Source organism: Diaphorina citri, unplaced genomic scaffold, assembly GCF_000475195.1.
Source record: "Diaphorina citri unplaced genomic scaffold, Diaci psyllid genome assembly version 1.1 scaffold116, whole genome shotgun sequence".
In the NCBI taxonomy this organism is placed as follows: domain Eukaryota; kingdom Metazoa; phylum Arthropoda; class Insecta; order Hemiptera; family Psyllidae; genus Diaphorina; species Diaphorina citri.
In genome coordinates, this window is record NW_007377553.1 from 190,485 (window position 1) to 262,573 (window position 72,089).

The following is a 72,089-nucleotide window of genomic DNA, read 5'->3' on the forward strand; positions in this document are numbered from 1 at the left end:
TATTAAATTCTTGTTAAATATCCCAAGCAAAAATGTTGAAAATTGAAAGGCTTTTCATGAGGCTTTCTCAAAAGACACAAAACGGCTCCTTCAGAGTTTCAAACAAGACATAATCCTTTCATCTCACCTCTCCAAGATAAAGAAATAATATCACTTGAAATTTCACCCTAAGAAATGAATCTCATGGGATCAAAGGAACTTCGGAAAAACCATCTTGACAGATTTTTCTCTAATAATAACTCGTAAAATCAACCCTTTTTCTATAGATTAGAGCGAAGAAAAAATTAAATTAATTAGGAAATGGGAAAAACATTTTGAACTCAAAAATGCGGGGAATCTGTTTTTGGTAAAGCCGAATTTATTAATGTCTTTCAAAAGGGTTTTGAGGTTTGAAAGAGTTGATTCAAACCCATTCATTATATTTTTTCCAAGTACCTACCTATTTATTAATTAATTACCTATTTTAAAATGTTTTATTTATTTAATTTTGGACGTTTTAGATTCCAAGTGTCTATTTATCTCGGGCATGTTTACGCCTAAAAGACCCTCGGGTAAATTATTTTGCCCAAAATTGGTCAATTTCTTGGTAATTGGGCTTTTTTATACAAAAAATTTGCTGGGCATTCTCCTAAAATCTTAAGGAAATAGATACCTACTGTCTCAAAAGTACCAAAAAACATATAATAGAAAACAACCATCACCAAAGCTATATCAAGGCGAAATCCCACTTGCCACACTACGTAAAACAGGAGTGTTTGAAGAACATAAATGAAACAGAAGTAGGTGGTAAAAAAATAAATAGGTAAGACCTAATAATCCACAAAATCCACATAAAAAAAAGCGTGTAATAAGGTTGAAGCTTTATAAAATTAAGATAAAATGAAAAGTTAAAGAGTACAAAAAGAAAAGGGGAAAAAGCATGGGGGGGGGGAAAGAAAGTACAAAAGTAAAAAGGGGTTTAGAGGTTGAAGAGAAAAGGGAAGAGGGAGATTAGGGGGAAGAGGATTTTTATCCCATTTTTGACGGGGAGTCATCCATCTTGGTCAGAAAGTTTGTACAATGACAGCCCCTATCTTGCAACATGCATCTCGGAGTAGGTTGTGAGCAAAGGCCGAAATTGGGATTTTACAGTACCTATACCTAGGCTGGTAAAAATTATTGAATGAAGACTGGAATTTTTTTAAAGAACCATGATGCATATTGAATTCTTTTTTGGGGCATTCGAAAAAAATCAGGTTTTACAAATTTATTACCTAATTTATACAGATCAAATGAATCAATCGACCCGGCTCGGCTCGGCTCGGCTGCTTGCCCTTCAGTGTTACCAGAAAGTCTAGAACCGGACGTAATTTTCACAAAATCGGTCAAACATGAGATCATGACAATAAGAAGGGGATACGCTAGTTAGGTATGTATTGTGTATCTTGACGCCTATTTCGATGTCTTCCAATTGAAAACCATGCGATTTTGTTTCTGACTTTGCGCGCATCATAGGCCTGTTTAAATTGTGTACTGAAATTTGTACGTATACATTGGAAGTATGTTTATATTAATGTAATTGTTCTGTAGGTTTTGTATTTATAACATGTCATGATCATGATCCTATTTAGTTTTGAGTGGCAGCCAGCCTAGTTAGCTTAGTTGGTAGTGCGTCTGCCTTGTAAGCGCTAGGCCGCGGGTTCGATTCCCGCCCGGGGCGGATTTTCTGTGAGCAAAGGCCGAAATTAGGATTTTACAGTATACCATAGGCTGGTAAAAATTATTGAATGAAGACTGGAATTTTTTTTAAAGAACCATGATGCATATTGAATTCTTTTTTGGGGCATTCGAAAAAAATCAGATTTAACAAATTTATTACCTAATTTATACAGATCAAATGAATCAATCGACCCGGCTCGGCTCGGCAGCTTGGCTTTCAGTGTTGACAGAAAGTCTAGAACCGGACGTAATTTTCACAAAATCGGTCAAACATGAGATCATGACATTAAGAAGGGGATACGCTAGTTATGTAATATGTATCTTGACGCCTATTTCGATGTCTTCCAATTGAAAACCATGCGATTTTGTTTCTGACTTTGCGCGCATCATAGGCCTGTTTAAATGTTTTGAGTGGCTTTCTGCTTCAGAGAGGAGATTTGATAGAGGGAACTGTAACTGCTGAGGTGCTGAGGTCTTATCGTCCCGAAAGCGAAGAAGGAAGACAGGATAGGAGAAAGCTGGCGGTTTCGAGAACAAATCTTATCTGTTCAGGATAAATTTAGACCCAGGCGGGAATCGAGTCCGCGACCTAGCGCTTACAAGACAGGCGTTACCCTCCAAGCTAACTATAAGGCTAACCTACAAGAATTTCAAAATACGGAGTAAAATAAAATACATACCTACCTAGATTCATGTATATTGTACAACCTATTTTTATAAGGCCTTACTGGTAATATAGCAATAGGATTCTTTTTCATATTGCGAGCTCTTCTACCCATCTTTTTATTGTTCGCTTGATGATTCTCGAAAAGAGGTCAAGCATCAAGTTCCTGGTGTTTCTGGCACATCATCTTTTCGAGACAATTCAGAAGCAGACGTGAGGACGGAAAAATCGCGTTTTATTCTTGCTCTGAGTTCACAAAGACTTGACATCCACCTTTCAATCTTTAAAATCTGTAACCCCTCAAAAAAAAAAAAAAAAAAAAAATCTCCTGAACCTTCCCACCTTGATATTCTCCTTTAAAACGAAATAATTTAAAACAATCGTACGCAAAATATTCCTCCCTCTCCTCCCCACCTCCTCCTCCTCCTCTTTCTCCTCCTCCTCCTCTCCCTCATTCTTCTCCTTCTCCTCTCGTTTATTTTTTATTTATTCCGTTCAAGTTCTGCGAGAGGCAAATCGGATAAAAATGTAAATTGTTAGTTCGTGATTCTGTTTTTTTCTCTTCCACTTTTTTTTCGCTCGAATAAAAGCACATACTCACAGGTGCCTGACATTCATTCACTCTTCAAAATAACATTCAGACCGAGGGAGAAATTGTGAAGGGGAGGGGGGACTTTAGGGAGGAGAAATAGAGGTAAGGGAGAAACAGGGAGGAGAGAGAGGAGGGGAAATATGAGGGGGGAAAAAGGTGGGAGAGAAAGAGGGAAATTTTCATAAATATTTCATTTGGAAAAATGAATAAATCTGGAAATCATTCCCGGTTCTTCCTGAATGATGGGACTGAATGATGAGATCTCCTGAATGACGAAGACTGAATGATGGGACTAAATGATGAGACTGTTTCGTTTGAAGAGAAAGAATGGGTTCAATATAACGTGATATCACGGTGTGACTCAGGCCAAATGAAATAGGCAGGTGTACAAAGGTCTCTTTTGATTTCGATAAAAAAAAGTATACGTAGTTACACACCTGATTAGCTCTTCTTCACAAACCGCGAGGGTCGTTGAGACCATCAAACAGCCTTTCCCATTCGTGTCTGTCCTGTACGCTGGTCTCTGGTCTGCCATTTTATCGAATGCCGATGTCCTGGAAGATTTTCATCTAGCTAGGGCAATACTTTGTCTTTAGGTACATAACCAATGTCTTGGGCGATTTGCGTCAGGAGCATTTTTTACTTTGCGTTATTTTTCTGCAAATACCTAGGTAGGTACAGGTACCTACCTAGGTATTTGCTAAATTTTTCGCAACCCTTCAACCTGAAAATCCCGACATACAGGAAGTTTTACACACATACAAACTGAATGAGTTTTTCTTCTTTGGACTTTGGTAAAAGTTCTTCAAGGGGGAAAAAAAACACACATTCCCTCCTCTCCCCCCCTCCCTCCTCTTTCCCTCTCGACCCACTAAACACTGATGGTGGTGAAACGAACGAAAATAAGAAGAAAGAGAGGAAGAGATGGAGAGATGGAGAAAGGAGAGGGAAAGAGAGAGAAAAATGAAGAAGATGGAAAAAAGGAAATGAAAGAAGAAGAAGAAGAAGGGGAAAAAGAGGGGAAGGGAGAGAAATGAAAGAGGGAGAAAGGAAGGAGAGAGAAAGAGGAAGAGGAGAAAGAAGAAACAAAAAAGAAAAGTAAATTTTTCTCTCGTTTAAAATTTTCTCCAAAACAATATGTTACATCCCCCAACCACCTCTCTCTTTCTCTCTCTCTCTCTCTCTCTCTTCAGGCGACCGTCGTCTGTGGCCGTAGGTCGAACTAGTGTAAGTGTACCATTTATTCGCCCACCTAAAAAACTTACCATTTATTGGCCCACCTGTACCATACGCCACATAAGTCTGATCTGGACGAACTTTTTCAAGATCCAATTTCATCAAAAGAAAGGGCTTAAAGACTGCTATCGAACCAGTGCTATTCAAAAATTGTAGTCATAAAAACAAAAATTAGAAAAATAAATGTGGGCAGGTGGGCCAATAAATGGTACGTTTTTTAGGTGGGCGAATAAATGGTACACTTACCCTACAATGGTACATTACCTACTCCTGGTTATGACTATGACTCATCCAAGGATAACCTAAGACTTAAGGAGACTACAGGTTACAATGGTGTACCTGGATAAGATAGCTAATGATTTCGGCAAGGAATGCTAAAAAAATATCAATTTTATTTTCGTCCCCCTCCACCATCATCATGATCAAGGACAAGATAGGGTTGATTGAACGCGAAAACATTTCCACCAGATGGTCCGATGTTGTTCAGACAAATTTGTACCTACCCATGAAATACACGAGACCTTGTTTAGACTGTCGGGGTAAAGGGACTTCGATTCTGAAAAGCTAACAGACGTGTCAAAGGAGTTTTACTTTCACTATTCCTCCCATTGCATACCCCCATTTCCCCACAGAACGGTACGAGAGGCGGGCGAAAGGGCGTTTATCCCATTTCCCCAACGAGACGGGCGAAAAGGGGATTCAAGCCGTTGAAAACTTTCCGACGGTTTCTTCAACTGTCACCCGAAACCGTGATGTGCTGTCACTCCGTGATGTTTCCCGCGGGAGCGAAATTAGTATTAATCTCAGTGAAAAAGACTTTTTTGGATTGGATAAACCTGAGACATCTTTTGAGGTAATGATCGAATTTGAAGATGAACTTTTGTTTTCCTTCTTACTTCTTTTCTTAATTCCCTTACTTTCTTGCTTCTTGCCTTTAAATATTTCATACGTCCTTTCTTTTCTTTCTTTCGCTCTTCTATCCTCCGTTTTCATTTCTTTCTTCTTTCTTTGATGTCTTTTCGAACTTCATCCTACTAGCACAAATTGATCAAACACGTGCCGCCTTCGCTGTTTCGCGGATATCACTGTGGTCAGGTTGGTTTCATATTTGCGAGCCACAAAAATAGTCATTCACACGCCTCAGTGGCACCTGACTATTCTCTCCTATCTGCATTATTGCCGTCTATTTTGACGGCGTTCTCTATTTTTCTTGGCTTCAGGCATGTGGGTAGATTTTTGGGAAATTCCTTAACATGGAGTTCAGTGAGGTTTGAATTTTATAGAATATAGATGGTTTCTAAATACTTACATGAATAAATGACCTTTTCCTGAGCCAACCTTGTCAGCTTTGAGGGTAGCGTGTATGCCTTGTAAGCGCTAGGTCGCGGTTTCGATTTCGATTGAACAGACTATTCAGTACGCGAAAACAAAAGACAGGTACAGACATTATAAGTTTTAAGAGGTGCCTATAGAAGAGACATTTTTTATTGAGGAAGTCACAAACAGAATCAAGGTTTTTGTCTAGAAATGAATGAATGAGGAAAATCTAACATTGATTACATAATAATTATGTATCATGTCTGTGCAAAAGTATGCATACCTATCTATGAATTCTATTATTAATATGATTGATAAGATAAGATTAAGATTAACTTGTAGGACCTATTTGTAAGGTAGATACCTAGGTAGGTATGCATTTGAATAGGTAGCTGTGTACCTAGGTATCTTTAACAGTAATTGCCTTCCAGACAAAACATGATCTACAACAATCATAGATATTATTATAAAATAGGTATTATAATATTCGTATGTATATATATTTTTTTGTTGTCTATATCTGTTGGGTTTTTGTTGATCTGATTTTTTCGGATTTCCAACAAGATTTGAATACATTATAGGTAGGTACTACCTATACGTGTCCATGTTTTTTCCCACCTTGTTATCTCAAATATAGCCTGAGGATGAACTCCATCTCAACAATAGATAGGTAGATACGAGTACTATCCGAAATTCTCGTCTCAATGGAGCAGTAAGTTGTAGATGGGTAAAAATTATTAATAAATGGTCTATTTCTATGTAAAAAGTAGTGAAAAATCCAAATCTGAGGTCGAAACTCCGAAAAAGAATAAAAATAAAATAACAATTAGAAAAATTTCCATCCAGACATCATGGCAAGGTGAAATGTTTAGAATGTAAACCTCTCAGTAAAAAACAACCTAGAGTGTCCTAGAGAAATCCAGGGACATAGCTAGGTATTTGACCATTAAAATTATATGTGAATTAAAAAAAAAATATGTACAAAAGAAGGTATGTATACTATGTAAATAGGTAGTTATAATAGTAAATTTGCTATAAATACCTATTACCGTGGGAACTGGTATCATTGACCCCTGGGATAAAATAAAGTCCGATCATGAAAAATAACCATATTTTGGTCATTAGGCCATTGGGCAAACTATGGTTACGCCATCCGTGTGCCTGGAAGCCCTGAGGGTAGAAATTCACAATACCTAGGTAGGGTAAGTGTACCATTTATTCGCCCACCTGTACCATACGCCACATAAGTCTGAACTCGACGAACTTTTTCAAGATCCAATTTTATCAAAAGAAAGGGCTTAAAGAATGCTGTCCGATCATGAAAAATACTAACCACATTTTGGTCATTAGGCCATTGGGCAAACTATGGTTACGCCATCCATGTGCCTGGAAGCCCTGAGGGTAGAAATTCACAATACCTAGGTACAATGGTACATTACCTACTCCTGGTTATGACATATGACTCATCCAAGGATAACCTAAGACTTAAGGAGACTACAGGTTACAATGGTGTACCTGGATAATAAGATAGCTAATGATTTCGGCAAGGAATGCTAAGAAAATATCAATTTTATTTTCGTCCCCCTCCACCATCATGATCAAGGACAAGATAGGGTTGATTGAACGCGAAAACATTTCCACCAGATGGTCCGATGTTGTTCAGACAAATTTGTACCTACGAAGACTGAATGATGGGACTAAATGATGAGACTGTTTCGTTTGAAGAGAAAGAATGGGTTCAATATAACGTGATATCACGGTGTGACTCAGGCCAAATGAAATAGGCAGGTGTACAAAGGTCTCTTTTGATTTCGATAAAAAAAAGTATACGTAGTTACACACCTGATTAGCTCTTCTTCACAAACCGCGAGGGTCGTTGAGACCATCAAACAGCCTTTCCCATTCGTGTCTGTCCTGTACGCTGGTCTCTGGTCTGCCATTTTATCGAATGCCGATGTCCTGGAAGATTTTCATCTAGCTAGGGCAATACTTTGTCTTTAGGTACATAACCAATGTCTTGGGCGATTTGCGTCAGGAGCATTTTTTACTTTGCGTTATTTTTCTGCAAATACCTAGGTAGGTACAGGTACCTACCTAGGTATTTGCTAAATTTTTCGCAACCCTTCAACCTGAAAATCCCGACATACAGGAAGTTTTACACACATACAAACTGAATGAGTTTTTCTTCTTTGGACTTTGGTAAAAGTTCTTCAAGGGGGAAAAAAAACACACATTCCCTCCTCTCCCCCCCTCCCTCCTCTTTCCCTCTCGACCCACTAAACACTGATGGTGGTGAAACGAACGAAAATAAGAAGAAAGAGAGGAAGAGATGGAGAGATGGAGAAAGGAGAGGGAAAGAGAGAGAAAAATGAAGAAGATGGAAAAAAGGAAATGAAAGAAGAAGAAGAAGAAGGGGAAAAAGAGGGGAAGGGAGAGAAATGAAAGAGGGAGAAAGGAAGGAGAGAGAAAGAGGAAGAGGAGAAAGAAGAGAGAGAGAGAGAAAAATGAAGAAGATGGAAGAAGGGAAATGAAAGAAGAAGAAGAAGAAGGGGAAAAGAGGGGAAGGGAGAGAAATGAAAGAGGGAGAAAGGAAGGAGAGAGAAAGAGGAAGAGGAGAAAGAAGAAACAAAAAAGAAAAGTAAATTTTTCTCTCGTTTAAAATTTTCTCCAAAACAATATGTTACATCCCCCAACCACCTCTCACCTCTCTCTTTCTCTCTCTCTCTCTCTCTCTCTCTCTCTCACTTCCTCTCTCTCTGTCTTCCACATTTCTTCATTCGTCTTTCATGCATCTTTTACCATCCATACCCTCACTCCACCAAGAGGCGTCATGCCTTCAAAAGAGAAGAAATAGCGAAGGTACGAATATCACTTTACGTATGATGGGGTTGCAGGTAAACTGAAGGTAAATTTCCTCTTCCACATTTCTTCATTCGTCTTTCATGCATCTTTTACCATCCATACCCTCACTCCACCGAGAAGCGTCATGCCTTCAAAAGAGAAGAAATAGCGAAGGTACGAATATCACTTTACGTATGATGGGGTTGCAGGTAAACTGAAGGTAAATTTCTCTCTCTCTCTATCTTCCACATTTCTTCATTCGTCTTTCATGCATCTTTTACCATCCATGCCCTCACTCCACCAAGAGGCGTCATGCCTTCAAAAGAGAAGAAATAGCGAAGGTACGAATATCACTTTACGTATGATGTGGGGTTGCAGGTAAACTGAAGGTAAATTTAGAAACACACTAGGTACTATCACGTCACGTGAACTCATGGGGAGTCAGAAAGATGTAGTTCAAAGTTTTCCCATAATATTGTAGGTAATTTCGTTCATGATAGCTACACTGCCCTCATGTGAGCTCACGTAACGTGATAGTGATAGTAGTGTGTTTCCACCTGAATTCTTCGGGAAACAACGAATTGACGGATTTTGTCCAAGAACGTCCAACCATGCTTACGGCCCTCTTGGGTGACACGGCTTTTCTAATGCAGAATGCGAATATAGGTCTAGTCTGGCACTTTGTCATATTTACATATTATGACCGACCCGGAGACGACTACTGTTGGGATAATGGAACCTGAAATACTGCGTCAGTTGTTGGATGATTTTAATGCACTTTAATTCATAAATTCCTGACTCTCCACTTTACTCATTGTTAATTGTTGAGACGTTCCGAAGGACATTGACCTCTGCAGAGTTTTAGTAGGTACTTTGAGTCAAATTGAGGTGATTGATAAAACCTTACCTCCTGAGACTTCAAATTCTTCAATAATAGGTACCTAATTTATCAAATTATGTAAAATTATGAAAAAAATCTTTGTTCCAGGGCCTTGGGTTTTTTCTGGAATCTTCTTAGTACCTAATACCTGAACATACTGATTACCACTACACATTGCAATCTTTTGAAAATCTTTTTGTGTTGATCTTTCAAGAGTTTTTGTAACTAGTCCAATTGAGGTCATTGTTTAAAAGTCTGAAAGACTAATTTTTGTAGAGTGCGCAAATAATTTGATCGTGTCCCTTCCGAATTTTGAAAATACCATCGGCTAGCATTCGAAAGCCTGTGGATTACGAAACCTTAGCGCCATCGGATAACGTTAAACATAGGATAACTATACTATTCCCTAGTGCCCTAGTCCTTTTACAATAGGATATCTACATAGGTATTGTTAAAGCCTACAACTCTGTATTACATTCATAAGAAACCAATGTTGAAGGTATATATATACCTAATACCTTGTGGGTTTCAACCACATTAATCTCATAGAAAGTGAAATCCCTGTCGGCACATTAACAAAGCAAAATCTAAAACAACCTAAAGAGTGAAGATGGAAAAGGAAGGAGAGGGGAAAGAGAGGAGGGGGGAGCACGGTTTTTTCCTTCCATTTTCTTCTTATTCATTAAATATTTACTGGGGAAAGAATTTTTAAACACAGGATTTCCTTTGGAATTTCCACTGATAACGATTTGTAAAAAAAAAAAAAAAAAAGAAGAAGAAGGAGAAAATAATAACCGAAATTGAGGCCAAGCACATTGCTCACAAGATTGTTCTTTTTGAGGACGACAAAGAAAGAAGAAGAAGAAGAAAATAAAAACAGTATAAGGGTCGAATTTTAAAACCGGATTACCTTTTAGGGGTGGTTAGGCTTAGAGTGTTCGGAGAGGTTTTAAGAATTTTTTTAAAAACTACTTTCAGTTCCTGTCTTATTAGTCAAACTAATTGTCCAACATTACTTTCCCACATAGAATAGCTCTCCTAAGAACCTAATCCTGACCAGGATCAAATGATAGGTAATCCGAGTTTAAATTTCGGCCCTAAATCATTATGGCCCCTAAATACATAATATAACTATTGTTAACTTTGAAAACTTAACTCTGAAATTTCCCCCCCCCCTTTTGTTGGTCAAGGGACAAAGTCTAGGGTTTAACTTCAGTACCTATACAGTTCGTAATGTAAATTTATTTTCCATTAAAAAGTAGATGTAGAATCATATTTTCCACTAGTAAAGTAGTTTTACAAAAAAAAATAATAGCTCCTGAAGCGCTGTGCTTCGTCACCAGCTCCCAGTCCCATCAGCTGCTGAAGCAACGTATGCTGAGAATACGCGAGCTACACACCGTCTTCCCGACAAAACTTGTTCGCGTTTTTCTTCGCTGGAAGTTTTTTTACTCCGCGTTTACGGCACACATCTGTTTTTTTCTCTTCAACTTTTTTTTCGCTCGAATAAAAGCACATACTCACAGGTGCCTGACATTCATTCACTCTTCAAAATAACATTCAGACCGAGGGAGAAATTGTGCAGGGGAGGGGGAATTTTAGGGAGGAGAAATGGAGGTAAGGGAGAAACAGGGAGGAGAGAGAGGAGGGGAAGTATGAGGGGGGAAAAAGGTGGGAGAGAAAGAGGGAAATTTTCATAAATATTTCATTTGGAAAAATGAATAAATCTGGAAATCATTCCCGGTTCTTCCTGAATGATGGGACTGAATGATGAGATCTCCTGAATGATGAGATTGAATGATGGGACTAAATGATGAGACTGTTTCGTTTGAAGAGAAAGAATGGGTTCAATATAACGTGATATCACGGTATGACTCAGGCCAAATGAAATAGGCAGGTGTACAAAGGTCTCTTTTGATTTCGATAAAAAAAAGTATAAGTAAGTAGTTACACACTTGATTAGCTCTTCTTCACAAACCGCGAGGGTCGTTGAGTTCATCAAACAGCCTTTCCCATTCGTGTCTGTCCTGTACGCTGGTCTCTGGTCTGCCATCTTATCGAATTCCGATGTCCTGGAAGATTTTCATCCAGGGCAATACTTTGTCTTTAGGTACATAACCAATGTCTTGGGGGATTTGCGTCAGGAGCATTTTTTACTTTGCGTTATTTTTCCGCAAATACCTAGGTAGGTACCTATAATATTTTTCTAAATTTTTCGCAACCCTTCAACCTGAAAATCCCGACATACAGGAAGTTTTACACACATACAAACTGAAAGAGTTTTTCTTCTTTGGACTTTGGTAAAAGTTCTTCAAGGGGAAAAAACACACATTCCCTCCTCTCCCCCCCCCTCCCTCCTCTTTCCCTCTCGACCCACTAAACACTGATGGTGGTGAAACGAACGAAAATAAGAAGAAAGAGAGGAAGAGATGCACACAAACTGAATGAGTTTTTCTTCTTTGGACTTTGGTAAAAGTTCTTCAAGGGGAAAAAAATACACACATTCCCTCCTCTCCCCCCCTCTCCCTCCTCTTTCCCTCTCGACCCACTAAACACTGATGGTGGTGAAACGAACGAAAATAAGAAGAAAGAGAGGAAGAGATGGAGAAAGAAAGGAGAGGAAGAGAGAGAGAAAAATGAAGAAGATGGGAAAAGGGAAATGAAAGAAGAAGAAGGGGAAAAAGAGGGGAAGGGAGAGAAATGAAAGAGGGAGAAAGGAAGGAGAGAGAAAGAGGAAGAGGAGAAAGAAGAAAGCATTCTTAAATGCTTGTCACTAATAGCGTTCCCCAATTATTACACCTAGATAAATTTTATGACTTGACTTGGACTCGAGCCACCAAACTCCAGATCCAAAGTCCAACGCGTTGACCACTGCACCACAGAGGTTGGTATATGAAGACTTGGAGAGTTAACGGTTAATCTATTAGAACGGCACACATGCACTTGTCATATATGGAGGAAACCCGGCCTCTCTCGCGTAACTTACTTCTGTCATAAAAAGGAATTCTTCTTTGAAAAAAAGTTGGGAGTTAACGCCGAGAAGAGGGGATCAGGGCAGGGCCGTATCCAGGATTTTGACGAGGGGGGTGCCCGAGAATCCAAAAGTGATGTACCGGGGGGGCTATGGGGAATGTTCAAAATTTTTAGAGTCTGCCTTCTGTAAAGGAGAAAAATGAATCTCGAGGTTGGCCCGGACCCCCTCGGCCCCCTACTAAAAACGGCCCTGAATTAGGGAGGTAAACGGTGGAGGCTGGAGGTACATGGAAATTTCGGGGGTATACTATGAGGGGAATATGCACATATGAAAGAGTTAGGGAGGGAAAGAATTACTTTTTTGATGTTTAAAAAAACATGTTATGAAGAGGATTGATGGGGTTCTTTTGAGAATCGCAGGATTTCTATGGTTTTATGGGTTTAAAAAACATGTTATGAAGAGGATTGATGGGGTTCTTTTGAGAATCGCAGGATTTCTATGGTTTTATGGGTTGCGGGGAACCATCAAAATGGTTTTATGGGCACAACTTTTGAGCTTTCATCGGGTAGGTATGAAAATATGTAGGTCACTTGCCCACTTTTCTAATGCCCTGCATTTCTGACTTTTTCTACACAGTTTTTGGCAGGTGCCTAATACTTCGTCTTGTGACCCTGATGGAAACGAAGTTCCTAGTTGAATATCGGGTAGGTATGAAAATATGTAGGTCACTTGCCCACTTTTCTAATGCCCTACATTTCTGACTTTTTCTACACAGTTTTTGGCAGGTGCCTAATACTTCGTCTTGTGACCCTGATGGAAACGAAGTTTAAGCTCCTAGTTGAAGTTTATAGGAATAACAGACCTGGAAGGCTGCTATTCAAATCTTGGTAAAACGCATGCAAAATGGGAGCTAAATAATTTTATGGGTCAGTGCATCGAGGGTAAATATTTCTTTTTTTGGGAAATACCCACATGCCTATTTAAACCAAAAGTCTGCCAAAAATGTCTAAAGCGTGCCAGAACAAAGTCCATTCAGAAATCTTATGGGTCAGTGCATCGAGGGTAAATATTTCTTTTTTTTGGGAAATACCCACATGCCTATTTAAACCAAAAGTCTGCCAAAAATGTCTAAAGCGTGCCAGAACAAAGTCCATTCAGAAATAATTAAAATACCGTAGCCCTTCAACCATCACTGTCTGTAAAACAAGACGTCCATCAATGCCTGTGACAGACTATGACATAGTTCAAAAGAACGGGTCGCCAAATACTGCAAAGTTTGATGACCTTTGTAGTAATTTGTTAGTTACACCAAAAAGTCACACTCGTTAACACAGTAGCTCCTAGTTGAAGTTTATAGGAATAACAGACCTGGAAGGCTGCTATTCAAATGTTGGTATAACGCATGCAAAATGGGAGCTAAATAATCTTATGGGTCAGTGCATCGAGGGTAAATATTTCTTTTTTTTTTTTTGGGAAATACCCACATGCCTATTTAAACCAAAAGTCTGCCAAAAATGTCTAAAGCGTGCCAGAACAAAGTCCATTCAGAAATCACTAGGTACTATCACGTCACGTGAACTCATGGGGAGTCAGAAAGATGTAGTTCAAAGTTTTCCCATAATATTGTAGGTAATTTCGTTCATGATAGCCACTCACATCAAGTGAGCTCACGTAACGTGATAGTGATAGTAGTGTGTTTCCACCTGAATTCTTCCGGAAACCACGAATTGACGGACTTTGTCCAAGAACGTCCAACCATACTTACGGCCCTCTTGGGTGACACGGCTTTTCTAATGCAGAATGTTTTGGGAAATCAGTCCCAAAGAGAATCATGTTGATATCTCCATTATGCACCAAGATACATAATATAAAAGTTTTTGTGAAATCCTTCCAATAATTTTCATAAATGGAAATTTAATAAAATTTAAAGCCGTTTTACTCAAAACTAGATATCGCCTCTGATTCCTCTCTTGATTAAAACCTCTCAATCAGTTGTCAATTGCGGTGAAGCTTCGAAAAAAAATCAGTCCTCTCTCTCTCTCTTTCTCTCTCTCTCTTCCTCTGTCTCTCTCTCTTTTCCTTCTTCTTCTTTGACCACAGCTACGGCAGATCTGTTTAACCGGATTGCGAAATCTTCAATTCCGTGACGTCAATTGCTGACGAAATTTCTAACTTTCTACCCAAGTAGTTTGACCTCCAAGACCTGAGGTTGAGTGACCTCTCTGTTTTGACTTCTGGTCAAATAGAAAGTCATGGGAGTGTGACCTATGTCCTACAGGTCACTATTCTGTTCTACCTATAGGTCATCTTGCTAATATGTACTCCTACTATATTGTTGAGTGGTTTTATTGTTTTCAGTTTCAGCCAATGATAACAATACTTTCTTATGCACCAAAAGATACATAATATAAAAGTTTTTGTGAAATCCTTCCAATAATAATTTTCATAAATGGAAATTTCATAAAATTTAAAGCCGTTTTACTCAAAACTCGATATCGCCTCTGATTCCTCTCTTGATTAAAACCTCTCAATCAGTTGTCAATTGCGGTGAAGCTTCGAAAAAAAATCAGTCCTCTCTCTCTCTCTTTCTCTCTCTCTCTTCCTCTGTCTCTCTCTCTTTTCCTTCTTCTTCTTTGACCACAGCTACGGCAGATCTGTTTAACCGGATTGCGAAATCTTCAATTCCGTGACGTCAATTGCTGACGAAATTTCTAACTTTCTACCCAAGTAGTTTGACCTCCAAGACCTGAGGTTGAGTGACCTCTCTGTTTTGACTTCTGGTCAAATAGAAAGTCATGGGAGTGTGACCTATGTCCTACAGGTCACTATTCTGTTCTATAGGTCATCTTGCTAATATGTACTCCTACTATATTGTTGAGTGGTTTTATTGTTTTCAGTTTCAGCCAATGATAACAATACTTTCTAGGAGTGGAAATGATTTTTTTAAGAGGTTTGACAGAGGGAACTGTAACTTCTATGGTCTTAGGCGGGTAGATCTTATGAGCAGCACAGAGTGGGTAATCGACTTGAAACTGAGACCCAACTTCAATCAACGAATGTCACTTTCCATCCCTAATGAGTGTCAATGACATTTGACATCTTAACGTCACAGGGTCCTAGCGTGGGAATCGATACTAATTGGCGAAGAGGTTTCGAAGAAATTTGCGAGTTATTCTCGGAAGGAATATAGGTCTAGTCTGGCACTATGTCATATTATGACCGACCCGGAGACGGCTACTGTTGGGATAATGGAACCTGAAATACTGCGCCAGTTGTTGGATGATTTTAATGCACTTTAATTAATAAATTCCTGACTCTCCACTTTACTCATTGTTAATTTTTGAGACGTTCCGAAGGACATTGACCTCTGCAGAGTTTTAGTCTTTTAGTAATTTGAGTCAAATTGGGGTAATTGACAGAACCTTACCTCCTGAGACTTCAAATTCTTCCAGAATAAAGAAAAAATGATCCATTATTATTGAAAAATCTTGAAAATTATTGAAAAAAATTTGTTCTAGGACCCCAGGTTTTCCCTAGAATCTTCTTAGTACCACCTGGACATACTGATTAGTGATACACACTGCAATTTTTTGAAGGTCTCCTTCTTTTGGTGTTGATCTCTCAAAGGTTTTAGTAGTTAGTCAAATTGAGATAACTGATAGAAAGCCTGAAGAACTGATTTTTGCAGTGTGCCAGTATGATTTGATTGTGTCCCTTTCGAATTTTGAATGATTGGCTAGCTTTCGAAAGCCTGTGGATTACGAAACTTAGCGCCATCGGATAACTTCAAACATAGGATAGCTACTATTCCCTAGTCCTTTTACAATAGGATATCTGCTTAGGTATTGTTGGGGCCTACAACTCTGTATTACATTCATAAGGAACCAATGTTGAAGGTATATATATACCTACCTTGTGGGTTTCAACCACATTAATCTCATAGAAAGTGAAATCCCTGTCGGCACATTAACAAAGCAAAATCTAAAACAACCTAAAGTGACTTTGAAGTATCAGATAGGTTGTCAATTAGATTTTTATACAAATTTCTCTTTTTTACAAATCTTCAAAAGAGAGGGTCATCGACCTAGAAAGATTATTTCATGATTGTGTACAATATGTTCACACTTATTATGTAGGTATACAAGATATATTATGATTATCCCCTGTTCAATCGGTGACTCAAAACAATACATATTTCGCTATTACTAATTTATTATTTGCACAAATGCACACTGATTTTACCTAGGTAAGAACTTTTTTGGTGATTTAGATAAACTGTGCTCAGAGCCTAGTGCTGATGCATGTCAGGGGTAGCCCTTTATTTGCTAAGGTCATATCAAAATTTCTGCCTCCTTTTTCTATACAAGATAATATATTATGATTATCCTCTGTTAAATCGGTGACTCAAAACAATACATACCTATTTCGCTATTACTAATTTATTATTTGCACAAATGCGCACTGATTTTACCTAGGTAAGAACTTTTTTGGTGATTTACATAAACTGTGCTCAGAGCCTAGTGCTGATGCATGTCAGGGGTAGCCCTTTATTTGCTAAGGTCATATCAAAATTTCTGCCTCCTTTTTGTGTACTTGAACAATACGTTGGGTGCTAATGCATTTGTGCTATTGCTGCTGAATCAAATCTTTCCCTTCAATTCACAACCCAATAGTTTCACTGCCCTACAAAATATTGTGATATGAAGTTCGAAGAAACAGCGAGCAACGAGGATTTCCGTGATCAACTCAACTGATATAACAAAAGTTCACCTTCCCGGATAGCAAACACAACCCAATAGTTTCACTGCCCTACCAAATATTGTGATAATATATGATGTTCGAAGAAACAGCGAGCAACGAGGATTTCCGTGATCAACTCAACTGATATAACAAAAGTTCACCTCCCCGGATAGCAAGATTACCAAGTGACGCGGTGTTGAGCGGCCAAAAACCGCACGAAACAAGATCGAAAGCCTGACAAACATCTAGGAAAGTGTCTTGAGCAGGAACTCACGTAGTGGAGGTGAGAGGGAGATTTCCTGTGAAGAGATAAGAGGAAATGGGGAAGATGTTACTCATATCCTGATGGCAAACCTTGTGTTGAGACAAAGAGACAGCTTTTCCCGCTCTCTTGAGTTTAACCCGGAGGGTGCTTGGAGATTTTTCCTAACCTGTGATGGATAACTTTTCATATTTGGATTAATATTAAAAAGTTAGGTAAATTTTAAGGATATTTACAACACTTCTTGGTAAAACAAACTTAAAATCAATAGTGGAAAATGAAGCAAATTGTTATTATTTTCCCCTATTGATATGTATTTGGATTGCTATCATATCATATTGGAGCATCTTCATTATCATTTCGTTTAGGTATGTGGGCGTGTCAGTCTACATCGATGTCCGGTCACTATGTGTGGAGTTGTTGACACCACCTTTACGATTCGATTGCAAATTACTATATCAAAGGGTTGCTTTCTGCTCATGTGTTAATCCAGCACCTCCAGCATCCATTGACGAGAAGTATAATTTGTGTCTCTTCTGTGACGAGAAAGGAATTCACCTTTGCCGAGACTGCCGAGAGCGTTACGTCATTGGTAATAGGTAATGTAGCAACCCATGGCCTCTAATCCCATTTATTGACAAAAGTGTACCCATGAAATGTACCATATCAAAGGGTTGCTTTCTGCTCAAGTGTTAATCCAGCACCTCCAGCATCCATTGACGAGAAGTATAATTTGTGTCTCTTCTGTGACGAGAAAGAAATTCACCTTTGCCGAGAGCGTTACGTCATTGGTAATAGGTAATGTAGCAACCCATGGCCTCTAACCCCATTTATTGACAAAAGTGTGCCCATGAAATACACGAGACCTTGTTTAGACTGTCGGGGTAAAGGGACTTCGATTCTGAAAAGCTAACAGACATGTCAAAGGAGTTTTACTCTCACTATTCCTCGCATTGCATAACCCCATTTCCCCACAGAACGGTACGAGAGGCATGCGAAAGGGGGTTTATCCCATTTCCCCAACGAGACGGGCGAAAAGGGGGTTCAAGCCGTTGAAAACTTTCCGACGGTTTCTTCAACTGTCACCCGAAACCGTGATGTGCTGTCACTCCGTGATGTTTCCCGCGGGAGACGTGATATCATGCGTGATTCCTGATAACATCCAAAGCGTGAATCGTGTCCCCTACCCCCCGGCCGCCAACAGCTCGGGGGAAATTTCCTGGTAACGTTATCAGTGGCGGAATAATTTCCGAGATTTCAGTTCTTCTTCCTCCTCCACCTCTTCCTTTCGCGACCGTTTTACAATTCTTATCACATCGTCTCCATCCTTCTCCTCAATTGGGAACAGGAGGAAGAGAAGTTGGAGGAGGAGGAGGTGGAGGAGAAGGGATGTCTTCTTAAACTCGTCCTCCTTGTCCTTCGTCCTTTTTTCCATTTTCGGGGACGAAATTTAAATTATTTATCTTCTTACCCGCCAGTACCTCAAGTAGTGTGTTTAGTTAACTGCTTGCTGTGAGATTTCAGGAACCCTATTTCTAAGAGCCTCCATGTTCCGGATGCTATAGCCTTATCGTCTTGAAAATTTGGGAGATTTTTTTTGTTGGGAGAGGGGCTCTTCGAGGAGCATCTTTGCGATGCCTAGTTCTTTCTTCTTAGGGTTGCTTATTTGTGCTAGTAAATCGAGATTTCAGGAACCCTATTTCTAAGAGCCTCCATGTTCCGGATGCTATAGCCTTATCGTCCCGAAAATTTGGGAGATTTTTTTGTTGGGAGAGGGGCTCTTCGAGGAGCATCTTTGCGATGCCTAGTTCTTTCTTCTTAGGGTTGCTTATTTGTGCTAGTAAATGGGGAGGAGAAGGAAGAGGACAAAGTTATCTTTAAGAAGGGGATGAACGGGAAGGAAGAGGTATATGACGAAGTGGTGGTTGAGAAGGAGGAGAAAGGACAGCAAGTTTTGGCGGTTTTGACGGTGACAGTATGCTTTGTAGGATGGGAGAGGTGGGGAATTTAGGAGTAAGAAGGATAGAAAAGGAAGAGATATTGTTGTTGAAAGATGATAATAATAGTGCTTATTTATACTGCTCGCATAGGACTGAAAAGTCCCTTTACTCCAACAGTAGGCTACTACTATAATTGTGGTCAAATTCTCATGCTAGTAAATTTGAGCTAGTTTCTGTCCTTCATCCTTTAGTTAGTTCATTACACATACCTATAACTATATTTTCAAGGAGTTTTGTTGGGATTGTTAGGACTGACCTATGGACAATAGGTAGCTTTTGGGACAAGTAGGTAGGTCTCACAGTGTTGTGTTATAAATAATATTTCATAGCAATAGTCTTCTCAGTGAAGAATATGGGAGAGACTCTTCCCTCTTCACACAATCTCTCCCTCCTCCACTGACGCAGTACATTTCTTCCTGTCTTATTTCTCCTTATCTCCCCCTTCATCCTCTCATCGTCCCCCTTTTTAAAGTTTCTCCCCCCTCTCGCCTTGTTTATATAAAATACTTGTAACTTTCATCTGATGTCGTCGCTAAAAGTTCGCTTTTTTTAAAATTATGTTAATCACATGCAAAATCTAGTAAATTTGAGCTAGTTTCTGTCCTTCATCCTTTAGTTAGTTCATTACACATATATGTACCTATAACTATATTTTCAAGGAGTTTTGTTGGGATTGTTAGGACTGACCTATGGACAATAGGTAGCTTTTTGGACAAGTAGGTAGGTCTCACAATGTTGTGTTTCATAGCAATAGTCTTCTCAGTGAAGAATATGGGAGAGACTCTTCCCTCTTCACAATCTCTCCCTCCTCCACTGACGCAGCACATTTCTTCCTGTCTTATTTCTCCTTATCTCCCCTTCATCCTCTCATCGTCCCCCTTTTTAAAGTTTCTCCCCCCTCTCGTCTTGTTTATATAAAATACTTGTAACTTTCATCTGATGTCGTCGCTAAAAGTTCGCTTTTTTTAAAATTATGTTAATCACATGCAAAATGTTTGTGTTGTTTTTTTCACCACACTCTCACACACATATCTTGGTGGTCCCTCTCTTTTGACGTCGAAGGAAGCTTTGAAATGGGCTCCGGGGCTCATTTTCAGGCTAAGATGAAGGTTTTTTTTGGCTATGCGAAGGCTGCCGACTGTATGGTAGGATTTGGGTTGCATTGAACTTTGTGAGGATAATTGAGTACGGACCTATAAACCTCGACTCACAGCTAGAAACTCTGTCTAATTAATTTGCAATCGAATTGTAAAGGTGTGTCCAAACATAGTCAACCGACCGTCCATCGACATAGATCGACGAGGAAAGTCTATGTTGTCGAGGTAGTGTGGGCGTGGAGATAAATCGATTTAAAAAATACCGGTAAATCGTTAACTTTGACGTCACGGCATACGCTCCTGTAGGCGATGACGTCACATCAAAGCTCCCTCGCAGGTGTTTGTGGGCATACGTTTCTGCGCATTTCACATTCTCCTCCGCCAACGTGCTTGCATACTGGCGATACCCGAGCAAAGCTCTCTCGCATGCAGCCCAAGAATGTGTTTGTGCGCATACGTTTCTACGCATTTCTTTCTGCTCCTCCGCAAGCACGCTTGCACACTGGCGCTACCTAGCGAGGCAACTGCCTGAAGTCTGACGTCACACATCTTTGAACTCTTTCATTAGAACGGAAAATGGAAATTGAATTTTCGACCTTTTACAGCTATTTTCCGGAGTTTTGACCTCAGATATGGATTTTCCACTACTTTTTACGTAGGAATCGACCTTTTTTAATAATTTTTACCCATTTGCAACTGCTCCATTGAGTTCACGTTTTACAAACACCGTTCAGCGGTGCAAAGCGGTGGAGTAGTTTCGGAAGAAGTGGATGCAATCGGATGAATGAAAAGAGAGTTTTACGGATAGAGGGGAGAAGGGTAGTAAGGATGAGATGAAGGGGTAGGAGGGGAAGATTCAGGAATTGGAGGGGGAAGAAGACTAAGCCGGGGTTTTATACGAAAGGAGGGGCGGTATCTCATCAATCATCCATCCCTTTTTTTCTTATTTCCAATGTGACGGGGAGATGTTTTTGTACGTTTGAATTTTTATTTTTCTTTTCTTGTTTTTTTTTTTCTCTTCCTAGTTTTTTTTTTTCTCCTATAGGTATTTTTATTCTTATAAAAAAGGTGAAGATAAAATACGGGATGCTGCGAAAGTCTCTGAACCCTTTTGTGAGCGAATTCCAACTTGGTAGATTTCTGTTGAGAGCGACAATTTTTATTTTGGCCTCCTAAGAAAGAGACTGGGGATCTCTTATGTTCGTGTACCTACCTATGTATATTATTAGGACAAGGAAAGTAAAAAGAGCAACCCCATTAAAAAAAAAAAAAAAAAAAAAAAAATGTTGTTTTTCAAGATAATTTCTCGAACTAAAAGGGTAAAAAAATGTTGTTTTTCAAGATAATTTCTCGAACTAAAAGTAAAAAACTCCTCAGACGCCAGGCTTCCAGAATACCATTTAAAATACACAGTAGAGGGTTGCAAATATACGAGACACACATTTTAAGTTAGAACCGTCTCGCATATATGTGACCGAAGCTATAAAAGTATTCAACGGTGTCTCGCACAGATTCAACCCGTGGCGGTCAATGTGTTAAGGAAGAGAGAGCTATTAGCGTTTTTAAAGTTATTCTGTTCGAGATAGTAATAGATTAGGTAAAGTGCTCATGGCACATCCTCTAATATGTGCAATCTGCAATGGTGGAGATGCTCCAGCTACCAAATTCGAAACGATAAGGGCCATACACCTATTTTGTACCCATAAATAAAAACATTCTGTTCGAGATAGTAATAGATTAGGTAAAGTGCTCATGGCACATCCTCTAATGTGCAATCTGCAATGGTGGAGATGCTCCAGCTACCAAATTCGAAACGATAAGGGCCATACACCTATTTTGTACCCATAAATAAAAAATGGTAATAAAAAAGTACATAAAGATCATAATAAGATAAGATATAAGATATATCTACAATTTATTGTATCTAGATCTAACACAGTTATGGGTTTTGCTGACTTTTTTTGACCTACTGATATACTTTACAATCTTCTAAAGATGCTGCCCCTTTCCAATGGTATGCTACAGTTGACCTTTTTCTTGTGGTGTACTAAATATCGGTGGTGGAATCTTTCGGGAGGTCGTTTTTGGTTTTGAATTTGGAACGAGGAGAGAATGCACTAGTACAATTTATTGTATCTAGATCTAACACAGTTATGGGTTTTGCTGACTTCTTTTGACCTACTGATACACTTTACGATCTTCTAAAGATGCTGCCCCTTTCCAGTGGTATGCTACAGTTGACCCTTTTCTTGTGGTGTACTAAATATCGGTGGTGGAATCTTTCGGGAGGTCGTTTTTGGTTTTGAATTTGGAACGAGGAGAGAATGCACTAATGGGTTTTCAAAACACAACAGAGAAGACACTTTTCTTGACTTTAAAGTTTTCGAACAACATTTTCAACACATTTCTCTTCTGCTCTTTCTTCTTCTTCGTTCTTCTTCCTCCTCCACCTCTTCCTTTCGCGACCGTTTTACAATTCTTATCACATCGTCTCCACCCTTTCTCCTCAATTGGGAACAGGAGGAAGAGAAGTTAGAGGAGGAGGAGGTGGAGGAGAAGGGATGTCTTCTTAAACTCGTCCTCCTTGTCCTTCGTCCTTTTTTTCCATTTTCGGGGACGAAATTTAAATTATTTATCTTCTTACCCGCCAGTACCTCAAGTAGTGTGTTTAGTTAACTGCTTGCTGTTCATCTTCTTCTTCTTCTTCTTCTTCTTCTTCTTCTTCTTCTTCTTCTTCTTGGGAGGAGGGAGGAAGAGAGGATCTTCTTCTTCTTCTTCTTCTTCTTCTTCTTCTTCTTCTTCTTCTTCTTCTAGATCAAATAGACGGGAAGGAAGAGGTATATGACGAAGTGGTGGTTGAGGAGGAGGAGAAAGGACAGCAAGTTTTGGCGGTTTTGACGGTGACAGTATGCTTTGTAGGATGGGAGAGGTGGGGAATTTAGGAGTAGGTAAAAAGGATAGAAAGGGAAGAGATATTGTTGTTGAAAGATGATAATGATAGTGCTTATTTATACTGCTCGCATAGGACTGAAAAGTCCCTTTACTCCAACAGTAGGCTACTACTATAATTGTGGTCAAATTCTCAAATTATATTGAGGATAAAACTCCATACTTCGGCTGGGATTGAACCCACGCCCTCCTGTTTACCAAACGAGCGCATTGACCACTACACCACCGAGGCAGGTATGCTCGTGTGGCATTCTCCAAGTTGCAAAATACTGAGATCCTTTTGGGAACGCCAAAGAATGGAAGACTTGAAGAGTGTAAGGAATTTTAAATTGTGTTAAGCATTCTTAAATGCTTGTCACAAATAGCGTTCCCCACTTATTACACCTAGATAAATTTTATGACTTGACTTGGACTCGAGCCACCAACCTCCAGATCCAAAGTCCAACGCGTTGACCACTGCACCACAGAGGTTGGTATATGAAGACTTGGAGAGTTAACGGTTAATCTATTAGAAGTTTCGCCCCCAAAAGTCACTTTCCACAAGGGGGGGCATCTGGGATCACACAAGATCCGGGGTGCACCCTAACCGCTGTGACCTTTCCCTGTCGACACAAAACTGTCGGGACGTGACGTCTAAATAAAAACACACTCCCTAACAAGACATGAAATAAATAGCTAATAAATTTTACACAAAAAACGACCTCCACCACAACATGAAAAACTAAATTGAAGGTATGAAACAAGATAAATGACCTGAAGTGAATGAAAAATTGTTCCCGGATTCATGTTTGTTTCCAGGATGGGGTAGGATTTTGGAACAGACTGATTTGTGGAACAGGAGTCGCCATCTATGGAACGTTTGGTGTAGTTTGTGAGTTCTTCCTTCGAAATAGAGAATGGTGTTCGGTGGTGTGGCCTTCCAGGTCCGTAATAAGGTCTGTCATAGACTATTCTTTTTAGTTCCTACCTAATAGGTTTCTACAATAATACAATATTAGCCCTATGCCTTCCACATTGGATATTGTGGTACATTATTGGAACTCTCTCAGTAGATTTTGGAACTCTCTCATAAAAAAGTTCGTTTTTTGGGAGAATCGATAGGCCCGATCAGAACTCAAGTCTAAACAGAAAATTTGATCAATAGATCAGTTGCGCTTACTTGGGTGGTGTTTCAAAGTCATAGAGCAGGAAAAATGAGGACAAACGGAATTTTCCTTTTTCTTCTACAGAAATCACCACGATAATACCTCCCTATAAATCCTATACTTTATTTTTTGATATGTAATGCTGTTTATTTTTCAAAGTTTTATTTGCAACAAAAAAAAGTTATGTTTACAACTTTTTCGAATGTTCATGCTGAATGTTTCCATGTCATTAGTGGATGTGTCATAAAGTTTTCTCGACTTGTTATGTGTTCTTCGAAATTTCCGCTGTTGTTCCAAGTTTCATCTTCTTCCCAACAGATGGCTTCAGGCATTCCGTTTTCGTCCAGTCCCCCTAGCTGCAGAGGGATGTGTAATTTGGGCGTTTGTGGATAGTTTCAAGAAGTTCTTTGTGGAGTGTTTCTGTTTGGTAGGTAAGTAGCCCAAAATTTGTCACTTCTCCTTAGCCCGATGATGATGATGATAAGGAGAGGGAAGCTGGGAGTTAACCATCACTAGGCGAAGTTAACACCCCTCCGCAGTTGTTCTCTACCACCTAGCTAGATACGTTAAGATCTTATTATGTGATCGAGTTCTCAAAGAAGTGATGATAAAATTTCGAACCTTGGCAGGTATCGAACCCGTACCATCACACCCAGGCAGATAGACATCAACACAAAAAAGATGGAAAATCACAATCACTTACCTAGCTATCTATTTATTGACAAAGGTTGTAAATTTATCACTTATCCTCAGAGATATAAGTGGTAAGTTATCACACTTATTAGCTTATTACCTATCACGAATGGTTAGGTGTAAAAATCAATCTTTCTTCCCTCTCCTTCCTCTTCTTCGATTTCTCCTCCTTTCCCCTCCTTCTATTCCCCTTTCTCTCTCCCTCCTCTATGTTTCTTTCATCCCATTTTTCTCGTGACAAATGAAGGGAAGAGACAAAACCTTTGCCAGCGTGATGTCTTCTAGGCAGGTTCGGATATTCAGGGCATCAAACTTTGATATTTCTTGATAGGTACTCATGATTCCAACAATTCCAAACCTATATTATGGATTTATACTTACTTCTACATATTTCTTAACTCCATACATAAAAAGCCCACTCCGAGGCTTAGGTGTAGGGGCAAACAGCCCTAAAGGTAAAGGTTGGTTTAGGCTTATACAAATCTACTAGTATTTGGGGGGGGGGGGGGGGGGGTAAGATATATTTCATAGACAGTAAAAAAAGCACCCATCAATTTTCCACAAAGTCCTCTAATCAAATTGATTGAATTTTATTATTGAGATATATTTAAGATATATATAAGATATATTTCATAGACAGTAAAAAAAGCACCCATCAATTTTCCACAAAGTCCTCTAATCAAATTGATTGAATTTTATTATTGAATTTCGTCGAAATGATAACATTTGTCATAGAATTTTGAGTCGTTCTCTGTCAAAATGATGTCATCGAATGACACATTTTGTCGAAGGCCTTCGAAAAGTCTTTGATGCACCCTGTACCAGTCTTCTCTTAAGGTTGAAGTTTCCTTCTCTCGATCCCATTTCGTCAGCCAACTGTCACACGCTCCCGAAGTAGAGATTTCCTAGCGTGTATAATCTACCTTCCCTCTGCTAGTGAGTAGCGGAGTGAGTAGCTTCTTGGGAAGTCGTATTTAATGATGTCTATTAATTTGTCTGTGAAAGCAGTTACTGGACCCTACAGTCTTCTCTTTATGTTGAAGTTTACTTCTCTCGATCCCATTTCGTCAGCCAGCTGTCACACGCTTCCGAAGTAGAGATTTCCTAGCGTGTATAATATACCTTACCTCTGCTAGTGAGTAGCGGAGTGAGTAGCTTCTTTGGGAAGTCGTATTTAATGATGTCTATTTGTGAAAGCGGTTACTGGTTATCTCTAGTTTTTCTTTTCGGTGTTTGACGGAAAAATGGTCTCTGATTCAATTTTTTTTAGCATAAGATGGCTCTCTCTTTCTCTCTCTCTCTCTTTCTCTCTCATAAGGTTTTAATTTAAAACATTAAACTAATTCCTTATCGTCCCAAAAGCGGAAATAGAAGAAAGACAGGATAGGAGAAAGCCAGCCGTTCTGAGAACGAACCTTATCTGTAGAGGTGTTGAGGTTAAAATCTACCCCGGGCGGGAATCAAACCAGAACTAGGCTAACTGGCCTGACCTAAATTACTAATTTACCATTGTTCTTTGTCCTTCCCAAGTTCCTAAAAAAAGAAATGTTTCTACATTTTCAATCTTTTATTCAGCACAACACTTTCGTAAGGAAATAAAGGGATGACTTGTGATTTCATTAGAGACAAACCCGATTTTCAATCACCTTTCTATTAAGAAGGGTCGCAAAGTCATAAATTCTGGCAGCCCTTTCATTTTTGACAGTTTTTTCGCTGGAGGCTAATACCCTGTGAATTTTGATCGTGAGGCCCCGCAGCTCACATGTGTGCTCATTTGTGTGTCTGCTCATTTGTGAAAAATCAGAAGACTTGGTGAAAAAGGCGAGAGTGTTTTGAAATATTTTCTAAGGATAATAATTTTGAAATCAGAAAAAAATATTTTTCGATAGTTCAATTCATGTTTTGTGAATAATTAAAAATAATATTTTTTTATTATTATTATTTTTTTTTAATAAAAAATAAAAAATCGAATAAACCAAAAAATCAAAATTTAATGCCTCCTGTGAAGACGCAATGTAAAAAGAAATATTGGTGGACGGAACAAAATTTCCTGGTAGGTAGTATCAGGTGAAAGTCTCAAATTTCAGATTGTTTTGGAGGATGTGACAAAATACCTGTGTGAAAAAATTCTAATGATGGGTGGATATGACGAAAGTCTTGCTATTGATAGTGGATGTGCCTAAATTCCGGATATTGTTTCTTGATGCAAGTGATGAAATTTCCGATACCTATTGGTGGTGTACTGTTAGTTCGATATCGGTTCATTGGTGGATGTGACAAAATTTCCGAAATTGCGGGCCTGATGGCTAAAAATAATATTTAGGTACCTAGATTAGCTTCTTTTAATTAGGTTGATAGGTACGAACTTGTCAAAATCCTGGCAGGTAATTTTCAAATTTAAGCATTCAAGATATATTTACTTAAAAATAGAGAAAAGCAATGTGCAATTCAAGCTTGAAGGAAAAAAAAAATCTTTCGAAGCTTCGTCATTGTACATTTTTTTCGCCTCTCTCCTTATTTTAATTTGAAAAATGATTTTTCTTCATTTTTTTTCATGTAACTTGAATATTTTTAGTCAAAATGGAAAAAAAGAGTCCCCTTTTCTTTCTAAACATAATAGAAAAAAAGCTAATAAATAGATTTTTTCGCCCTTGTCATAAGGCTCTTTGCTAAGAAGCAGATAAAAGATGCGTCAAGATGATAAAATTAAAAGAGTGTAATACCTAATTCGGATGAAAAAATATGGTAAAAAAATCTATGGTAACTTTTTAGTCACCTGTTTTTTGTGACCTCCAATTTTGGTTTTTGATTAATAGTCTTCTTCTTCTTTTAATTGCACTCGAAATTTTATAATAGGTACATTGAATTTTGTAAATGGAAGCTACCTAACGTATAAGTTAAAGGACCTAAAAGTTGGCAGGTTGGCAACATACCTACCTAGCACACCACTCGAACATATTTTGGGTCCCCAGATGTGCGATAGTTTTTTCAGATAGGGTTCCTCATAAGTTTTAGATTAACTACAAAAGATTTCAACTTCCAATAAAACCTGTATCCTAAGGACGGTTTTTCCTTCATCATCCTGTAGGTTTAGTTAGTCATAAGATTATGTTATCATGGACAGAGGTATCATGTTCGTACGTCAATGTCAATACTTACCAGGCCTGGATCGGGTAGATTTGAGTAGGGGTTCCCCGGACTTTATAAACACTCTGTATAAAGAATCTCCTACCTCTGCTCTAGATAAAATCATGGTCGCTTCCAAACCCTGCCCATGGAAACACCAGTAGCACTAGACACTGTTTCACCAAGGTCACAATCTCCTATCTGTGGACTGTCCATTCTACTTCATGTATATTAGTATCCATGTAGTTCTATTCTATTCCATGTAATTTAGAATTTAGAAGGCTGTCCTGACAGACTTAATAGCCCTGAGGGGGAGACAAACACATAGTCGTGATAAAATTGTGTCAAAAAATAGATACGGACAGGCTGACAACAAAAGAGAAAAACAAGATACCTAATATCCATGTAAGGGAACTGCATAAGAAAAACAAGATAAACTATAAGATCCACATAAGAGGACTACAGGGAAAAAACAAGATAGCTATGAGATTCATGTAGAAAAAAGATAACTAGATTCGTGACAAGAGAACCCTACCAGCGGAAATGCCAAGACATTGACATGATAGAGAGACAAGTTTGGGTATTTCTCGAACGAGAGAGAGGAGTTTAGATAACATTGTCAGTGACGTCAGAAGAATGTTGACCAAAGTTGTCAAAATAGATAATATAAGTAGCTATGGGTAGATGATATAGGGAATAAAAGCGTATCTCACGGATACGGAAAGTAAAGCATAGGGATAAAACAAAGTTTAAATAAAGGGCGAGGGGGTCCCAAAAAAAAAAAAAAAAAAAAAAAAATGAATGATTTCAGTAAAAGAAGATAAGATGTTGCTGTAAAACCTGTGACTGTAAAAGGGAAAATTATTGATATCTAATACCTATCATTCAAATAGGTCAACAAAAGCAACAAATGAAGATGTTTGAAAGAGTTTAAATAAATAATTAAATGAAAACAAATCAAAGAATTCAGGGGGTATACATTTTGTATCATAACAAAGTGGTATAACGATACCTATGTGTTTATTTAATTCAATAATAAAATGTATTCCAGTATCAAATACTATCTATCTACATACATGGTTACGAGTATAAGGTACATAAACAATAATATGTAGAATTCAATAATATCTATAGAATTATCTAATATTTATTCCCATTCAAAAAAATATTGCAACTTTCCAATTTACTAGAGAACCGATCAGTGGTACAAAAATCTTTTAAAGAAAAGATGAACCTGATCAGATCTCTCTGAAGCAAAATAATCACAAAGATCACAATTTGGCGTATTTTAGCAAGCCTATAAGAAGACACTAATCACAATTTTAACGTACTGAGATACCTGATGAAAACTTTCATTGATAACAATATTAACAATACATTCGTATGTATTGAATGAAATTTTCACCAGGAAAATCATATAAAAAAAGACCTTCATAAAAATACGAAGAAATAAAAAATAAGTGGGGAAAAGGGGAAAAACAAAGAAAATTAATTTGCGTAAGTACCGAATTTCTAGATTGGCGACTAATGAATGGATACGTTTGGACGAAATGGTTATTAAAACATCAATTTTGTTTTTCATTTACAATTCTACAATATGGAGCAGGGAGATATGTAGAATTCAATAATATCTAATTACCTATCTAATATTTATTTCCGTTAAAAATACATATATTGCAACTTTCCAATTTACTAGAGAACCGATCAGTGGTACAAAAATCTTTTAAAGAAAAGATGAACCTGATCAGATCTCTCTGAAGCAAAATAATCACAAAGATCACAATTTGGCGTATTTTAGCAAGCCTATAAGAAGACACTAATCACAATTTTAACGTAGGTACTGAGATACCTGATGAAAACTTTCATTGATAACAATATTAACAATACATTCGTATGTATTGAATGAAATTTTCACCAGGAAAATCATATAAAAAAAAGACCTTCATAAAAATACGAAGAAATAAAAAATAAGTGGGGAAAAGGGGAAAAACAAAGAAAATTAATTTGAGTAAGTACCAAATTTCTAGATTGGCGAATAATGAATGGATACGTTTGGACGAAATGGTTATTAAAACATCAATTTTGTTTTTCATTTACAATTCTACAATATGGAGCAGGGAGATAATTATCTAATATATTTAAAACAAAGCGTAATTTATGCATAAACGGTAAACAAGAAGTTATTAAAAAAATAATTATTTACATGACTTTTTTATTATTTGTACCGGGAACCCCCTAATATGTTTTGTTCGTCACGTATTTTCACAGAATTAAATTGTTGCTGCACTCGATTTAAAATTGAATTAATGAAATATGCTCGAGTATTATGAATGCTCGACATTTTTATAAAAAATTCTAGGGAAGAGTTCTATCTCTTTCGGAGAACTCTTTCAAAGAGGAAGAACTCTTTTCGAAATAGAACAGAATATACCTTGTTTATCCTGCCCGAATAGGACTGAGAAGTCCCTTTACTCCAGCAGCCTTTCCTTCATTATTTACCAAATCTTTACCAGAATCGAAATGAACTCAAATCTTTCTCAGGATAATTTTATATCGTGCCTGAATCCAGCAGTAACACTTTCCACTTTTCTGCCGAGGTTGTTTGATTAATGGAGTCACACGTATTCATTAGTGTAGACAATACAATTGTTTCCAAATAGTATAGGGAGTAGGGGTGACACTGTCGAAATGTTGAGCCTCTTTGCCTCTTTCTCTGATTGTTCCCGGTAAAGTGTTTTCTGGGGCTTTTTAAATATTTAATTTTGTCTTCGTTGTGGTTGAAATGATTCGCTTTTAATGTTTTCAAATGTCTCACGCTCTTCCCTCGTTTTGGAGAGAAAATTAGTCCCGTTCGTTATGTCTTCATTAAAGTTGCACCAGGATTGCTCTTTATATGGTGACTCCTTCAGATGATTCCTTATTCTCAATGGCTTTAAAGGTGCACCATGAGGTGAGAATGCTTCTTGAGGTGATTCCTTATTTTCAATGGCTTCTCCTAATTTTGTTCTTTCCTGTTTCTTTCTCAAGGATGCTTGGCCAATGTTCTAGGAAGTTGGTTACCTAAGCAGCCAGGTGTGAATGGGTAGTGTAATGAAGCTTGTATTCCAGGTTATCTTCTGGAGTTTTACCTAGACAAAGGGAACTTGGTTTATCGATAGGTATCGAACTGTAAAATTCATGTTTGGAGTCATAAAACCCAAGCTGGTAGCTGGTTTTCGGACAAAATACAATGCCCTTTTCTAGAGCCTTTTCTGAAAAAGGGTTTATCCGCCAAGTTAGTAACTGATTTCACACATGTGACAGAATCGCAGAGTCTGGCAATAGTTGAATAGTATTATTGTAATCAAGAGATTCGATGTCATTGTGGTCAAACGTATTTGACCAAAAAGCCGACATTACCAATTCGATTTTGAAAAACCATCATTAGGGGCCTCTTGAAACAAAAGACCAAGAAAACTGAAAGGACGCTCATAATTTCTGACACTTGACGGATGTCATCTGAAAATATGACAACCATATGAACCAGATGTGGGAGTTTGTCCTTTGAGATCTTTACAACGAGTTCCCAAGAAACAAAAGAATGAATGATCCGATTCACAATTTCATTGTTCTCCAAATTATTTTATCAAAGATAAAGATACCGCTTTGGGAATGCTATGTCAGCTACCTGATGTTGTAGATTGGACCAGCAAGTTTTGAAAAAAAATTCAAAGGGCAACCTGCCATCCATTTTACTTGGCACTGGAACTGAAAAATTCCTGATTATTTGATCGACCAAATGAAAGATTGAGCAAAAAGAACCACCCTTATCAATATGTAGGTACATATATCAATGGTTTTAGTTTTTATTTCGTATGTTCACAGATATAAGTAAAGTGTTAACATTACGAACAGAAAAACTTTCGCAAACAAAAACAATATTATCCAAATTCACACAATATGGTCGGAGTTCCCAAATTAAAAATGCCTAAAAAGAGAAGGAGGCAAGGCACCCATTTTTTCCAGCCTTTAAAGAGCCCTCCAAGCCCCATTGAAGCGAACAAAATATACAAATATGGCAACCCAAAAAACACCACCCCACGAAAAAAAATACTGAAATATTTTAATTTCTACACGGTTTCCAGTCTGTCAGACATGGGATTTTTTTTTGCAGCAGAATAGATTAGGTACTTTATTTCCTGCATTTCTGCTCAAAAGTGACCAAGAAGTCCCTTTACCGCAGCAGTCTAAACAGGGTCTCATCATTACTTTTAAAATATCTTGAACTAAACCAATTGGTGATGATAAATTTCAGAACTATTATCATTTCCTTACCTTTCTTCTTCTTCATTCGCCTATTCTGGAACCAGATTTTGATTTGCCTCTCACACAGATTCAGTTCTTTGGCTAGTTGATGTCGTTTGGCCCTCAGAATGTAGTTCTGTTGGTTGAACTCCTTTTCGAGTGCTAGCAGCTGATTCGAAGTGTAAGCCGTTCGAGCCCTCTTCTTGCCTTTCTTTTCGTCTGCGATAAGAGAGTCGTCCAGGTATTCTGAAATCAAGAAAAAGGAAAACATTAAAAAAGATGTCCCAGAGAAAATTCCAAAATTTCGATCAAACTTTTGTTTTGTTGTCTCTGAAGTAGTTTCAAGCTTTCGAGCTAGGTAAAGCACAAGAGTATACTAAATTCCAGGTTTTCAGTGTGGAAAATAAATCAAAAAGAAAAGATTTCGCACACAACCCCATTATAAAACTGATTTCAATCCAAGAAAGAAAAAAATATAAAGTACGAGTAGATCTCTAGATCTTCATCAGTCAAGGAATTCACCCTCGATGGCAGCACTTACAATTTGAATACCCGTTCCCTCGCGAGTCGAAAAACAAAAAGGTAATGTATCCACAGAGGGGAATTTCAATTGAAAACTTGCGGTCAGGATTTCATCAAGACTATTCTCCTTTGAAAGGGATTTGAATCTTTGTGCCGAGAAGTCCCTTTCTATAGGGGACCAACCCCCTATCACTCCAATTCCCAAGACACAACAACATCCCTATTGAAAATCACATTTCACCTCTTTATTTCCCGTATTTCGAGTTTCGTTTAATGTCTTTTTCGACTCCTTTGTTTCGGGAGCAACTTAATTTTGACTTGGTTACAAGAACAATGCCGTCACTTTGGCCTGAACGTCAGTTAACAAAACCACCTGTGTGTGTATACGCAACAATGTTCGGTGTATTTAAATCACTCAAACCTCTAACCAAACGTAATGAAAAGGCCAGGCCCGTGTTCAGAAGGATCAACTTGAGGATTCTTACGAGACTTACGGCATGGCCTGAGAATGTGATTCCATGAAACCTATTCCATCTAAGTAAAAATTTCAATTACCTAGGTGTAGGTATTGATAGAAGAAGAACACAAGTAACTTTACTCTTTATGGGTCTTTTCAAGATGAATCGTCACAAACTAACGTCAGAATCTATCGTTATAGTTATTGATGTCAACAATTGCAAAATGGAAAGTATGCGTTTAGAGTATTTCCGGTAGAGATTGCTTTTGGTAGTGCAGCAGGACAATGTAGCGAGTTTGAGTGGAACAATGGAAGTGGATGAAGGATTAGAGGACGTTTTGAAGTATGTACTCAGAGATCAGAGTGTACCTAATGCGACGTGGGAATTAATATTTTTAGTGTGAACATTACAAATAAAATTAATGTTCCCATTGATTAAGGAGCGCGGTAGCGCTCCGCCCCGCCAAGTCAAGAAAGTTTGACCGCGTTTCTAATAGTCCTCTACTCGTGGATTTCTAGGGAAGAGTTCTATCTCTTTCGGAGAACTCTTTCAAAGAGGAAGAACTCTTTTCGAAATAGAACAGAATATACCTTGTTTATCCTGCCCGAATAGGACTGAGAAGTCCCTTTACTCCAGCAGCCTTTCCTTCATTATTTACCAAATCTTTACCAGAATCGAAATGAACTCAAATCTTTCTCAGGATAATTTTATATCGTGCCTGAATCCAGCAGTAACACTTTCCACTTTTCTGCCGAGGTTGTTTGATTAATGGAGTCACACGTATTCATTAGTGTAGACAATACAATTGTTTCCAAATAGTATAGGGAGTAGGGGTGACACTGTCGAAATGTTGAGCCTCTTTGCCTCTTTCTCTGATTGTTCCCGGTAAAGTGTTTTCTGGGGCTTTTTAAATATTTAATTTTGTCTTCGTTGTGGTTGAAATGATTCGCTTTTAATGTTTTCAAATGTCTCACGCTCTTCCCTCGTTTTGGAGAGAAAATTAGTCCCGTTCGTTATGTCTTCATTAAAGTTGCACCAGGATTGCTCTTTATATGGTGACTCCTTCAGATGATTCCTTATTCTCAATGGCTTTAAAGGTGCACCATGAGGTGAGAATGCTTCTTGAGGTGATTCCTTATTTTCAATGGCTTCTCCTAATTTTGTTCTTTCCTGTTTCTTTCTCAAGGATGCTTGGCCAATGTTCTAGGAAGTTGGTTACCTAAGCAGCCAGGTGTGAATGGGTAGTGTAATGAAGCTTGTATTCCAGGTTATCTTCTGGAGTTTTACCTAGACAATAAGGGAACTTGGTTTATCGATAGGTATCGAACTGTAAAATTCATGTTTGGAGTCATAAAACCCAAGCTGGTAGCTGGTTTTCGGACAAAATACAATGCCCTTTTCTAGAGCCTTTTCTGAAAAAGGGTTTATCCGCCAAGTTAGTAACTGATTTCACACATGTGACAGAATCGCAGAGTCTGGCAATAGTTGAATAGTATTATTGTAATCAAGAGATTCGATGTCATTGTGGTCAAACGTATTTGACCAAAAAGCCGACATTACCAATTCGATTTTGAAAAACCATCATTAGGGGCCTCTTGAAACAAAAGACCAAGAAAACTGAAAGGACGCTCATAATTTCTGACACTTGACGGATGTCATCTGAAAATATGACAACCATATGAAAATTGTGAATAGATTTTGGGGAAATTCCTTAACATGGAGTTTTGGGAGGTTGGAACATTATCGATAGTTTCTAAATAGCTATATTAATCTAATATATAAAAATTAATATGTGTGTTTGTTTGTTTGTTTGTTCGAACTTTATGCCTGGCCAAACCGCTCATGCGATTGCTATGAAACTTTGTCAACTTATTGCTTGCACTCCCGTGAAGGTTATAGGCTATTTTCCGGTTCGTTTTTGCTAAGCTACGCCGAGCAAGACCACTAAATGGATGAGTGACATAGTTAATAAATAACCTTCTCCTGAACAAGTCTAGTTAGCATGGAGGGTAGCGCATATGCCTTGTAAGCGCTAGATCGCGGGTTCGATTTCGATTGAACAGACTATTCAGTACGCGAAAACAAAAGACAGGTACCTATACATAAGTTTTAAGAGGCGCCTATAAAAGAGACATTTTTTATTGAGGAAGTCCCAAACAGAATCAAGGTTTTTGTCTAGAAATGAATGAATGAGGAAAATCTAACATTGATTACATAATAATATTATGTATCATGTCTGTGCAAAAGTATGCATACCTATCTATGCATTCTATTATTAATATGATTGATAAGATAAGATTAAGATTAACTTGTAGGACCTATTTGTAAGGTAGATAGGTAGGTATACATTTGAATAGGTAGCTGTGTACCTAGGTATCTTTAACAGTAATTGCCTTCCAGACAAAACATGATCTACAACAATCATAGATATTATTATAAAATAGGTATTATAATATTCGTATGTATTTATATTTTTTTGTTGTCTATATCTGTTGGGTTTTTGTTGATCTGATTTTTTCGGATTTCCAACAAGATTTTAATACATTATAGGTAGGTACTACCTATACGTAGGTATACCTACTCTGAACTCTGTCCATGTTTTTTCCCACCTTGCTACTTGCTATCTCAAATATACCCTGAGGATGAACTCCATCTCAACAATAGATAGGTACGAATACTATCCGAAATTCTCGTCTCAATGGAGCAGTTGCAAATGGGTAAAAAATATTAATAAATGGTCGATTCCTATGTAAAAAGTAGTGAAAAATCCAAATCAGAGGTCGAAACTCCGAAAAAGTAACTTTAAAAGGTCGAAAATTCAATTTTTAATTGCCGTTCTAATGAAAAAGGTCAAAGAGTTATGACGTCAGATTTCACGTCAAACTGCGCAGAAACGCTTGCGCACAAACAAACGAAGCGGGAGTAATGAATTATGACGTCATTGCCTACTTATCTGATGATGACTCAACAGAAGCTGTAGGTAGCTATAGGTATACCTATTTATTTATTTTTGGACATTTCTCAGTGATCAGTTTTCGTTGAAATCCTCTTTGTGTTATGCTCGGGGCATTTCACAGTTCTAATCGACCTGTTATATGAGTATTCTTTATTCATGTTATTTTACAGTTCTAGCATTTACAAATGTACTTAACTACGTGTTATACCAAATTTCATTTCACGTTTGTCTGTATGTATTTAGTGAACTGAAAATACTGATATCATTCTCCACCCTGTATGTATTTTTAATAAGAAATTGATCTTGAAACACCCTGTATACATATTATTGGTAACATGGTAACATATCGGGAGGGTTTTTCCTCATTTTCTGCGGAAGTACCTCTATCTTAGCAACCGGGAGAGAGAGAGAGATAGAGAGAGAGAGAGAGAGAGAGAGAGAGAGAGAGAGAGAGAGAGAGAGAGAGAGAGAGAGACGGCTGCTGCAAATAATCCATCTTCTGCTGATCTAGCAGTTCTTTGTCCATTTGTTCCTCAGTTTGGCCTCCAGGTTGGTCATAAAATAACGAATACATTATAGGTAGGTACCTACTACCTATACGTAGGTATATCTACCTACTCTGAACTCTGTCCATGTTTTTTCCCACCTTGCTATCTCAATATAGCCTGAGGATAAACTCCATCTCAACAATAGATAGGTACGAATACTATCCGAAATTCTCGTCTCAATGGAGCAGTTGCAAATGGGTAAAAATTATTAATAAATGGTCGATTCCTATGTAAAAGGTAGTGAAAAATCCCAATTTGAGGTCGAAACTCCGAAAAAGTAACTTTGAAAGGTCGGAAATTCAATTTTTAATTGCCGTTCTAATGAAAAAGGTCAAAGAGTTATGACGTCAGATTTAACGTCAAACTGCGCAGAAACGCTTGCGCACAAACAAACGAAGCGGGAGTAATGAATTATGACGTCATTGCCTACAGGAGCGTATGCCGCCGTGTTTAGAGTACCTACCATAGAATCAGGTTTGTCCTCAAGACGCTAGACGTCTCTAGGTTTCCTACCTGAGGACTTGTGTCTTTCTTTTACGAGTAGTCTGAGAATCGCCTTGATTCTGTATGTTTTTCTTCCAGGTCTTCCTTGGGTTAAGGTTACTTACTTTGCGAGTCCGGAATCCCAAATTAGGAATTTTAATTGTGTTAAGCCATAAATGCTTGTCAGAAATCCGAAGTCCACCGCGCTAACCACTACACCACTGAGGTTTCGTAGAAGCTCAACCCGTCCTTTGGGGCTGGCCAGCCCCTACACCTAAGCCTCAGTTTGGGCTTTTTGTGTGTGGGGTTAACCTCGATTTATCTCGGTATCTGGAAGTCGTAGAAGAAAAAGAAAAATTGCGTTGGTCCTCATTTTTCCTCCTCTATGACTTTGACACATCACCCAAGTAAGCGCAACTGATCTATTGAATTTGACAAGAAAAATTGCGTTGGTCCTCATTTTTCCTCCTCTATGACTTTGACACATCACCCAAGTAAGCGCAACTGATCTATTGAATTTGACATTTCACGATTTACCGGTAGGTATTTTTTAAATCGATTTATCTCGGTATCTGGAAGTCGTAGAAGAAAAAGAAAAATTGTGTTGGTCCTCATTTTTCCTCCTCTATGACTTTGACACATCACCCAAGTAAGCGCAACTGATCTATTGAATTTGACATGAAAATGGACTCAGGTTTTGAGTGAATTTTCCTGAAATCCAAAAAAAAGACAGATAAAAATGCATGATGACTCAACAGAAGCTGTAGGTAGCTATAGGTATATGTACCTATTTATTTATTTTTGGACATTTCTCAGTGATCAGTTTTCGTTGAAATCCTCTTTGTGTTATGCTCGGGGCATTTCACAGTTCTAATCGATGTTATATGAGTATTCTTTATTCATGTTATTTTACAGTTCTAGCATTTACAAATGTACTTAACTACGTGTTATACCAAATTTCATTTCACGTTTGTCTGTATGTATTTAGTGAACTGAAAATACTGATATCATTCTCCACCCTGTATGTATTTTTAATAAGAAATTGATCTTGAAACACCCTGTATACATATTATTGGTAACATGGTAACATATCGGGAGGGTTTTTCCTCGTGTTTAGGGTACCATAGAATCAGGTTTGTCCTCAAGACGCTAGACGTCTCTAGGTTTCCTACCTGAGGACTTGTTGTGTCTTTCTTTTACGAGTAGTCTGAAAATCGCCTTGATTCTGTATGTTTTTCTTCCAGGTCTTCCTTGGGTTAAGGTTACTTACTTTACGAGTTATAAATACCCGTTACTGATGGTATTAGTAGGAATGGTTTTAGTTAAAGCACAAAAAAGATGCACTTTTAGAAATTGCGTATGGAAAAACAATAAAAAGAAAGTAAAAAGACCTTCTAAATAAGAAGGTAGATATCACAGATTATGAACACAGTAAATATCAATGGAATTGATCAACTACGAATAAAAGCAAATGAAAAACAAAACAAAAAGTGTTCAAAAGTACACACTAAAAAAATTAGCAAAATTCATAGAATTGAACAAAATGACTTCTCTAGTTCTCAAAATTGTTTAACTTGGAAATGATAAAGTAGATTAACCAACTACGAACAAAAACAAATGAAAAACAAAACAAAAAGTGTTCAAAAGTACACACTAAAAAAAATTAGCAAAATTCATAGAATTGAACAAAATGACTTCTCTAGTTCTCAAAATTGTTTAACTTGGAAATGATAAAGTGGATTAAAAACAAAGGTTTTATAAAACTGATGAAAATTGACAAGGATTTAAATTAATCAAGCAATATCTAATCACTAAATTCATAGAATAAAGAATTATTACCTACAATATTCACTTCTAGATATCAAATCACTAAAACACCAGTTTATTAGAGAAGTTGTTTCTTGGTTGACGGATCGATATTGACTGATTTTAACGTTTTGATTAATGTGACAGGTTGACAAGATGTCTTTCTCTAGATATTGCCTACCTACTCTACCTGAATTGGTGTAAAAATAGGTGAGGATAGGAACCGTGTTTAGGTTACCATAGAATCAGGTTTGTCCTCAAGACGCTAGACGTCTCTAGGTTTCCTACCTGAGGACTTGTTGTGTTTTTCTTTTACGAGTAGTCTGAAAATCGCCTTGATTCTGTATGTTTTTCTTCCAGGTCTTCCTTGGGTTAAGGTTACTTACTTTACGAGTCCGGAATACCAAATTAGGAATTTTAATTGTGTTAAGCCATAAATGCTTGTCACAAATTCGAAGTCCACCGCGCTAACCACTACACCACTGAGGTTAGTCCGGAATCCCAAATTGAATTTCATTTTCCCAGTGTTCAGCCACATGTACGGAGCGTTTGTTCACCAGCAGTGCAGGTGGTTTCAAGTTGAGGACAAATGAGGAGATTGTGGTCATATAGCGGTTTGATATCTGGGTGATTGTCCGGGACCAGACTCAGACAATCACCCAGATATCACATATTATGCAGGCTCTTTCCGGATGCTCTCAGACCCTCGTGAGGACGGTTGAGGAGATGATTAAAATTCCAGCAAAAACAGGTGATGACTTGAAGCCTGACCTTGCCTTATGTCACCCAAAGCCCCATAAGACGGCTTTATGTCACCTCGTTTTAAGATATAGACAATTTGGTCAATCCAACAAGAAGCCCACTTGTCGCTATCACAAAATTGAAATTTTTAAAATCCTTTATTCTTTTTTTCTGACCGACCAAATTCGGTAGCCCGTCCTCCCGAAAATACCACATTGGTAATTGCTGTCGCTGTCGGCATTCTCGCTTCAAATAGCTTCCGGATTCGTAACATACAAAAAACTCTTGTATTGAATTCAACCGATTTAAAAATACATAAGCAAATTGGTTGGATTTAATTTTGGCACGGGGCTAATTTCTATTAATAATTGGAGATGTCAAAGGCACTTTTGGTGACGGTTGATAGGATTGGCATCCTCCTGACAAATGTCAGACATTATAATACCTACCTACCTACCGATGTTTTCGGTTCCCCTTGTAGTGGGACCGAAATACCTTTCGTATGGTAAGAGCTCTTGAAATCTGATATTACTTGTATTTCCTTGCCTTTTGACTCCGCGAGTACCAAAAGAACATCACTATATCACTAATGAGCTAACAATGAAAATGACGGTGAAAAATCTCTCAAGAGTTGACATGTAGGTAGTTACATGAATTCGTAACATAAAAAAACTCTTGTATTGAATTCAACCGATTTAAAAATACATAAGCAAATTGGTTGGATTTATGGACGCGGCACATAAGGGATCAGGAAGAGACCGCCTTAACATGGTTGGATTTAATTTTGGCACGGGGCTAATTTCTATTAATAACCGGAGATGTCAAAGGCACTTTTGGTGACGGTTGATGGGATTGGCATCCTCCTGACAAATGTCAGACATTATAATACCTACCTACCTATGTTTTCGGTTCCGATTGTAGTAGGACCGAAATACCTTTCGTATGGTAATGGTAAGAGCTCTTGAAATCTGATATTACTTGTATTTCCTTGCCCTTTGACTCCGCGATCACCAAAAGAACATCACTATATCACTAATGAGCTAACAATGAAAATGACGGTGAAAAATCTCTCAAGAGTTGACATGTAGGTAGTTACAGAGCTCTTGAAATCTGATATTACTTTTGTATTTCCTTGCCCTTTGACTCCGCGAGCACCAAAAGAACATCACTATATCACTAATGAGCTAATGACTAACAATGAAAATGACGGTGAAAAATCTCTCAAGAGTTGACATGTAGGTAGTTACATGGACATACCTTTTTTCTAAGCTCGAAGGCCATAAACTTATTCCGAAAGTTACCTTTTACCAAATTATCTTTTGCAGAAATAAATATAAAACATTAGTTATTCCAGAGGGAAATATAGCTGAAGGAACAATCACAAACAGACCTCTCTGCTCCCTATTTCGTTGAACCTCAGGAACTAAAGGCCAAATATAAAGGTAGGTATTTCATTCAATCTTTCACTAGGTTACGTACGATACTGTCAGGTATCTTTATAGAGCCTATATTTGGACACCTGAATTATGTAAACAAGGACTTAAATGTGACAAGAGACAGTTTTTTGAGAGGCGCCAGCGAATGATTTTTGTGGCTTTTACTTCCACATTTTTACCTGTCAGTTTAGGTTTACCTTGCCATTGAGGTACAAGGGTCTTTTCCTCAAGGTCCTCCTTTCACCAGTTTCTTCAAAGAGCCTTTGAAGGTGTTCTTTTCAGCATCAGGCTTAATTTTATTCTCTGATCTGGAATTTTTACTCTTTTGACTGGCCTTTTGTTGGTGGTTGAACAGCTACCGTTGCAGTTGTGGGCTGAAAACATTTTTTGATTCTGGACATGCCTACTTTAATTCTGGACATAGGTAATTAAGGAAGGGAACGGGAACTCTAGAGGAGGTACGTAGATTGCTAAAAACTCAAAACAAGTTGGACCAACTGTGGGGCTCTGAGGCCTCCAAATCCGGCCGAATTACAACATCGCAACGGAGTTTCGAGTCACATCTAGATCAGGTGATAATATATCCTCTATTTTCTCAGTTCTGTTGGGGAAGAATTTCGACGGAACATTGACCAAATGAGACCTGTTTTCACATGGGTACAAACACCTCAATAACATGCGTTTAATTTGTACCTGTGGTCAAAATGGAAAAAATCATCGCCCAGGTACAAAGAAAAGGGTATGTCCGATACGGCGGCTCTTGACGAAAAAAAATCGCCTTTAATTCATTTCATTCTCCAAAAGGAATCGTTTCTCCGAAATTCTACCTCAACACTTTTTAGGGACCACTGAAGTTAAGCAACTATGTGCAAAGGTCACAGAATGGTTGGTCATTTTGGAACCATAGAGAAATTAGTATTAATCTCAGTGACTTTTTTTGGATTGGATAAACTTTTTTTGGATTGGATAAACCTGAGACATCTTTTGAGGTAATGATCGAATTTGAAGATGAACTTTTGTTTTCCTTCTTACTTCTTTTCTTAATTCCCTTACTTTCTTGCTTCTTGCCTTTAAATATTTCATACGTCCTTTCTTTTCTTTTTTTCGCTCTTCTATCCTCCGTTTTCATTTCTTTCTTCTTTCTTTGATGTCTTTTCGATCTTCATCGTACTAGCACAAATTGATCAAACACGTGCCGCCTTCACTGTTTCGCGGATATCACTGTGGTCAGGTTGGTTTCATATTTGCGAGCCACAAAAATAGTCATTCACACGCCTCAGTGGCACCTGACTATTCTCTCCTATCTGCATTATTGCCGTCTATTTTGACGGCGTTCTCTATATTTTTCTTGGCTTCAGGCATGTGGGTAGATTTTGGGGAAATTCCTTAACAGGGAGTTTTGGGAGGTTGGAACATTATCGATAGTTTCTAAATAGCTATATTAATCTAATATATAAAAATGAATGTGTGTGTGTGTTTGTTTGTTTGTTTGTTTGTTCGAACTTTATGCCTGGCCAAACCGCTCATGCGATTGCTATGAAACTTTGTCAACTTATTGCTTGCACTCCCGTGAAGGTTATAGGCTATTTTCCGGTTCGTTTTTGTTAAACTATACGCCGAGCGAGACCACTAAATGGGTGAGTGACAAGTTAATAAATAACCTTCTCCTGAACAAGCCAAGTTAGCTTGGAGGGTAGCGCGTATGCCTTGTAAGCGATAGGTCGCGGTTTCGATTTCGATTGAACAGACTATTCAATACGCGAAAACAAAAGACAGGTACCTATACATAAGTTTTAAGAGGTGCCTATAAAAGAGACATTTTTTTATTGAGGAAGTCACAAACAGAATCAAGGTTTTTGTCTAGAAATGAATGAATGAGGAAAATCTATAACATTGATTACATAATAATTATGTATTGTGTCTGTGCAAAAGTATGCATACCTACCTATCTATGAATTCTATTATTAATATGATTGATAAGATAAGATTAAGATTAACTTGTAGGACCTATTTGTAAGGTAGATAGGTAGGTAGTAGGAATATACTCGTACTCATTCTGCAAGGATCATCTACCTAAATTTACATTGACTGATCTGCTAAAAACATAAACAAACATCTAAGAACTAATCAATAATACTCAATTAGCATTGAGATTCCAGGAGGGATGACATTGGATAATTTCTAGCAGTGATGGGTTACGCTGAAAATTCTTGGAAAGGAATTCCTGTTATTTAAAAATTCTAGAAAAATCTTAATGATCCTGCGATAGAACAATAGGAGAGAAAGAGGGGTGAGAGGGAGAGGAAAGAAGAATATTAGGAAGAGGAGAAGGGAAAATAATGAAAAAGTGTACAAGGAGAAAGAAAAAAATAAGAAAGAAAAAGAAAAGAGAAACATAGCCATAGAAAAATGGTTAAAAAAAGAGGAAGAATATTAGAGAAAAATTAAAATGGAAAAAAGAGAAGGAATGAAAAAATAGTGAAAACAAGCACAGAAATTAGTGGGAGGAAGAATATTAGAGAAAAATTAAAATGGAAAAAAGAGAAGGAATGAAAAAATAGTGAAAACAAGCACAGAAATTAGTGGATGTGACAAATTTCCCATAAGGGCGATGATGTCCTATTACGCCAATTTTATATATATAAAAAAAGTTAAAAATTGGTAGTACCCATTGCTTCTTATTAAATTTAATATTCCAAGGAAAAATAGTCTTCAAGGAAAAACAGTTTTTTTATCAGTCTTCAAAAGACATATATATACATAGATTTGCTATTTCAGAGTTTGAAACAAAAACTAATCCTTCCAATCCTTTCATCTCACCTCCAAGATAAAGAAATAATATCACTTGAAATTTCACCCCTAAGAAATGAATCTCATGGGATCAAAGGAACTTCTGGAAAAACATCTTGACAGATTTTTCTTTAATAATAACTCGTAAAATCAACCCTTTTTCTATAGATCAGAGCGAAGAAAAAAATTAAATTAATTAGGAAATGGGGAAAAACATGATTTTGAACTCAAAAATGCGGGGAATCCGTTTTTGGTAGAGCCGAACTTATTAATGTCTTTCAAGAGGGTTTTGAGGTTTGAAAGAGTTGATTCAAACCCATTCATTATATTTTTTCCAAGTATGTACCTACCTATTTATTAATTAATTACCTATATTAAAATGTCTTATTTATTTAATTTTGGACCTTTTCCTATTTACCTCGGGCATGTTTACGCCTAAAAGACCCTCGGGCAAATTATTTTGCCCAAAATTGGTCAATTTCTCGGTCATTGGGCTTTTTTATACAAAAAATTTGCAGGACATTCTCCTAAAATCTTAAGGATATATATATACCTACATATTATGTAAGAAACAACCATCACCAAAGCTATATCAAGGCAAAATCCCACTTGCCACACTACGTAAAACAGGAGTGTTTGAAGAACATAAATAAAACAGAAGTACCTAGGTAGGTAGTGAAAAAATAAATAGGTAAGACCTAATAATCCACAAAAGCCACATAAAAAAAAGCGTGTAATAAGGTTGAAGCTCTATAAAATTAAGATAAAATGAAAAGTTAAAGAGTACAAAAAGAAAAGGGAAAAAAGCACGGGGGGGGGGGAAGAAAGTACAAAAGTAAAAAGGGGTTTAGAGGTTGAAGAGAAAGGGGAAGAGGGGGATTAGGGGGAGAGAAAAAAAAAAAAAAAGACAGATAAAAATGTTATCTGATGATGACTCAACAGAAGCTGTAGGTAGCTATAGGTATACCTATTTATTTATTTTTGGACATTTCTCAGTGATCAGTTTTCGTTGAAATCCTCTTTGTGTTATGCTCGGGGCATTTCACAGTTCTAATCGACCTGTTATATGAGTATTCTTTATTCATGTTATTTTACAGTTCTAGCATGTACAAATGTACATAACTACGTATTATACCCAATTTCAATTCACGTTTGTCTGTTTGTATTTAGTGGACTGAAAATACTGAGATCATTCTCCACCCTGTATGTATTTTTAATAAGAAACTGATCTTGCATGATGACTCAACAGAAGCTGTAGGTAGCTATAGGTATATGTACCTATTTATTTATTTTTGGACATTTCTCAGTGATCAGTTTTCGTTGAAATCCTCTTTGTGTTATGCTCGGGGCATTTCACAGATCTAGTCGACCTGTTATATGAGTATTCTTTAGGTAGGTATTCATGTTATTTTACAGTTCTAGCATGTACAAATGTACATAACTACGATATCATTTCACGTTTGTCTGTATGTATTTAGTGAACTGAAAATACTGAGATCATTCTCCACCCTGTATGTTTTTTTTATAAGAAACTGATCTTGAAACACCCTGTATACATATTATTGGTAACATGGTAACATATCGGGAAGGTTTTTCCTCATTTTCTGCGGAAGTACCTCTATCTTAGCAACCGGGAGAGAGAGAGAGAGAGAGAGAGAGAGAGAGAGAGAGAGAGAGAGAGAGAGAGAGAGAGAGAGAGGGTGATTGTCCGGGACCAGACTCAGACAATCACCCAGATATCACATATTATGCAGGCTCTTTCCGGATGCTCTCAGAGCCTCGTGAGGACGGTTGAGGAGATGATTAAAATTCCAGCAAAAACAGGTGATGACTTGAAGCCTGGCCTTGCCTTATGTCACCCAAAGCCCTATAAGATGGCTTTATGTCACCTCTTTAAGATGTAGACAATGTAATTAATCCAACAAGAGGCCCACTTGTCGCTATCACAAAATTGAAATTTTCAAAATCCTTTATTCTTTTGCCAGCAAAAACAGGTGATGACTTGAAGCCTGGCCTTGCCTTATGTCACCCAAAGCCCCATAAGATGGCTTTATGTCACCTCGTTTTAAGATGTAGACAATGTAATTAATCCAACAAGAGGCCCACTTGTCGCTATCACAAAATTGAAATTTTCAAAATCCTTTATTCTTTTTTTCTGACCGACCAAATTCGGTAGCCCGTCCTCCCGAAAATACCACATTGGTAATTGCTGTCGCTGTCGGCCATCTAATGGACAAAACATATACGAAAATGTAGGTACGATAAAAAATTATTTCCGAAAGAATACATAGATATCTATTAAGTATATTTAGGTATATGTACGAGTATTATACCGAAACAGGATATCAAGGCAGAATAAATTGGCTTTTTGGTTGTCTGGACAAATATTATACCGAAACAGGATATCAAGGCAGAATAAATTAGCTTTTTGGTTTTCTGCACAAAATTTGAACCACCTCTTTGGTGTTCCTGGTAAAAAGACCTTTAATTTGATATATAGGTTGACCAGGTTTGGATAAGTCCTTCTATGGGAACAGACACACAGACAGACGACACGGAAGCGAATATAATAGTCCGTCCCTATACCTTTTATTATTACTATTGTAATTTAGTAAAGGAAGGACGGACTAAAAATCGAATCTATATTTAATATATCTACCTATAAGTATATTGTTCATTGGAGGTGAAGTACGTATACCTACATAGGTTTCTGTCTTTCTGTTTATAAAGTTGATACCTACATGTGTTGAAGTAAAGTAGGTATATCATCTGTAGGTAAATATCAGCTGTATCATTGGTACAAGTGGACAAATCTTGACACCTAGGTCTCTCAGACTGTCTGAGCTTGGCCGGCATAAGTCAGAGAGACGCAACGATAGCTTGTTCGTGGTTAGTATACGGATGGTTAAACATCTGGGTAATCGTGTACTGCTCGCTGTTCCCGGCCCCACTCAGGGCAGATTAAAATGAGGAGGCGGGCAGATCTTAAGAGCAGCACAGAGTGGTTAATCGACTTGAAACTGAGACCTAACTTCGATCAACGAATGTCACTTTCCATCCCTAATGAGTGTCAATGACATTTGACATCTTAACGTCACAGGGTCCTAGCGTGGGAATCGATACTAAAGAGGTTTGACAGAGGGAACTGTAACTTATGGTCTTAGGCGGGTAGATCTTAAGAGCAGCACAGAGTGGGTAATCGACTTGAAACTGAAACCTAACTTCAATCAACGAATGTCACTTTCCATCCCTAATGAGTGCCAATGACATTTGACATTTTAACGTCACACGGTCCTAGCGTGGGAATCGATACCCGAAGATACTTCCACCTGAAGGTAGGTAATGGCAACATCTGAGTCATTAGTGAAACAGATTAGGTCATATGGTATCGTTGGTGATTTGTTGATCACTGTGAGGGATTAACCAATTGTTTATGAGGAATCTATGTATGATTGTGTGTTTATGTCCGTACATGGTAATGTTGTATGACTCAGGATGAATCTCTGGAAGATTCTGGACTCACAGCTAGAAACTCTGTCTAATTAATTTGCAATCGAATCGTAAAGGTGTGTCCAAACATAGTCAACCGACCGTCGATCGACATAGATCGACGAGGAAAGTCTATGTTGTCGAGGTAGTGTGGGCGTGTCAGTCTACATCGATTGATGTCCGGTCACTATGTGTGGAGTTGTTGACACCACCTTTACGATTCGATTGCAAATTACGATACCAAAGGGTTGCTTTCTGCTCATGTGTTAATCCAGCACCTCCAGCATCCATTGACGAGAAGTATAATTTGTGTCTCTTCTGTGACGAGACCCGGGGTGCACCCTAACCGCTGTGACCTTTCCCTGTCGACACAAAACTGTCGGGACGTGACGTCTAAATAAAAACAAACTCCCTAACAAGACACGAAATAAATAGCTAATAAATTTTACACAAAAAACGACCTCCACCACAACATGAAAAACTAAATTGAGGTTATGAAACAAGATAAATGACCTGAAGTGAATGAAAAATTGTTCCCGGATTCAAGTTTGTTTCCAGGATGGGGTAGAATTTTGGAACAGACTGATTTGTGGAACAGGAGTCGCCATCTATGGAACGTTTGGTGTAGTTTGTGAGTTCTTCCTTCGGAATAGAGAATGGTGTTCGGTGGTGTGGCCTTCCAGGTCCTTATTAAGGTCTGTCATAGACTATTCTTTTTAGTTCCTAATAGGTTTCTACAATAATACAATTAGCCCTATGCCTTCCACATTGGATATTGTGGTACATTATTGGAACTCTCTCAGTAGATTTTGGAACTCTCTCATAAAAAAGTTCCTTTTTTGGGAGAATCGATAGTCCCGATCGGAACTCAAATCTAAGCAGAAATTTTGATCAATAAAAAATTTTCGGCAAATTTCACCAAACTTGGACAAATCGCTCGTTAGTCCCTAATATGTGGGTCTTTTGTTCTGTAGGCTCCGGGAAAATAGGACCTTTTCAGACCTATACCAGAATCCCATATTCCCACAATAGGATAGACAACGTTTATCTCTATTCAATCTAGGTATTCCTTCTAGAAAAGAACAAGGAAAATTGGAAAAACCGAAGAAAATTACCCGTGTCCTTAATACGTCTCGTGGAAGTTATACATCTAGATCAGGAGGAGGAGAAGGAGGAGGAAGAGGAGAAGGAGGAGGAGGAAGAGGAGGAGGAGAAGGAGGAGGAGGAAGAAGAGAATGAGGAGGAGGAGGAGGAAAAAGAGGACGATAAAGAGGAAGAGGAGAAGAAGAAAGAGGAGTAGAAGTTGCCACAGAAATTTGTCCAAATCATTTCGATTGACAAGCGTGAATTTGACCCCCGAGCAAATTTTCCAATAAGATACATCTGGCGATATGGGAGGGGGGAGGGGAGGAGAAAGTGGCACTCCTGTTGGTCGTAAGAAGTGAACTTTTAGATGGCCTAGCCTAGATTATAGCTGCTAGACACTTTCAGGTAAGCTGACCAAGTCATTATTAAATATGTTTATATTAGACATCCTAGGTTATAAAGTTATGAAATAGGTAACTACAAAACTTATTACCTTTATATGATTCAATTTTCGGAAGAGAGAATGCTATTTAATGGTGTGACCTTCCAGGTCCTTAGGTCTGTCATAGACTATTCTTTTTACTCGTAGTTCCTAGGTTTCTAGAAAATTAGCCCTATGCCTTCCACATTGGATATTGTGGTACGTTCGTACATTATTGGCTCAGTAAACTGTAGAGCTTTCTCATAAAAAAGTACCTATTTAGGAGCCTCCATAGGCCCGATCAGGACTAAAATCTAAGCAGAAATTTCGACCAAATTGCTTTGCCAAATATCACCAATCTCGGACAAACCGCTAACTAGTCCCTAAATTGGTCTTTGCCCAGAAAAATAGCGGTCCTTTTGTTCTGTAGGCTCCGGAAAAAGGAGCGAGCTTTTCAGTGCTATACCAGAATCCCATATACATTCTACCTCTTACCTAACCTACAAAAAGAACAAGGAAAATTGGAAAAACCGAAGAAAATCACCCGTGTCCTTAATACGTCTCGTGGAAGTTATACATCAAGATGAGGAGGAGGAGGAGAAGGAGGAGGAAGAGGAGAAGAAGGAGGAGGAAGAGAAGGAGGAGGAGGAGAAGGAGGAAGAAGAGGAGGAGAAGGAAGAAGAGAATGAGGAGGAGGAAAAAGAGGACGATAAAGAGGAAGAGGAGAAGAAGAAAGAGGAGTAGAAGTTGCCACAGAAATTTGTCCAAATCATTTCGATTGACAAGCGTGAATTTGACCCCCGAGCAAATTTTCCAATAAGATACATCTGGCGATATGGGAGGGGGAGAGAAAGTGGTAATCTTATTGGTCGCAAGGAGTGAACTGCTCTGGAGATGGTGTAGCTCTTTGACAATTTTATCTGAGCTACCTATAATAAAGAAAAAGAATCAATTTTGTCAAATTCAAGATGAACGGACAATCTAATTTGACCATTTTTCCTCTGGTTTGTTTCGTCTTCGCTCTCAAACGGTTTGTCTGATTTGCACGAAATTTAGCACAAACGTTGTACGGATAGAGAGATAATTTTCTCATATAAATTTTGGGGTCTTCATGTCTCAGCGGCTCTTCTCTCAAATACAGTTTAGGGTCAAGGGTCAATCAGTCCTATCAACCCTGAATACAGAGTGAGATTCCCAGTTAAATAATAGAACAGTTGCGCTTACTTGGGTGATGTTTCAAAGTCATAGAGCAGGAAAAAAGAGGACCAACGGAATTTTTCTTTTTCTTCTACGACTTCTCAACGGGTCGCCAAATACTGCAAAGTTTGATGACCTTTGTAGTAATTTGTTAGTTACACCAAAAAGTCACACTCGTTAACACAGTAGCTCACGGTAGCTCCTACCAAATTACCAAAGTCGGAACCCCAAGGTGCCATTCTTTCTCCAGACGATTTTTAATTGTTTGAAAGGATTTTTAATTGAAATGAAGACAGCTAGACGAGCGTGATTGGCGAAACACTAGGTACTATCACGTCACGTGACTTGAGCTCATGGGGAGTCAGAAAGATGTAGTTCAAAGTTTTCCCCTAATATTGTAGGTAATCTCGTTCATGATAGCTACACTGCCCTCACGTGAGCTCACGTAACGTGATAGTGATAGTAGTGTGTTTCCACCTGAATTCTTCCGGAAACAACGAATTGACGGATTTTGTCCAAGAACGTCCAACCATGCTTACGGCCCTCTTGGGTGACACGGCTTTTCTAATGCAGAATGTTTTGGGAAATCAGTCCCAAAAAGAATCATGTTGATATCTCCACTATGCACCAAGATACATAATATAAAAGTTTTTGTGAAATCCTTCCAATAATTATCATAAATGGAAATTTCATAAAATTTAAAGCCGTTTTACTCAAAACTCGATATCGCCTCTGATTCCTCTCTTGATTAAAACCTCTCAATCAGTTTTCAATTGTGGTGAAGCTTCGAAAAAAAATTCAGTCCTCTCTCTCTCTTTTGTTTATTTACGAGTATATTTTGTCAATAAAGATAAAGTTCAAAGTTCAAAAAGTTCTCTCTCTCTCTCTTTTCCTTCTTCTTCTTCTTTGACCACAGCTACGGCAGATCTGTCTAACCGGATTGCGAAATCTTCAATTCCGTGACGTCAATTGCTGACGAAATTTCTAACTTTCTACCCAAGTAGTTTGACCTCCAAGACCGGAATATAGGTCTAGTCTGGCACTATGCCACATTATGACCCACCCGGAGACGGCTACTGTTGGGATAATGGAACCTGAAATCCTGCGTCAGTTGGATGATTTTAATGCACTTCAATTCTTTAATTATTAAATTCCTGACTCTCCACTTTACTTATTGTTAATTGTTGAGACGTTCCTAAGGACGTTGACCTCTGAAGAGTTTTAGTACTTTGAGTCAAATTGAGGTAATGAATTATTACCTCCTGAGACTTCAAATTCTTCAAGAATAATAATTAACTAACTGATATAAAATTATGGAAAAGTCTTTGTTCTAGGGCCGAGCCTTCTTGGTAATGCCTGGACGTACTGATTACCTATGATTAGTCTGATTACTGATTACCGATAGATATTGCACTCTTTTGAAGATCTCCTTCTTTACTGTTGCTCTCAATAATTGTTTTAGCAACTAATCCAATTGAGGTCATTGATAAAAAGCCTGAAGGGCTAATTTTCGTAGTGTGCTCAAATGATTTGATCGTGTCTCTTTCGAATTTTGAATGATTGGCTAGCTTTCGAAAGCCTGTGGATTACAAAACCTTAGCGCCACCAAGATAACTTCAAACATAGGCTAGCTACTCCTAGTCCTTTTACAACAGGATATCTACAAATCTACATTCTACATAGGTATTGTTAAGGCCTAGAACTATGTATTACATTCAGGAAACAATGTTGAATTTTGGTGAGTCCTCTATCAAAATGTTGAAGATATACCTTGTGGGTTTCAACCACATTAATCTCATAGAAAGTGAAATCCCTGTCGGCACATTAACAAAGCAAAACCCAACAAAACCTAAGTGACTCTGTAGTATCAGATAGGTTGTCAATTAGATTTTTATACAAATTTCTCTTTTTTACAAATCTTCAAAAGAGAGGGTCATCGACCTAGAAAGATTATTGATCATGATTGTGTACAATATGTTCACACTTATTATGTAGGTATACAAGATATATTTTGATTAGGTATCCTCTGTTAAATCGGTGACTCAAAACAATACATATTTCGCTATTAGGTACTAATTTATTATTTGCACAAATGCACACTGATTTTACCTAGGTAAGAACTTTATTGGTGATTTACATAAACTGTGCTCAGAGCCTAGTGCTGATGCATGTCAGGGGTAGCCCTTTATTTGCTAAGTTCATATCAAAATTTCTGCCTCCTTTTTGTGACCTACTTGAACAATACGTTGGGTGCTAATGCATTTGTGCTAGGTATTGCCGCTGAATCAAATCTTTCCCTTCAATTCACAACCCAATAGTTTCCACTGCCCTACAAAATATTGGATATGAAGTTCGAAGAAACAGCGAGCAACGAGGATTTCCGTGATCAACTCAACTGATATAACAAAAGTTCACCTTCCCGGATAGCAAGATTACCAAGTGACGCGGTGTTGAGCGGCCAAAAACCGCACGAACACAAGATCGAAAGCCTGACAAACATCTAGGAAAGTGTCTTGAGCAGGAACTCACGTACCTAGTGGAGGTGAGAGGGAGATTTCCTGTGAAGAGATAAGAGGAAATGGGGAAGATGTTACTCATATCCTGATGGCAAACCTTGTGTTGGGCAAGATTACCAAGTGACGCGGTGTTGAGCGGCCAAAAACCGCATGAAACAAGATCGAAAGCCTGACAAACATCTAGGAAAGTGTCGTGAGCAGGAACTCACGTAGTGGAGGTAAGAGGAAGACTTCCTGTGAAGAGATAAGAGGAAATGGAGAAGATGTTACTCATATCCTGATGGCAAACCTTGTGTTGAGACAAAGAGACAGCTTTCCCCGCTCTCTTGAGTTTAACCCGGAGGGTGCTTGGAGATTTTTCCTTACCTTAACGGATAACTTTTCATAGGTAATTACCTATTTGGATTGTTTGTATACTGAGAGATTGAGGCATGTTCTTAATCATTTAATTTATTTGTAACTTAGGTAGTACCTACATGATATTTATTTATTTAAATATAAATAGGTATTTTCACTAAAATTTCTCCCCTCCAGTAGAGACCTGACGGGTGTTTAGTGTTTACAATGGCCAATGCAGTCCATAGTTTACAATTAGGTATGTTGTTTTTTCCTAAATAAAGCACTACTTATACATAATTTTGTAAATCGGTTTCATAGAGTCCTCTTGGTAACGCCTTGACCTAGTGATGCACATTACAACATTCAAAAGATACTGCACTTTTCTTGTGGCATCTTTTGTTCTACAAAGTTGTAGAGGAATCCTACAATTTAAATTTTCGCCAAATTTCACCTAACTCGGACAAATCGCTCGTTAGTCCCTAATATGGGTCTTTTGTTCTGTAGGCTCCGGGAAAAAAGGACCTTTTCAGTCCTATACCAGAATCCCATATTACCACAATAGGGTAGACAACGTTTATGTCTATTCGATCTATTCCTTCTAGAAAAGAACAAGGAAAATTGGAAAAACCGAAGAAAATTACCCGTGTCCTTAATACGTCTCGTGGAAGTTATACATCAAGATGAGGAGGAGGAAGAGGAGAAGGAGGAGGAGAAGAAGGAGGAGGAGAAGGAGGACGATAAAGAGGAAGAGGAGAATAAGAAAGAGGAGTAGAAGTTGCCACAGAAATTTGTCCAAATCATTTCGATTGACAAGCGTGAATTTGACCCCCGAGCAAATTTTCCAATAAGATACATCTGGCGATGTGGGAGGGGGAGAGAAAGTGGTAATCTTATTGGTCGCAAGGAGTGAACTGTATAGGAGTGGGCATACGTTTCTACGCATTTCTTTCTGCTCCTCCGCAAGCGCGCTTACATACTGGCGCTACCTAGCGAGGGAACTTCCTGAAGTCTGACGTCACACATCTTTGAACTCTTTCATTAGAACGGAAAATGAAAATTGATTTTTCGACCTTTTACAGCTATTTTTTCGGAGTTTTGACCTCAGATATGGATTTTTCTCTCCTTTTTACGTAGGAATCGACCTTTTTTAAATATTTTTTACCCATTTGCAACTGCTCCATTGAGTTCACGTTTTACAAACACCGTTCAGCGGTGCAAAGCGGTGGAGTAGTTTCGGAAGAAGTGGATGCAATCGGATGAATGAAAAGAGAGTTTTACGGATAGAGGGGAGAAGGGTAGTAAGGATGAGATGAAGGGGTAGGAGGGGAAGATTCAGGAATTGGAGGGGGAAGAAGACTAAGCCGGGGTTTTATACGAAAGGAGGGGCGGTATCTCATCAATCATCCATCCCTTTTTTTCTTATTTCCAATGTGACGGGGAGATGTTTTTGTACGTTTGAATTTTTATTTTTCTTTTCTTGTTTTTTTTTTTCTCTTCCTAGTTTTTTTTTTTCTCCTATAGGTATTTTTATTCTTATAAAAAAGGTGAAGATAAAATACGGGATGCTGCGAAAGTCTCTGAACCCTTTTGTGAGCGAATTCCAACTTGGTAGATTTCTGTTGAGAGCGACAATTTTTATTTTGGCCTCCTAAGAAAGAGACTGGGGATCTCTTATGTTCGTGTACCTACCTATGTATATTATTAGGACAAGGAAAGTAAAAAGAGCAACCCCATTAAAAAAAAAAAAAAAAAAAAAAAAATGTTTCTAATTAAAAATTAGTAAAACAATCATTGCTAATTGTATAGATAGCCAAGAAAATTTCCTTTCTAAATCAAATAAAATTATGCCAATAACATTAATAGAAAAAATTAAAAAAATCAAAAAGTGATTTTGGGGGCCAAGGTACAACCAGGCACCCTAATGCTATTTATTTTTACATGGTTTTACTTAACTTGAGATCTCTTTACTTAATTTGTAATTTGTTTTTTGGTTTGTTTGTTTGTTTGGGTTAAATCTTGTAATTCAAAGTTTTATTTGCAACAAAAAAAAAGTTATGTTTTCAACTTTTTCGAATGTTCATGCTCAATGTTTCCATGTCATTAGAGGATGTGTCATAAAGTTTTCTCGACTTGTTATGTGTTCTTCGAAATTTCCGCTGTTGTTCCAAGTTTCATCTTCTTCCCAACAGATGGCTTCAGGCATTCCGTTTTCATCCAGTCCCCCTAGCTGTAGAGGGATGTGTAATTTGGGCGTTTGTGGATAGTTTCAAGAAGTTCTTTGTGGAGTGTTTCTGTTTGGTAAGTAGCCCAAAATTTGTCACTTCTCCTTAGCCCGATGATGATGATGATAAGGAGAGGGAAGCTGGGAGTTAACCATCACTAGGCGAAGTTAACACCCCTCCGCAGTTGTTCTCTACCACCTAGCCAGAGGGTCTTATGAGTCAGGTATTAATTTTTTTTCTGCTGGTGCGGGGCCCCTTGAAGAACCTGGGCCTGGGAAAAGAGACCAAATGAACCCCCCTGTGAACTACCCTGATCTCTCTCTCCCTCCCTCCTCTCTCTCCCTCTCCTTCCCCCCCTCTCTCTCTCTCTCTCTCTCTCTCTCTTTCTCTCTCGGTTTCTCACCGTCATCTTATTTCGCACTAAATTGATTACTCTGGGGTGAGGAGTAGAATGAAAGTTTCATGGGGTCTAAATTGAAGGCGTCATGTGTCATGACATTATTTTCATGACATTTTTCATGTCATCAATACACAAATTTCATGACATTTTTCATGTCATCATGATCATGTCATGTTATGTAGGAACATGATGGGTTTCATCATGGCTGTCGAAACGTAGTCTACAATACTTCAGAGAGAACTGTAACAACGGAGAAAAAGAGGACAGGATAGGAGAAAGCCATCAGCCATCAGCCAGCCCGACCTTTTCTGCGTAGAATAAAATTCACCTCGGGCGGGAACCGAACCCTCGACCTAGCGTTTACAAGGAAAGCGCACTCTTTTCCGAGCTAAATAGGTAGGCAGGCAGGCAGCCTATCTAAATGTTGTGAATTCAGTTAAATACACACATAATCTTTCAATATTAGTGGAGATGCCTGAACTCCCTTCGTACACAATCGAATTTTAACGTGATCTAATTTGGTGTCTTGTTTTTCAGGAGTCTCTTTAGCTGTACCAAAATATGAGCCCGAAAATTATTATGATGGAATATGATGGATGGTAAGTATGCCATTTTAAAATTACCTAACCTATCTATATCCCTTGTTGTATCTACTGTACCTGGGTAAGTATATTCCAGTCAGAGCCGCTTTTTTACTTTTTTTTTCAATTCAGAAGATTTGTGGTAGGATAGATTTATCTCTCATCACATCCGTCACATCCCTTTTTCTTTTTATTTCACGAAAAAAAGTTCCCACCATGAAGAGTTGTTTGTTTCTAAGGTTTTTTTTTATGATTTTTACAAAGTTAAACTGTAATTTCACTGTCCTTCACGTGGTCTGGACTCATCGAAAGCCTTTGATTGTTATATTTTTTAAAGAAATTTTCGAGTGACCCTTCTCACTATTCCAAATAAAGTACCTGCAGGTCAAACTACCATAAACGTGCACCCAATTTCCAGAACCCAATTGGCATTGCTAATGACCATTTCTAACTGTCGTGAGTGAGTATTGAGTAAGTATGGGATTTCAATTCTTCTGCTTTTTTTCTTCTTCTTCTTCTTCTCCTTCTTTTTCTTCCTCTTTTTCTTCCTCTTCTCCTCTTGGGAAATCCTCATTTTCACTCATTCAAGAAAAGTGAAATCGACATCTCCACTAATCAACTCATTCATTTGGTGTCTTGTTTTTCAGGAGTCTCTTTAGCTGTACCAAATATGAGCCCGAAAATTATTATGATGGATGGTAAGTATGTCATTTTAAAATTACCTAACCTATTAATATCCCTTGTTGTATCTACTGTACCTGGGTAAGTATATTCCAGTCAGAGCCGCTTTTTTACTTTTTTTTTTTTTTTAAATTCAGAAGAATGGTAGATTTAGTAGGGAGATTATGAGATATACCTAATAATGTTGAAATGAGATGAGAAATACCTAATAGGTAAATGTTGATAAAATAATTATGATTATGTATTCTGGTGCCTAATAAACCCATTTCTTTTTTCTTCTCCTCCAGGAATATGAACAAACACCCTAACAAACCCAAGTAATGATCAGAAAATTGTCACCAACCAAAATTACAAGCGAAAGTCTACCTGCGTATAACCAGATGGTTCTCCTGCAAATTGGCATAGCTAATGACCATTTCTAACTGTCGTGAGTGAGTATTGAGTAAGTATGGGATTTCAACTCTTCTGCTTTTTTCTCCTTCTTCTTCCTCTTTTTCTTCTTCTTCTTTTTCCTCTTCTCCTCTTGGGAAATCCTCATTTTTGGGAAATCCTCATTTTCACTCATAAGAAAAGTGAAATCGACATCTCCACTAATCAACTCATTCTCTAGTTTGGAAAATTGGCGTCTCCACAGATTCCATCTTCTTTACAGACATTTCTGTGTGCAAATTTTATTCATCTTGATTATTTATCAGGCGCTTAATTTCAATGCCCTAATATCGTGCCTGGGTTAGAAGTAGAACTAAAACGCTTGTTGTAAATACTCTCAAGTTCATTTTTCACCTCATGTTTTATTATTATTATTATTATTATTATTGCTGTTACTATATTTTCTTCTGGAAACACAGCAGGCGTCTAGTGTTCTTGTTACGATTTCCCTTGATTGAACGAAGGAAGTAAGTCCCAGGTTTTAACTGGAAATCTTTCCTTTATTATTGTTATTATTCCGTTACCACCAACCCCAAAAAATGCTATCTTTCCTTTAATATTGCATCTATCTCTCAAATGTTTTGTTCAATTTCGATGGTTGGCACAAATGCTCAATACATCCCCATGACAGAATATAGCCTAGCAATTTTAATAGGCCATACGTACTAGAGAAGAGAAAGAGGTATGTACATAATAGATCAGTTGCGCTTACTTGGGTGATGCTTTAATATTGCATCTATCTCTCAAATGTTTTGTTCCATTTCGATGGTTGGCACAAATGCTCAACACATCCCCATGACAGAATAGCCTAGCAATTTTAATAGGCCATACGTACTAGAGAAGAGAACAACTGTAATTTCATTGTCCTTTAATTACATGGTCTGGACTCATCGAAAGCCTTTGATTGTTATATTTTTTAAAGAAATTTTCCAGTGACCCTTCTCACTATTCCAAATAAAGTACCTGCAGGTCAAACTACCATAAACGTGCACCCAATTTCCAGAACCCTTCATGTTGAGATCGTCCACAAAGCGCTTTGCCCCGACCTGGCCCGGGATTCTTCAAGGAGCATTGATTGGTCCCTCGCAAAACCTCATTACTTTTCCTGGCAGGCATTTCTGGGAGCTTGTCGTCGACAGGCAAATTAAGAAACGAAACAAATTTCCTGACTGATGTTGAAAGATAAATTTGAAAAATGGGATGCAATTAACGTACCGGGTGACCCAAGTCGTAGGAAGGTTTGGTCGAGAAATTAGGACTGTCAGACAATATTGGTGTTATTCTGTTATTATCACGATATTATTAAAATAATTTGCAATTTTGGGGTAAAAATGTACAATTAATTGATTTTAGAAAATGTTTCGGGAATATTTACAAGTGGCTTTTGTTGTACCAGATTGATTTGAATTTGAATCTTTTGGTTGAAGTAGCACATTTGAGGTTGGTTGTCAGAGTTTTTCCCAAGTATAGTTAGTTGGAATTTCAAACCTAGGAGTAACACTGTAAAAGAAAATTGCTGTACATATTATCACGATATTATTAAAATAATTTGCAATTTTTGGGGTAAAAATGTACAATTAGGTAATTGATTTTAGAAAATGTTTCGGGGATATTTACAAGTGGCTTTTGTTGTACCAGATTGATTTGAATTTGAATCTTTTGGTTGAAGTAGCACCTTTGAGGTTGGTTATCAGAGTTTTTCCCAAGTATAGTTAGTTGGAATTTCAAACCTAGGAGTAACACTGTAAAAGAAAATTGCTGTACCGAAATTTTTGCAGGCAAGAGACAGGGAGAGAGAGAGAGAGAGGACTAATAATGACGGTGACAAAAATCCCTCACAACCTCTCTCTCTCTCTTCTTCTTATTTTCTCTCAGCATATTATTTTATGTTTCTTGTACACAAGCAAAACCTTCTGATTAATGGATTCCTATTTAAGAATAAAACTGTGTATCTCCCTCTCTCTCTCCCTTTCTCTCTTCCTCTCTCTCTCTCTTCGTTTCTTCCTCTCATCTCTTTCTCAGCCTCTTCCTCCTTCTCCTTTCTCTAAAACGTTGTTTCTCTCTCTGTCAGTTTTTCTACAGCTCTGCATGTTCCTTTTTATCAAATTTCTCTCTCTTGTCTTTCTTTATCCAGGGCTTTTTCTCGTTCTTCTTCTTCTTCTCTTCCTCCTCTCTCTTTTCTTCTTCCTTTTCTCTTTCCCTGTCTTTCTTTTCTTTTCCCTGTCACTCTCTTTCTTTTGTAAGACCTTTTGTGAAGTTTCAATTTTTCGAGAGAGAATTCACGGGAGCCTGACGGTTTGTTTGCCCATGTTTTTCCATGTCAGTTTTCTTCTAATTCTTCTTTTTGTGCTCTACTTTGGCTATGTGCTAATATAAGGAGGGTTGTAACAACGATTGCCTGAAACACTGTAACAACAAAGGCTACTTTAGAGAAAGGATGTTTCACTGTTTCAGCCAAATATGAAAGTATGAGTTAGTAATGGGTCTTGGTATATTCTCATGGTACTTACTTTACTTTCCGTGTCTGCTTTGACCAATAACCGTGTCAGATACCTACTCCTCTTCCAGTAATTCCAGTATTCTCATGGTGTGTGTTACATTCATGGAGCTAACCAACATCATGGAGTATTAGACCCTTTTCTTAATTATAATTCAATCGATATTGCCTGAAACACGTCATGGACCAAAACCACTAGGGATAAACTTTTGTTTGAGTTTACATTCCACCAAAATCTTTTGATATTGTACTCCTCGAAGACCAGCCACTCACCATCAAGTAGACCTGACAGGTACACCTGATCACTGATAGTCTGTGTGTGCTCATCAGGCATCAGGTAGACCTGACATGCGGACCTTTTTAGCCGTACCTGTCAGGTCTATCTGATAGTGAGCTGGCCTTTCTTTATATTATGGGTTCCAGACAATTTCATCGTTCGTCTGTAGTGTAGATTTGTAGACACATAGCCTTTAAAATTATAGCTTCTTTTGGCTACCTCTCCATCGGTCAGTTGGCAAAGTCATGTTCATGTCCACGACATTGTTAAGACAGCTTACTCTGTCCCAACAAGGTCTTAAACGGGACTTTCTTCTTTTTAAAATACAAGTAAGATAGCATTTACCTACCATTTTCACAGCATCATTTTTTACCATTTTTCCTTTTCACGACACGACCCCATTTTCTGTTCGCAGTTGGTGCTTACATTCAAGCGGGGATTAAAATCACATTTCTCTTCCCCGGGGTAAGAAAAGAAGAGGTTACCACATAGATGAAAAAAAAAGAAGCTCCAAAGAGAAATGACGAATAAGAAGAAGAGCTCCAAAAAAGAACTAGGGAGGTGACGGCAAAGAAGAAGGAAAAGAGCTGCAAAGAGAAATGACAAAAAGAAATAAGAAGAAAAACTGGAAGAGGACGGCAAAGAAGAAGAAAAAGAAGCAGAAGAAGAAAAAAAGAAGGAGCTCCAAAGAGAAATGACATCTCATTACGGAAGTACAAAGTTTGGGGACACGAGGTCGCTGATCAGATGAACCCCCCTGTAAACTACCCTGATCTCTCTCTCTCTCTCCCTCCCTCCCTCTCCCTGTCTCTCGCTCTCTTTCTCGGTTTCTCATCGTCATCTTATTTCGCACTAAATTGATTACTCTGGGGTGAGGAGAAGAATGAAAGTTTCATGGGGTCTAAATTGAAGGCGTCATGTGTCATGACATTTTTCATGTCATCAATACACAAATTTCATGACATTTTTCATGTCATCATGATCATGTCATGTTATGTAGGAACATGATGTCAGGACTCCTATGCCAGAGGTTCCAAGAGCGAGACCCAGGGCCGGAGGTAAAATTGAGGTGGAAGTGGTAATACTGAAAAAATCTGGTGTGAACATCACACGACTTTCCTTATCCTATTGAATGATGCTTATTTGAGTGTTCTTTTACCCACCCAGAAAAGTGGTAGGTTTAGTAGGGAGATTATGAGATATACCTAATAATGTTGAAATGAGATGAGAAATACCAAATACCTAATAAGTAAATGCTGATAAAAGAATTATGATTATGTATTCTGGTGCTTTATAAACCCATTTTCTTTTTTCTTCTCCTCCAGGAATATGAACAAACACCTTAACAAACCCAAGTAATCATCGGAAAATTGTCACCAACCAAAATTACAAGCGAAAGTCTACCTGCGTATAACCAGATGGTTCTCCTGCTAAAATTCACCTCGGGCGGGAATCGAACCCTCGACCTAGCGTTTACAAGGAAAGCGCACTCTTTTCCGAGCTTAATAGGTAGGTAGGCAGGCACGCTCTCTAAATGTTGTGAATTCAGTTAAATACACACATAATCTTTCAATATTAGTGGAGATGCCTGAACTCCCTTCGTACACAATCGAATTTTGGCCAACCTCAGTGGTGTAGTGGCCAACCTCAGTGGTGTAGTGGTTAGCACCGTGGACTTCGGATCTGGAGGTTGGTGGTTCGAGTCCTAATCAAGTCATAAAATTTAGCGTAGTGCATTAAGCAGGGAACGACATTTGTGACAAGCATTTATGCTCAACACAATTAAAATTCCTTTTTTTTTTTACAATACTTCAGAGAGAACTGTAACAACGGAGAAAAAGAGGACAGGATAGGAGAAAACCATCAACCAGCCCGACCTTTTCTGCGTAGAATAAAATTCACCTCGGGCGGGAATCGAACCCTCGACCTAGCGTTTACAAGGAAAGCGCACTCTTTTCCGAGCTAAATAGGTAGGTAGGCAGGCAGGCAGCCTCTCTAAATGTTGTGAATTCAGTTAAATAGACACATAATCTTTCAATATTAGTGGAGATGCCTGAACTCCCTTCGAACACAATCGAATTTTAACGTGATCTCATTTGGTGTCTTGTTTTTCAGGAGTCTCTCTAGCTGTACCAAAATATGAGCCCGAAAATTATTATGATGGATGGTAAGTATGTCATTTTAAAATTACCTAACCTATTTATATCCCTTGTTGTATCTACTGTACCTGGGTAAGTATATTCCAGTCAGAGCCGCTTTTTTACTTTTTTTTTCAATTCAGAAGATTTGTGGTAGGATAGATTTATCTCTCATCACATCCGTCACATCCCTTTTTCTTTTTATTTCACGAAAAAAAGTTCCCACCATGAAGAGTTGTTTGTTTCTAAGGGTTTTTTTTATGATTTTTACAAAGTTAAACTGTAATTTCATTGTCCTTTAATTACGTGGTCTGGACTCATGGAAAGCCTTTGATTGTTATATTAGGGAGATTTCGCATCGAATCCTGATCCCCATAACGCAACCCATGTTGGCGCCATCTTGTTTACATCATGTTTTTAGATTTATTTTAATATTGCATCCATCTCTCAAATGTTTTGTTCAATTTCGATGGTTGGCACAAATGCTCAACACATCCCCATGACAGAATAGCCTAGCAATTTTAATAGGCCATACGTACTAGAGAAGAGAACCCCAACCTCACTAGCTGGTAGGTATGTATAAGTGAGGCAACCCTCAGTCCCTCACTAAATTAGGATAAAGTAGCCCTCACGAAAATCATGAGATTTTTTTATTTATCTTTTTCATAATTACATTTTTTTCTATCTTTCCTTCTTCCTATTTCCGATATTTCTTTCTTCGTTCTTTCTTAATTCCTTCTTTCGTTCGTTCTTTCTTCTTTCGTTTTCCTTTGTCTTTCGTTATCCTTTCTTCTTTTATTTGATTTATTTTTATTTAATTCTTTCGCTCATTGTTTATTTATTTCATTCGTCGTTTCTTCTCTTCTTTGGTTCGTTCTGATCAACGTTCTTTACCCTTATCTCTTTCAATTATTTCTTCCCTTCTTTATTTCTTCCTTTCTTTATTTCTTCCTTTCTTTATTCCTTTCTTTATTTTTTCTTCCTTTCTTTATTTTTTCCCTTCTTTATTTCTTCCTTTCTTTCTTTCTTTCTTCCTTTGTTTATTTTCTCCCTTATTCTCCCTTCCTTCTTTATACCTATTTGCTTTGATAGATTGGTGACTACTTATGCTGGACATACCAGAAACTTTTTGGAACCTGTGTAAATTAGAAAATAAATACCTAGGTTGGTACAGAATAATGATGAAAAACTATATGTAGATATCTAAGAAATTAAATAGTTATTGTTTGATTTATTTCAGCGTCAGAAAACCCCGGGGGCACCCATCAAAAGGGAAGGACAAATCTGGACACAGGAACATGGAGAGAGAGAGAGAGAAAGAGAGAGAGAGAAAGAGAGAGAGAGAGAGAGAGAGAGAGAGAGAGAGAGAGAGGAGAGAGAATTGATTTTGGTGAACGCCCTATATTTTTTTCTCTCTCTCAGAGGCGAAATAGACGTCATTTTCATCTTGGGAGAGAGAGAGAGAGAGAGAGAAAGAGGAGGGAGAAAAAAATTGCTTTCCCCACCTTTAATAATTTCCCCTCTCCTCCCCCTCTTTCACCACTCCCCAGGGACTAATGGAATTTCTCTCTCTCTAAAGAGAGAGAGAGAGAGAAAGAGGAGGGAGGAAAAATTGCTTTCCCCACCTTTAATAATTTCCCCTCTCCTCCCCCTCTTTCACCACTCCCCAGGGACTAATGGAATTTCTCTCTCTCTCTCTCTCGCTTTCTCTCACTGAGAGAGCTTTTCGTGAAACAGTTTGCCAGCTCATAAATCCATCATCACTGGATAGGGTAAGTTGTTTTGTAAGTTTCTCTCCTGGTTTTTTTTTCGTGTGCCCACATTGTGTCTGATTTTAGTCACCCTATTTTCTTTTGTGAATTAGGTTTCAGATTTTTTTATTATTTTTTCCATTATTACCTATTTTTTTCATGAAACTTTCAACAATTGGTGTTTTTTTTATCACATTTTATGGAAAGGTAGAGCTAATAAACATAGGCGGCGATAGGGGGGGGCTTGGGGGGGGTAAGGCCCCCTGCGTTGCGAAATCTGTCTATTTTTTAAAGAAATTTTCGAGTGACCCTTCTCACTATTCCAAATAAAGTACCTGCAGGTCCAACTAACATAAACGTGCACCCAATTTCCAGAACCCTTCATGTTGAGATCGTCCACAAAGCGCTTTGCCCCGACCTGACCCGGAATTCCTCAGGGAGCATTGATTGGTCCCTCGCAAAACCTCATTACTTTTCCTGGCAGGCATTTCTGGGAGCTTGTCGTCGACAGGCAAATTAAGAAACGAAACAAATTTCCTGACTGATGTTGAAAGATAAATTTGAAAAATGGGATGCAATTAACGTACCGGGTGACCCAAGTCGTAGGAAGGTTTGGTCGAGAAATAAGGACTGTCGGACAATATTGGTGTTATTCTGTTATTATCACGATATTATTAAAATAATTTGCAATTTTCGGGGTAAAAATGTACAATTAATTGATTTTAGAAAATGTTTCGGGAATATTTACAAGTGGCTTTTGTTGTACCAGATTGATTTGAATTTATGGGTGTGTGATGGATGTGTGTGTGGTGGGTGTGTGTGTGGTGGGTGGTGTGTGGTTGGTGTGTGATGTGTGTGTGTGTGTGTGTGTGTGATGGGTGTTTGTGTGTGTGTGATGGGTGTTTGTGTGTGTGTGTGTGTGTGGTGGGTGTGTGTTGTGTGATGGGTGTGGTGTGTGTGTGTGTGTGATGGGTGTGGTGTGTGTGTGGTGGGATGTGTGATGGGTGTTTGTGTGTGTGTGTGTGATGGGTGTTTGTGTGTGTGTGTGTGTGGTGGGTGTGTGTTGTGTGATGGGTGTGGTGTGTGTGTGTGTGTGATGGGTGTGGTGTGTGTGTGGTGGGATGTGTGTGATGGGTGTGGTGTGTGTGGTGGGATGTGTGTGATGGGCAAGAGACAAGGAGAGAGAGAAAGAGAGAGAGGACTAATAATGACGGTGACAAAAATCCCTCACAACCTCTCTCTCTCTCTCTCTCTCTCTTCTTCTTCTTCTTCTTCTTCTTCTTCTTCTTATTTTCTCTCAGCATATTATTTTATGTTTCTTGTACACAAGCAAAACCTTCTGATTAATGGATTCCTATTTAAGAATAAAACTGTGTATCTCTCTCTCTCTCTCTTTCTCTCCCTCTCTCTCTCTCTCTCTTCCTCTCTCTCTCTCTCCGTTTCTTCCTCTCATCTCTTTCTCAACCTTTTCCTCCTTCTCCTTTCTCTAAAACGTTGTTTCTCTCTCTGTCAGCTTTTCTACAGCTCTGCATGTTCCTTTTTATCAAATTTCTCTCTCTTGTCTTTCTTTATCCAGGGCTTTTTCTCGTTCTTCTTCTTTTTTTCTTCCTCCTCTCTCTTTTCTTTTGCTCTTTCCCTGTCTTTCTTTTCTTTTCCCTGTCACTCTCCTTCTTTTGTAAGACCTTTTGTGAAGTTTCAATTTTTCGAGAGAGAATTCACGGGAGCCTGACCGTTTGCCCATGTTTTTCCCATGTCAGTTTTCTTCTAATTCTTCTTTTTGTGCTCTACTTTGGCTATCTATATAAATAAAATTGTAGATTTGTCTGTACATTGCTTAGAATCGTGAAATTTTTAGTTATTCTTACACCTTATGCATCCACGATTCCAAAAATCACATTGGAAAAATTTCTGTCTGTCTGTCTGTCTGTCTGTATGTGTGTGTGTACACACGAGTCTAATGTAGCAGTTGTTTCATTGTTACGCCGATGAAACACTGATGGGCATGCTACATGCTACAACGCAGAACACACGAGTCTAATGTAGCAGTTGTTTCATTGTTACGCCGATGAAACACTAACTTTTTTTTTTTTTTTAAGGAATGCAAAATTTTCCCGAATTTTTTGCACTCAAGTGTAAAATTCTGTGGGCATACCATTTCATGAACTATACGTAATAAGGTATGTAATATTACATACCTAGAATGTATTACATAAAACTATGTTCATAAAAGATGATAATAATCTTTCTCTATCTACCTCCTTTTATCTACCATAACCCTCTCTCCTACCTAAACTGTCCAAAATCTCTCCCTCTCATCTCTCTCTCTCTCTCTCATTTGCTTCCCACCCAAGAGGCGTTTGTTGTGGGCTTGAGAGAGACAGAAAGATGAGGGGGGATCGATCAATATCTGCGTTTCTCTCTCACGCTCACGCTTAGGCTCTCTCTCTCTCTCTCTCACTCACTTTATCTCTGTCTCTCTCCAGCATTTTTCCATCCTTTCAATGTATCTCCGTGCCAAATAATCTCGGGAGGGGGGATCGATCAATATCTGCGTTTCTCTCTCACGCTCACGCTTAGGCTCTCTCTCTCTCTCTCTCTCTCATATCTCTCTCTCACTCACTCACTTTATCTCTCTCTCTCACTCACTTTATTTCTGTCTCTCTCCAGCATTTTTCCATCCTTTCAATGTATCTCCGTGCCAAATAATCTCGGATACATACCTCTCTCTCTTTATACCTCCATCTCATTTTATTTCAATGTTTTATTTAATAGGTCCCTCCCCTCTCTCTCTCTCCCTCCCCTCTCTCCTTTTCCGCCCTTCTCACCTCCCTACTTCTTCCCCTCTTCTCCCTCTCCTTTATGTTTCGTAGTTGGATGGTCAATAATACCCCTACTGCTCGTTTACCCCATTTATGGATGTTTTGAGATGTTTTTTAGCGTTTAAAATTTGGACGCCTTTAATGCTTGGTTAAAATACCTATGTATTGTTTTGTACAACGCTTATGGTACCTGAGATCAATCAATGTGATTTCTTAATTATTTAACCTTAAGACATGGTATCTTAAGGCTAAATAATTGAGAAATCACATTGATTGGTTAAAATAAGTACTTGGACCTCCAGGTCTGTCAGACTTTTCCTTACTTTAATTTTCTAATACTTTGGTTCAACCTTCCCAAAGCAACTAGAACATCAGAAGGTTATTCCTATCTTGTTGGTGGCAGTCCGGAAAAGTTCTCCGGATAATTTGTTGAATCAGATTCCAGATTCTGAGATTAGTTAACTATATATGAGACCTCCCTGTTAGATAATGATAATTTCTTTCTTCTTCTTCTTCTTCTTCTTCTTCTTCTTCTTCTTCTTCTGTGCTAATATAAGGAGAGTCGTAACAACGATTGCTTGAAACACTGTAACAACAAAGGCTACTTTAGAGAAAGGATGTTTCACTGTTTCAGCCAAATGAGAAGGTATGAGTTAGTAATGGGTCTTGGTATATTCTCATGGTACTTACTTTACTTTCCGTGTCCGCTTTGACCAATTTGACCGTGTCAGATACCTACTCCTCTTCCAGTAATTCCAGTATTCTCATGGTGTGTGTTACATTTTAGCCCAACATCATGGAGTATTAGACGCTTTTCTTAATTTTAAGTCAATCGATATTGCCTGAAACACGTCATGGACCAAAACACTAGGGATAAACTTTTGTTTGAGTTTACATTCCACCAAAATCTTTTGATATTGTACCTCTCGAAGACCAGCCACTCACTATCAGGGAGACCTGACAGGTACACCTGATCAGGTCTGCCTGATAGTCTGTGTGTGCTCATCAGGCATCAGGTAGACCTGACATGCGGACCTTTTTGGCCGTACCTGTCAGGTCTATCTGATAGTAAGCTGGCCTTTCTTTATATTATGGGTTCCAGACAATTTCATCGTTCGTCTGTAGTGTAGAGTTGTAGACACATGGCCTTTAAAATTACAGCTTCTTTTGGGCTACCTCTCCATCGGTCAGTTGGCACAAGTCATGTTCATGCCCACGACATTGTTGAGACAACTTACCCTACCCCAACATTGTCTTAAAGGGATCCTTGTATCTCTTTTTAAATACATGTAAGATAGCATTTACCTACCATTTTCACAGCATCATTTACCATTTTTCCTTCTCACGACACGACCCCACTTTCTGTTCGCAGTTGGCGCTTACATTCAAGCGGGGATTAAAATCACATTTCTCTTCCCCGGGGTAAGAAAAGAAGAGGTTACCACATAGAAGACAAAAAAAGAAGAAGCTCCAAAGAGAAATGACGAATAAAAAGAAGAGCTCCAAAAAAGAACGAGGGAGGTGACGGCAAAGAAGAAGGAAAAGAGCTGCAAAGAGAAATGACAAAAAGAAATAAGAAAAACTGGAAGAGGACGACAAAGAAGAAGAAAAAAGGAGGAGCTCCAAAGAGAAATGACATCTCATTACGGAAGTACAAAGTTTGGGGACACGAGGTCGCTGTATACAAAGCTCATCAGGACTCCTATGCCAGAGGTTCCAAGAGCGAGACCCAGGGCCGGAGGTAAAATTGAGGTGGAAGTGGTAATACTGAAAAAAGAGACAACCCAGAAAAGTGGTAGGTTTAGTAGGGAGATTATGAGATATACCTAATAATGTTGAAATGAGATGAGAAATACCTAATAGGTAAATGTTGATAAAATAATTATGATTATGTATTCTGGTGCCTAATAAACCCATTTCTTTTTTCTTCTCCTCCAGGAATATGAACAAACACCTTAACAAACCCAAGTAATCATCGGAAAATTGTCACCAACCAAAATTACAAGCGAAAGTCTACCTGCGTATAACCAGATGGTTCTCCTGCAAATTGGCATAGCTAATGACCATTTCTAACTGTCGTGAGTGAGTATTGAGTAAGTATGGGATTTCAACTATCGAGTGTTGGTTTGATGACACTGATGCTACAAACGGAAGTTCAGTTCTGTTAGTTATACATATAGTCATCAAACAGGACTTCCTAAGTTCACTAGCACTACGTATGTCTTCAGGACAATAGCATAGCGCTATTCTCAAGACATCTTATGGCTATAGGCTATATAATAGTCCTATAGATATCTATTGTGCACAATGCACATACTATAAAACAAATATTAAATGGAGTATTGGAGGATAAGCATCCCTCCCCCAGCTCCCAACATCATCTAATTTCCCCTCTTTCTCCTTTCATTATCATATTTTCTCAGTCTCCCCCTTTTTCCTCGTCTCTAATATACAGATACCCTCATACCACTACCGAAAAAAGGTTTTTAGCTGAAGGCGAGAGAGAAATTGCTGCGTACCATATTAATATTATCACGACTATCCTGCTGTATTCAATCCTGAATGATGATCCTTTCCCCTTCCATCATTCGATTGGAAGAGAATGAGAAAGGAAGGAGGAGAAAGAAACGGGAGAGGAGAGCGAAAAGTAGGGATAGAGAGAGAACGAGGTAGGAGGGAAAAAGAAAGAGAGGCGTAATCAGAGAACTGATAGAAGGCATCACAGAATATAGGAAAAAAAGTGAGGAGGAAAAAAAGGTTATAAATATATATGAAGGAAAAGGGGGAATAGATCAGTTGCGCTTACTTGGGTGATGTTTCAAAGTCATAGAGCAGGAAAAATGAGGACCAACGGAATTTTTCTTTTTCTTCTACGACTTCTAGATCCCGAGATAAATCGATTAAAAAAATGCCGGTAAATCGTGAACTTTGACGTCACGGCATACGCTCTCGTAGGCGATGACGTCACATCAAATGTCTCGAGCAAAGCTCCCTCGCAGGCAACGCACATTAATGTGTTTGTGCGCATACGTTTCTGCGCAGTTCTTTTTGCTCCTCCGCTAGCGCGCTTGCATAGTGGCGCTACCTAACGGACGAAAAAAACTACTGCGTAAAGTCTGACGTCACACATATTTGAACTCTTTCATTAGAATGGAAAATAAAACTTGAATTTTCGTCCTTTTACAGTTATTTTTTCGGAGTTTTGACCTCAGATTTGGATTTTTCCCAACTTATTACATAGGAATCGACCATTTGTTTATAATTTTTACCCATTTGCAACTGCTCCATTATGTACTAAAGAGGAGACCCAATAAAGAGGAGACTTTTGCAGAACTAGGCCAAGTAGTAGAAAACAGAGGTAGGCGTTCTAACGATCGTCTGCCCACAGATCTTATGACGTGACATAAAATAAACATGAAGCATCCTTTGCCTACTCCATTATGTACTAAACAGGAGACCTAATAAAGAGGAGACTTTTGCAGAACTAGGCCAAAGTAGAAAACAGAGGTAGGCGTTCTAACGATCGTCTGCCCACAGATCTTATGACGTGACATAAAATAAACATGAAGCATCCTTTGCCTTCTAGATGACGCCATAAAACTCTACATAAAACTATATGTATAGGTACATAAAACTGTATACATAAAATATGTACATAAATATAAAACAGCACGTGGGACATTGTGAAAGTATCGAGCCTCTCATCGCCCATCTGATGTGGGACATACTACGGGATGGGCATGCTACATGCTACAACACAGGACACACGAGTCTAATGTAGCAGTTGTTTCATGGGACATACTACGGGATGGGCATGCTACATGCTACAACACAGGACACACGAGTCTAATGTAGCCATAAAACAGCACGTGGGACATTGTGAAAGTATTGAGCCTCTCATCGCCCATCTGATGAAGGACATACTATGGGATGGACATGCTACATGCTACAACACAGAACACACGAGTCTAATGTAGCAGTTGTTTCATTGTTACGCCGATGAAACACTAACTTTTTATTTTTTTAAGGAATGCAAAATTTTCCCGAATTTTTCGCACTCAAGTGTAAAATTCCATGGGCATACCATTTCATGAACTATACGTAATATCGCATAGAACATTACATACCTAGAATGTATTACATAAAACTAGGTATATTCATAAAAGATGATAATAATCTTTCTCTATCTACCTCCTTTTATCTACCATAACGTCCATAACCTTCTCTCCTACCTAAACTGTCCAAAATCTCTCCCTCTCATCTCTCTCTCTCTCTCATTTGCTTCCCACCCAAGAGGCGTTTGTTGTGGGCTAGAGAGAGACAGAAAGAGGAGGGGGGATCGATCAATATCTGCGTTTCTCGCTCACGCTTAGGCTCTCTCTCTCTCTCTCACTCACTTTATCTCTGTCTCTCTCCAGCATTTTTCCATCCTTTCAATGTATCTCCGTGCCAAATAATCTCGGATACATACCTCTCTCTCTCTCTCTTTATACCTCCATCTCATTTTATTTCAATGTTTTATTTAATAGGTCCCTCCCCTCTCTCTCTCTCTCCCTCCCCTCTCTCCCTTTCCGCCCTTCTCACCTCCCTACTTCTTCCCCTCTTCTCCCTCTCCTTTATGTTTCGTAGTTGGATGGTCAATAATACCCCTACTGCTCGTTTACCCCATTTATGGATGTTTTGAGATGTTTTTTAGCGTTTAAAATTTGGACGCCTTTAATGCTTGGTTAAAATACCTATGTATTGTTTTGTACAACGCTTATGGTACCTGAGATCAATCAATGTGATTTCTTAATTATTTAACCTTAAGACATGGTATCTTAAGGCTAAATAATTGAGAAATCACATTGATTGGTTAAAATAAGTACTTGGACCTCCAGGTCTGTCAGACTTTTCCTTACTTTAATTTTCTAATACTTTGGTTCAACCTTCCCAAAGCAACTAGAACATCAGAAGGTTATTCCTATCTTGTTGGTGGCAGTCCGGAAAAGTTCTCCGGATAATTTGT

At 38.3% G+C, this 72,089-nt stretch overlaps 1 protein-coding gene across 1 annotated transcript; it reads right to left on the reverse strand.

The window, feature by feature from the left end:
* Positions 1-28,481: 28,481 nt before the first annotated feature.
* On the reverse strand, positions 28,482-55,917 carry LOC103524707 (homeobox protein Hox-A2-like). Its single transcript, XM_008489739.1, has 4 exons — positions 55,912-55,917; positions 55,417-55,513; positions 32,529-32,744; positions 28,482-28,519 (listed from the first exon to the last, which is right to left on the reverse strand). The coding sequence occupies exons 1-4, from the start codon at positions 55,915-55,917 to the stop codon at positions 28,482-28,484; spliced, it is 357 nt and encodes a 118-aa protein (XP_008487961.1).
* Between the last annotated feature and the right edge of the window lie 16,172 nt (positions 55,918-72,089).

What these genes read in the sequence shown, in the direction of transcription:
- LOC103524707 (XM_008489739.1), bottom strand. An exon ending in TTTCGAAGAACACATAACAA is followed by an intron (nt 32,745 to 55,416) that starts GTCGAGAAAACT and finishes TCTTGATTTCAG; the next exon opens with AATACCTGGACGACTCTCTT. An exon ending in GCGAATGAAGAAGAAGAAAG is followed by an intron (nt 28,520 to 32,528) that starts GTAAGGAAATGA and finishes TCTCCCCCTCAG; the next exon opens with GGCTATTAAGTCTGTCAGGA.